Genomic DNA, 61,897 nt, shown 5'->3' on the forward strand with positions numbered 1-61,897 from the left:
TCTGTATGACAGCAAAAGCAGTATCGTTTGTCCCCTGGAGCTCTTGAGTGGTGCAAGATTCCATCAGTAGCAGATATTCCCACCACCTCCACATAAGTTTTTTTTTTTCTTTTCAATGTCACCTGTAGGAATAAACTCTTAACCTCATACAGTTGGGTATATTTGTACATATTTCAGAAAACATTGGAGACAAATCATTGGCCAGTCTGTATTCTCTAAGTAGGAAAAACTAAAGGAAACATATTTGCTTCTACTATTAATCTTCACAAAGGGTTAAGAGATTGACCTTTAAGAGATTGCATGTGGAAAATGTGCTTTGTGCATGTTCATATCTGTGTGTAATAATATATTAATACATATGTTACTCCAATACAAGCTCCAGCCAAACTGTAATATGTTATGGTGGCCTATGAGCAGAAACATTCTTTGGGATGTATAGAATGTTTTTTCCAAGAAGGGCAGTGAAACCCGAGAGAGGTTGATTTCATGCTAAATATGACACATTGTTAACCAACAAGCTCCATTTAAGTGCATTAAAACACAGTTCTCATTTCCATAGGTAAATTAATAAAGTTTTCCAAAAAGAATCTTTTAAACCTGCTTCAGAGTTTTGAAATGCTTTAAATGGGGACTTAAAAATATATGGAAAGCACTCTTTGTGACCTGCTGTCACAGAATCAGGTGGGAGAAAGGGGAGGTCCTGAGAAAGGTTTTGACAATTGATCGTTGCATCCCATTAATCATTAGGATCCCGAATACTCCAATCATTAAGAAATGACCAGGATGTTTCACTGAGACAAAGACACTGAACAACTTCATTCTCAAAAGAGGTTAAATCTATCCTCACAAATGGTTACCTAATCAGAAGAACTTACACTTCATAAAGACTTCATAGATTTCTTTCAGTTCAGAATGGCTAAAATAAATCCACACAATAATGTAAGTCAATAAAATTGAATTTTTATACACAGATGAGGAAAGGATACTGAAAGCAATAAGGGGTGAGGGAGTCCACAACCTACAAGATAATACAGACAGATCAGGTTCGCAGCAAATCTGTCCACAGAAACATAGTAGGCCAGAAACGAGTGGAAGGAAATCATTAATGTGCTGAATGGGAAAAAAAATATGGCCAAAAATTCTTTATCCAGCAAGGTTGTCATTCAGAATAGAGGAGAGAGAAAGAGTTTCTCAGACAAAAAAAACTAAGGGAGTTGGTGACCACTAAACCAGCCCTGCAAAAAATTTTAAGGGGGACTCTTTGAGTGGAGAAACAAGCAAACAAACAAACAAAAGACCCAAAACAACAAAGACTAGAAAGGACCAGAGAACATCACGAGAAACAACAACTCTACAGGTAACACAATGACACCAAATTCATACCTTTCAAAAATTACTCTGAATGCATTAATGGATTAACTGTTCCAATCAAAAGACAAAGGGTATCAGAATGGATAAAAAAGCAACATCCATGTATATGCAGCCTACAAGACACTCATCTGAAACCTAAAGTAACCTGTGGATTGAAAGTGAGGGACAGAGAACCATCTATCATGCTAATGAACATCAAAAGAAAGCTGGAGTGATGATACTTAGACAAACCAGATTTTAAAACAAAGACTGTAATAAGAGATAAAGGAGGATATTATATCATAATTAAGGTGTTTATTCATCAGGAAGATCTAACAATTATAAATATTTATGTTCCTGACTTGGGATCACCCAAGTATATAAACCAATTAATAATAAACATAAAGAAGCTCACTGATAATACAATAATAGTAGGGGACTTTAACACACCACTTAAAACAATAGACAGATTGTCTAAGCAGAAGATCAACAGGGAAACAAGGGCTTTGAATGACACATTGGGCCAGATGGACTTGACAGAATATTTCATCCTAAAGCAGCAGAATACGTATTATTTTTGAGTTCACATGGAACATTTCCGTTCTTCAGAACAGATAATGTACTGGGTCACAAATCAGCCCTCAACAAGTACAAAAAGATTGGGATCATACCATGCATATTTTTAGACATTATACCATGCATATTTTTAGACATTATGAAACTTGAGGTCAACAACACGAAGAAAATTTGGAAAGATCACAAATATATGGAGGTTAAAGAATTCCACTACAAAATGAATGCATCAACCAGGAAATTAAGGAATTTAAAAATACATGGAAGCAAATGAAAATGAAAACAGGATGATTCAAAACCTGTGGTATGCTTCAAAGGCAGTCCTAAGAGGGAAGTTTATAGCAATACAGGCCTTCCTCAAGAAACATGAAAAGTCTCAAATACATAACCTAACCTCACACCGAAAGGAGCTGAAAAAAGAACAGCAAGTAAAACCTAAATGCAGCAGGGGAAGGTAAATAATAAAGATTAGAGCAGAAATAAAAGATGCAGAAACAAAAAGAAAACAGTAGAACAAATCAATGACGCTAAGAGCTGGTTCTTTTTTTAAATTTTTTAAAATTTAAATTCAGTACATATAATGTATTATTAGTTGCAGAGGTAGAGCTCAGTGATTCATTAGTCTTATATAACACCCAGTGCTTGTTACATCACTTCCCCTTCTTAATGTCCATCACCCAGTTACCTTCTAACCCCTTCCCTCCAGCAACCCTCAGTTTGTTTTGTATGATTAAGAGTCCTATGCTTTGTCTCCCTCTCTGATTTTGTCTTGTTTTATTTTTCCTCTCTTCCGCAATGATCCTGTTTTGTTTCTTAAATTCCACATATCAGTGAGATCATATGATAATTGCCTTTCTCTGATTGACTTAGTTTGCTTAGCGTAACATCCTCTAGTTCCATCCACATCATTGCAAATGGCAAGATTTTGTTTTTTAGATAGCTGAGTAGTATTCCATTTTGTGTGTGTGTGTGTGTGTGTGTGTGTGTGTGTGTGTGTGTGTATCACCTCTTCTTACCCATTCATCTGTCGATGGACATCTGGGTTCTTTCCATAGTTTGGCAATTGTGGACATTGTTGCTATGAACATTGGGGTACATGTGTCCCTTTGGGTCACTACATTTGTACCTTTGGGGTAAATACCTACTAGTACAATTTCTGGGTCATAGGATAGCTCTCTTTTCAAATTTTGAGGAACTTCCATACTGCTTTCCAGAGTGGCTGCACCTGCTTGCATTCCCACCAACAGTGGAAGAGGGTTTCCCTTTCCTCACCAGCATTTGTCATTTCCAGACTTGTTAATTTTAGCCATTCTGACCAGTGTGAAGTGGTATCTCATTGTAGTTTTGATTTGTATTTCCGTGATGCAAAGGGATGTGGAGCATTTTTTTTCATGTGTCTGTTGGACATTTGTATATCTTCTTTGGAGAAATATCTGTTCATGTCTTCTGCCCCTTTCTTGATTAGATTATTTGTTTTTTTGGGTGTTGATTTTTATAAGTCCTTTATAGATTTTGGATGCTATCTAGCCCTTTATGTGATAAGACATTTACAAACATCTTCTCCCATTCTGTCGGTTGTCTTTTCGTTTTTGCTGACTGATTCCTTTGCTGTGCAAAAGGTTGTTTTTTGTTGTTGTTGTTTGTTTGTTTGTTTGTTTTCTTTATCTTGATGAAGTCCCGATAGTTCATTTTTGCCTTTATTTCTTTCTTCTTTGGAGACGTTTCTAGCAAGAAGTTGCTGTGGTGAAGGTCACAGAGGTTTCTGCCTATGTTCTCTTCTAGGATTTCAATGGATTCCTGTCTCACATTGAGGTCTTTCATCCATTTTGAGTTTATCTTTGTGTATGGTCTAAGAGAATGGTCACGTGTCATTCTTCTGTATATAGCTGTCCAATTTTCCCAGCACCATTTATTGAAGAGACTGTCTTTTTTCCATTGGACATTCTTTCCTGCTTTGTTGAAGATTAGCTGACCATAGAGTTGAGGGTCCATTTCTGTGCTCTCTATTCTGTTCCATTGCTATGTGTCTGTGTTTGTGCTGGTACCATACTGTCTTGAGGACTAAAACTTTGTAATAGAACTTGAAGTCCAGAATTGTATGCCACCAGTTTTGGTTTTCTTTTTCAACACTCCCCTGATGATTCAGGGTCTTTTCTGGTTCTATACAAATTTTAGGACTGTTTGTTCCAGCTCCTTGAAAAATATCAATAGTATTTTGATAGGGATGGCATTGAATGTGTAGAGTGCTCTAGGTAGCATAGATATTTTCACAATATTTGTTCTTCCAATACCTGAGCATGAAATGTTTTTCCATTTCTTTGTGTCTTCCTCAAATTCTTTCATGAGTGTTCTATAGTTTTCTGAGTACAGATCCTCTGCCTCTTTGGTTAGGTTTATGGAAGTTTTCCTTCCATTTTGATTTTTTGAAACAGCTTCAGAAGACTAGGTATTAATTATTCTTTAAATGTTTGGTAGAATTCCCCTGGGAAGCCAACTGGTCCTGGATTTTGTTTGTTGGGAGATTTTTGATTACTGCTTCAATTTCCTTGCTGGTTATGGGTTCATTCAAGTTTTCTATTTCTTCCTGGTTCAGTTTTGGTAGTTTGGACATCTCTAGGAATGCATCCATTTCTTCCAAATTACCTATATATTTTTTTTTGGCATACTGTTGCTCATAATGTGTTCTTAAAATTGTTTGTATTTCTTTGGCATTGGTCATGATCTCTACTCTTTCCTTCATGATTCTATCTATTTGCATCTTTTCTCTTTTCTTTTTGATAAGTCTGGCTAGGGGTTTATCAATCTTATTACTTCCTTCAAAGAACCAAAAGAATTAATTTTCTCTGTTTCTCTGAAAGAATTAATAAAATTAAATAGGCCAGCCTTAATTTGAGATCAAGGCTAGCATTACTTTGATCCCCAAACCAGACAAACACCCTGGTAAAAAAGAGAATACAGACCGATATCCTGGATGAATATAGATACCAAAGTTCTCACCCAGATATTAGCCAATAGGACCCAACAGTACATTAAAAGGATTATTCACCACAATCAAGTGGGATTTACTCCTGGGCTGCAAGAGTAGTTGAACATCTACAAATCAAGGAGATGGATTTTTTGAAAAAATTAATAAAATTGATATACCCCTAGGCAGACTTACTAAAATTAAAGAGGAAGGACCCAAATTGATAAAATCATGAATGAAAGAGGAGATATCAAAGCTAACACCACAGAAATATAAACAATTATATGAAAATACTATGAAAATTCTATGCCAACAAACTGAGCAACCTGAAAAAAAGGACAAATTCCCAGAAACATATAAACTACTAAAACTGAAACAGGAAGAAATGAAAAATTTGAATAGATCCATAACACAAAGAAATTGAAGCAGTAATATTTAAAAAAACCTCCCAACAGTGACACCTGGGTGGGTCAGTTGGTTAAGCATCTGATTTTAGCGCAAGTGATGATCTCAGGATCCCAAAATCCAGCCTGACCTCAGGCTCCCCTCTCTGTGGGGAGTTTCCTTGTCCCTCTTCCTCTGCCCCACCTCCCCTGCTTGTGTTTACTCTCTCTCAAATAAATAAATAAATAAATAATAAAATAGTTTTGGTTTTGTTTTTAAATCTCCCAACAAACAGAAGTCCAGGACTGGATGGATTCCCTGGTGAATTCCACCAGGCATTTAAAGAAGGGTTAATACCTCTTCTCCTTAAACAGTTGCAAAAAATAGAAATGGAAGGAAAACTCTGAAACTCATTCTACAAGGCCAGCATTTCCTTGATTCTAAAACCAAAGATCCCACCAAGAAAGAAGAATTACAGACCAATATGCCTGATGAACATGGATGCCAGAATTCTCAATTAAATACTAGTGAATTGAATTCAACAGTATATTAAAAGAATTATTCACCACAATGAGATGGGAGTTATTCCTGGGCTGCAGGGGTCATTCAAGTTTGCAAATCAATCAACACAATCACATTAATAAAAAAAAAAAAAGAACCATATGATTCTCTCAATAGATGCAGAAAAAGCATTTGACAAAATATGGCATACTTTCTTGATAAAATCCTTCAACACAATAGGGATAGATGGAACATAACTCAATATCATGAAGGCCATTTATGAAAGACCCACTTAAATATCATTCTCAATGGAGAAAACCGAGAGCCTTTGCCCTATAGTCAAGAACAAGACAAGGATGTTCACTCTCACCATTATTATTTAACATTGTACTGGAAGCCTTAGCCTCAGCAATCAGACAACAAAAGGAAATAAATGCCATCCAAATTGGCCAGAAAGAAGTCAAACTTTCACTATTTGTAGATGACATGATACTTTATGGAGAAAAACTGGAAGACCCAACCAATATGGCTAAAACTCATGCATGTGTTCAGCAAAGTTGCAAAATATAAAATCAATGCACAGGCATCAGTTGCATTTCTATACACCAAAACAAAACAGCAGAAAAAGAAATCAAGGACTGGATCCCACTTGCAATTGCACTAAGAACAATAAGATACCTAGGGTTATGCCTAATGAAATAGGTAAAAATCTGTATGCTGAAAACTATAGAACTCTTATAATACAAATTAAAGAGGACACAACGAAAGGGAAAAGGATTCCATGCTCATGGATTAGAATAACAAATATTGTGAAAATGTCTATACTACCCAAAACAATCCACACATTTAATGCAATGCCTATCAATATACCACAAGCATTTTTCACAGAGCTAGAACAAACAGTTCTAAAATTTGTATGGAATCAAATAAGACCCAAAATAGCCAAAGCAATTCTGAAAAAGAAAAACAAAACTGGAGGCATCACAATTCTGGATTTCAACCTATATTACAAAGCCGCAGGCATTAAGACAGTATGGTACTGGCACAAAAAGAGACACATATCAATGGAATAGAATAGAGAACCCAGAAATGGATCTTCAACTCTATGGTCAACTAATCTTCAACAAAGCAGGAAAATATGTCCAATGGGAAAAAATGTCTCTTCAACAGATGGTGTTGGGAAAATTGGACAGCCACATTCAGAAGAATGAAACTGGACAACGTTTTTACCCCATACCCAAAAATAAATTCAAAATGGATGAAAAACCTAAATGTGAAACAGGAAACCATAAAAATCCTAGAGGAGAACATGGACAGAAACCTCTTTGACCTCAACCGCAGCAACTTCTTATTAGACATGTCACCAGAAGAAAGGAAAACAAAAGCAAAAATGAACGACTGGGACTTCAGCAAGATAAACAGCTTCTGCACAGCAAAGAAAACAATCAACAAAATCAAAAGGCAACCTATGGAATGGGAGGAGATATTTGCAAATGACATTTCTGATAAAGGGTTAATATCCAAAATCTATAAAGAACTCACCAAACTCAATACCCAAAAAACAAATAATCTAATTAAGAAATGGGCAGAAGACATGAACGGACACATTTCCAAAGAACATTGCAGATGGATTACATGCATGAAAAGATGCTCAATATCACTCATCATCAGGAAAATAAAAATAAAAACCACAAAGGGATACCACCTCACACCTGTCAGAATGGCTAAAATCAACAACTCAGGAAACAACAGGTGTCGGTGAGGATGTGGAGAAAGACGAACCCTCTAGCACTGTTGGTGGGAATGCAAACTGGTGCAGCCATTCCAGGGAACAGTATGGAGGTTCCTCAAAAAGTTAAAAATAGAACTACCCTACAATCCAGCAATTGCACTACTAGGCATTTACTTGAAGGATACAAAAAAAATACAGACATGAAGGGGTATATGCACCCTGATGTTTATCAACAATATCAACAATATCAACAACAATATCAACAATAGTCAAACTATGGAGAAAGCCCAAATGTCCATTGACTGATGAATGGATAAAGAAGATGTGGAATATATATGGAATGGGATCTTCCTCAGCCATCAAAGGAAAGAAATCTTGCCATTTACAACAACGTTGATGGAGATGGAATGTATTATGCTAAGTGACTTTTAACAATAGAGAACAAATTGAGGGATGATGAAGGGAGGTAGGTAGGGGATGGGCTAAATAGGTGATGAGCATTAAGGAGGGCACCTGTTGTAATGAGTACCAGGTGTTGTATGTAAGTGATCAATGAATTCTACAGAAACCAATATTGCACTGTATGTTAAATAACTAAAATTTAAGTTAAAGAATAAATTAACTTTTTAAATGAAGCAAGTATAGGGGCCTGGGACAGGCCACCCCAAAATGGACTTCAATGGCATAGTGATTATTTTGAATGGAAGCTACTTGAGAAATAGCAAGTGTAAGAACATCATACCGTCCTCTGTGCCCTGAGAGCAGGAAATAAATCTCCCATATGAAAGATACCTTACCAGGACTAAGAAGTAAAAGACGTCCTTATCATCATAGGTGAGACCTTAAAGTTGAGAAAGCTGTAGAAATAAACCTTTCTAATTTTTTATTAGCCCAAAGATCTTGTGATGTGTTGAGCAGTGGGTGTTACACACACCTAATGAATTGTTGAACACTACATCAAAAACTAATGATGTACTATATGTTGGCTAACTGAACATAATAAATAGATAAATAAAAAGAAAAAAATTAAAAAAGAATTCTTTGTAACTAAAGCTCCCAAACACCTCTTTTCGTTATCCTATCAATTCCTCACACATTTCTTGTCTCTGTACAAAAGGTATAAAAGCTGCCTGCCTTAATCATTTCTTCGGGTCTCAATTTCATTATTGGGTCTCCATGTGCAGGTAATAAACCTCCAGGGGTTTTCTCCTGTTAACTCTGCCTCATATTCATTTAATTCCAAAACAACTGGAAGAACCCTGGGGGACGAAGAAAATGTCTCCCTCCCCAAAGCAAGTGTCCAGTCCCTAGACCATCTCAGGGACCCCATCCCCTGACCCCTCTGAGCAGCAGTCATTCATCCTCTCGTTTCTGCACTGACACAGAGCCCACCTTCGCAGCAAACCACATTTCCATACACAGTGTATCCAGAGTCTGCAAGACCAGGTCTGCAATACACTGCAATACCACAGCGAGAAAAGAAGTTCTCACCTGTATTACAAGACAAGCATCTGAAAAGAAGCCACCTGCAAAGGAAAGGGCTCACAGGGACCTATAACCTGTTCCGCCCTCATCACTGAGCCTGGACAGAGCAGAACTCTGGCAAACAGTAACTGAAATGCACAGACTCTGAGCGACATGAGGGTCTGACAGGGGTGGCTGTGCTGTGATTTCTGACCTAGTAGTGATTGCAGCACAATGCAAAGGGTCTGTTTAGAACCTACACTCTACACACTGCAGGTATGCTACCAAATGACAGACCTCAAGCCAGGACAGGGCTATGAAGGTAGGGACACATAATGTGAGAATCCCCCAAGCCTTCTCTGTGCTGACTCATACCACACTAGTTCTGCCTCACATTTGAGAAGAAAAATGCTTTCCGTTGCAGTGAAGGGGTCTGCCAGGCTGTGTCTGATGGCTCTGGGGCTTCCTGCATGCACTCCTGCTACTTGGTATCCTTCGCTAACTGGTAATGAATCACCTGCTGTTAAAAATTACATTTCATGTGAGTCTGACTGACATTCTGGGTCTCTGCCATCACTACCTGAGCCGACGGCGTGCGCCCTGTGTTCCTTAGGAAGCAGAAGAGCTGGAAGAATCCATGAAGTCTAGAGCATCATGATCGTCCTGACCTCCAGGGGCTAAACACAGATGGAATAAAATAATTTAGCCAAGCCTTGGGTACAAGTCCAGACCCATGCCACAATTGTTTGTGAACATGAAAAAGGAAATGGTCCAAATAATATTGGTGACAATTTACACAACCCTGGAATTTGTTACAGACAAGGTATGGACACGATGGGGAGCAGATTCCTAACATTAGAAAAACGTTATGGAACAATCCTGAACTTGTATTTGGACTCTTAAGTAGTTTCCTTTTTATTTTAGCATGTTCCCAGAGACCTTTATTATCTGTAATTATTCCCATGTAACATAAGTGTCCAAATGCCATTCAAATATCTGCAATTGACACTACAGACAAAGGGTTGATATCCAAGATCTATAAAGAACTCCTCAAACTCAACAACCAAAAAAACATATAATCAGGTCAAGAAATGGGCAGAAGACATGAGCAGACACTTCTCCAAAGAAGACATACAAATGGCTAACAGACACATGAAAAAGTGTTCGTCACCATTAGCCACCACGGAAATTCAAATGAAAACCACATTGAGATACTACCTTACACCAGTTAGAATGGCAAAAGTTGACAAGGCAAGAAACAACAAATGTTGGAGAAGTTGTGGAGAAAGAGGAACCCTCTCACACTGTTGGTGGGAACACAAATTGGCACAGCCATTATGAAAAACAGTGTGGTGTTTCCTCAAAAACTTAAAAATAGAGCTACATTATGACTAGCAATTGCACCACTGGGTATTTACCCCAAAGATACAGATGTAGTGAAAAGAAGGGACACATGAACCCCAATGTTCATAACAGCAATGTCCACAATCGCCAAAATGTGGGAAGAGCCAAGATGCCCTTCAACAGATGAATGGATAAATAAGATATGGTCCATATATACAATGGAATATTACTCAGCTATCAGAAAGGATGAATACCCAACTTTTACATCAGCATGGATGGGACTGGAGGAGATTATGCTAAATGAAATAAGTCAAGCAGAGAAAGTCAATTATCATATGGTTTCACTTACTTGTGGAACATAAGGAGTACCATGGAGGACATTAGGAGAAGGAAAGAAAAAGTGAGGGGGGTTGGGAATTGGAGTCGGAGATGAACCATGACAGATTATGGACTCTGGGTAACAAAAGAGGGGTTTTAGAAGGGAGGGAGTTGGGGGGTAGGTGAGCCTGGTGGTGGGTATTAAGGAGGGCATGGATTGCATGGAGCACTGTTTGATATACTCAAACAATGAATCATGGAACATGACATCAAAAACTAATGATGTACTGTATGGTGACTAACAACACACACACACACACACACACACACACACATACACACACAGGAAAAAAAAACCCCAAATATTCACTTAAAGCAAATGAATCTGTTTCGCCCCCAGGGTTCTGTGTGTCCTTAAGAGCAGAAAAGTAGGGACGCCTGGGTGGCTCAGTTGGTTAAGCAGCTGCCTTCGGCTCAGGTCATGATCCCAGCGTCCTGGGATCGAGTCCCACATCAGGCTCCTTGCTTAGCAGGGAGCCTGCTTCTCCCTCTGCCTGCCTTGTGCTCACTTTCTCGCTCTCCCTCTCTCTGACAAATAAATAAATAAAATCTTAAAAAAAAAAAAAGAGCAGAAAATTAGCTGCTCACCCAGAACAATAGGCTGTGTGGTTTCATGAGACCTTGAGGGGATTTGCACCAAAGAGAGTTCATTTGATGTGACCATTTGGATATATCTGTCAGGATGTGGTTGAAACATAACAGAAAGCAGGAAATTTGTCACCATCGGGGATAAACAGTGGACAGAACTGTTTTCCTACTGATATCCATGAAGCATCACTATGGTGTCAAGATATATCGTAGGTGTTGATTTCAAATAAGAATACTGTGATGCTCTTAGTGATACAGAGAGAATCTGACCGTGTGCATAATCTCCCCTGGTGTCATTTCCAGCCTCCACATGCTGTCTCTGCAGCAAGATCACTTGGCATGAGCATGGCCAGCTCAGGGGTTCAAGGCCCTGGGGATGCCCGTTAGCTGTCAGGATAGGGAACAGTAGAGTTGTTATGCGTATGTGTCTAGCCCAAGACACAAACACATTACCTGCACTGGGCTACAGTGTAGCATGTTGGAAAAACCTTTCAAAAATCAGAAACATTTCTATGACGATGGCATTGTCAAAGCTCCAACCTCCATGGGAAAATAGGCTGTTTATGACAATATATACATGCAAAAACCCAGATCCATATCCCAAAACACATTAACGTGCAAACAGCATGAGGTAAGATCTACAGGCTAGAATGTCAGATTCAATTGTTCTGGATGTTTATATTCATTACTCCTAACTCAGAGTTGTATGACAGTTCATACTGAGATGGCTATTTTGAAGCTGAGATATATGAAGATATTTAATAAGTAATATGCATCTTATTTTTTCCCTTAAATTTTCTCCTGGTGAATCTGGTAAGCACAGGAAATGAGATTTCTTATGAAATAAGGTCATTTCCCATTTTTTAAAATATGTCGCTGCTTTCAAATTATGTGGGTTCTTTGGCAGATGTGAGATACTGAAGCCATGATTAGTTGATGCCTCATCAAAGGATTTATAAAATGTTATGAAGACAGTGTCTAAGTGGATTTTACCCCTTGAACTTTTTGCTGCATTACTAGCTAAAATGGTTAGAATATAAAATAGAACTTAAGTCATGTACTGTTCAGATATGATAATGTCTTCAAAAGTCATTTTTATCCAAAATCTATAAAGAACTTATCAAACTCAATACCCAAAGAACAAATAATACAATCAAGAAATGGGCAGAGGACATGAACAGACATTTCTGCAAAGAAGACATCTAAATGGCCAACAGACACATGAAAAAGTGCTCCATATCACTGGGCATCAGGGAAATACAAATCAAAACCACAATGAGATACCACTTCACACCAGTCAGAATGCCTAAAATTAACAAGTCAGGAAATGACAGATACTGGCGAGGATGGGGAGAAAGGGGAACCCTCCTCACTGCTGGTGGGAATGCAAGCTGGTGCAACCACTCTGGAAAACAGCATGGAGGTTCCTCAAAAAGTTGAAAGTAGAGCTACCCTACGACCCAGCAATTGTACTACTGGGTATTTACCCTAAAGATACAAACGTAGTGATTTGAAGGGGCACGTGCACCCAAATGTTTATAGCAGCAATGCCCACAATAGCCAAACTATGGGAAGAACCTAGATGTCCATCAACAGATGAATGGATAAAGAAGATGTGTATATATATATGCACACACACACACACACACACACACACAATAGAATACTATACAGCCATCAAAAGAAATGCAATCTTGCCATTTGCGACAATATGGATGGAACTAGAGGGTATTATGCTTAGCAAAATAAGTCAACTGGAGAAAGACAACTATCATATGATCTCCCTGATATGAGGAAGTGGAGATTCAACGTGGAGGGCTTGAGGGGTAGGAAAAGAATAAATGAAACAAGATGGGATCGGGAGGGAGACAAACCATAAGAGACTCTTAATCTCACAAAACAAACTGAGGGTTGCCAGGGGGAGGGGGTTAGGGAGAGGGTGGTGGGGTTATGGACATTGGGGAAGGTCTGTGCTATGGTGAGTGCTGTGAAGTGTGTAAACCTGGTGATTCACAGACCTGTACCCCTAGGGCTAATAATACATTACATGTTTATAAAAAAATTAAAAAATTATTTTAAAAAAACTTTAAGTCATTTTTAAGTCATTTTTCATGAACAGGATGGCTCACAAGCTACATAACCAACTTGTGTACTTACATGGATGCTTCTTATTACACATAAGCACTCTCCAGAGTATTACCAGCTGATGCTCCCATTGTCACTGGCAGATATGCATTATATCCTCCCCCTCTTGTGACAAAGTCTACATAAAACCACTGTCGCACTGGAGATATCACACCAGGTCCTGATATCCAAGTGGATTTATCAGGATTGATATTAGAAGGGTTTTCTTTGAGCTGAAATTTTGTTTCACAGTTGCCCACCTACTTCTGTGAAAACACTGTGATACAGTCAGCCTATGGGCCTCCCAATAGGAGTCATGATGACAAAATATAAGAGTAACTGAAATGGCCCCCAACAATTGCCAGAAAATGCTAAAAGGTTAATATTTCCTGTAGTGTTTTATTGGTTCCTATTTTCCCTATGCCTCTATAGTATGTGTTTGAATGTCTTCTTGCAAGTAGAAATGGAATAGTGTTCCCAAAGGATTGGGAAGGGCTCTTAAAAAAAACCTGCAGCGTTTTAAAAAATAATACTATGATGCAGATGCTCTAGGACACTAGGTCATATCTCTGGAGGCTGCATGAATCCATGGACTTAGATTTTGAGCACTCACTTACATAAAAGCATCAGGTAAGAAAATTCCCACAGAACAGTTGTCAGAAGAAATTTTGGATGAGGGGGAAGGGGACAATCATCTTAAAAGCTCTAGCATTCAAAGTAATCCATCAAAGGGTCTTCCCTGCCCAGTCATCTAGAGTCAAGGGCCCTGCAAAACACCTTCTTCATTGCTCCCGTCACATCCTTGTTCCGCAGTGTATATATGACGGGGTTGACCATGGGGGTGACGATGGTGTAGAACAGAGAAACAAACTTGCCCTGATCCTGGGAGTAGTTGTTGCTGGGCTGGAGGTAAGCAAAGATGGCCGTGCCATAGAACAGGGAGACCACTGTGATGTGGGACCCACATGTGCCAAACGCTTTCCTCTGACCTGCAGATGACTTTATTCTTAAGACTGCCCTGACAATCCGACCATAGGAGACTGTGATTAATGTCACAGGTAGGAGGAGAATGACCACACCAACAAAGAAGAGCACAGACTCATTCACAGTGGTGTCAACACAGGCAAGCTTGAGCAGTGGGGGAACCTCACAAAGGAAGTGGTCTATTTTATTTCTCCCACAAAGTGGTAAAAGGAATGTGAGCACTGTCTCCAGTGAAGAGTTGGCAAAACCAATGAACCACGATGCAGAAGCCATGAGGGCACAGAGACGGGGGTGCATGATCACAGTGTACTGCAGGGGCTTGCAGATGGCTGCATAGCGGTCAAACGCCATGACCCCTAAGAGAACGCATTCCGTGGATCCCAACCCTAGAGAGATGAAGAGTTGAGCCACACAGCCACCAAAGGAGATAGACTTGTCTGCTGTCCTGAGATGAACCAGGAGCTGCGGGACAATGCTGGTCGTGTAACACAGGTCCAGAAAGCTTAGGTTGGAGAGGAAAAAGTACATGGGAGTCTGAAGATGTGGGTCGAGGTGGGACAAGGCAATGATGGTGGTGTTTCCCAGCAGAGTGAACAGGTAGAAGATCAGGAGAACCACAAAGAGGACTAGCTCCAGTTGAGGCTGGTCAGAGAACCCCAGCAGGATAAACCTCGTGAAAGAACTGCCATTTTTCTGTTCCATCCTCTGTTAGTACATGTTTCCTGTCAGGACAAAGCATTTAGCAATTTTTAAAGAAGGCTTCAAAAACTTAAACAGTTGGTGGGGGGTGGGGTTAGGGTATGGATCTCTCATGTTATAAGACAGGGTCATGGGATTTTATCGGCAATTATTTGAATAAATGGTGTACTCATTTATATTGACGTAGTTTTTACCAATATAGTGGCCAACGCTTTGCTCTTCCTTCTGCAGATATCTATTTCTCACATTATCAAGTAGAGTTTTTTTAAAATTCCTGAAAGTTAGGGATATTCCCTATCAACATTCTAATCAGAATAAACATTTTCAAGAGTTATCCAATTGTGTAATCTATGAACAAAGTGTATGCTTCACATCACTCCCTATGATACAACAATTACATAGGTAATGGCGTAGAGATAAAGACAGGTACATTTTCAAAGCAAAGACCGGTCAAAGCTCTATAAAGGAGTCCTTAAATTAGTACAAGGAAAGGCATAAATAAAGGGATATTTTGGTATTATACAAAATCTTTGACATCCGTTGACGTTAGGCTAATTATCCCCTTTCTGGAAACCCTCTTAAAAGGTTAGTGACACTGGACCCAACATATGGCCAGCTCTAAGGCGAGACTGATGACCATTTTCATCCAGCTGCTTGGTACTGAAGAAGCATAGTTCTATACCAACCAAAAAGGCCTCAGAAAATGAGTATTCTAGCTCTATCCTATTCAAATGGTATTCAATGGTATTCAAATACACGACATTTTTAATTCTTCCAAGACTTTAAAAATCAGAATTGGGTTTGATTTTAGACTCACTGATGTGTGAAAGAAATTGGTACAAAACTGGCATAAACTAAGTGTCCATAAAATCCAAATAGAGAATGTAGTATTTCACACTATTTTATACTTCCTTCGATTTTCTATGCAGATGTATTCAGTGATATCCACATCAGAAAGTCTATACACAAAAAATTTAATAGAATTCATATATAAAAGTATTTGAGGCTGTCTAAATGTGTGCAACAGGGTATATGTCCTGACTCACATCAGGTAAGAGCAAAAAAATAAACCATGGTTTAGCCTCCTACACACATGCACATACACTTACCTGAAATAAATTGCTGGCATTTTAAAATGTGCCTAAGAGGGGCACCTGGGTGGCTCACTTTGTTCAGCATCTGCCTTCAACTCAGGCCATGATCTCAGTCAGGGTCCTGGGATCAGGCCCCATGTTGGGCTCCCTACTCAGTGGGGAGTCTGCTTCTTCCTCTCCCTCTGGACCCCCTCCCCGCTCATGTACTCTCTTTCACTCTCTCTCAAAAATATAAATAAGATATTTTAAAAAAATAAAAATAAAAAATAAATGTGCCTAAGAAAGGAAGCACTCACCAAAGTGAAAGAAGGCAGAAATAAAAGCTAACTCAACCAAGCGAAAAACCAATGCCATCATGTATCATTAGAATATATTTTAATATTATCATATCAATTAGGAATAAGAAGATGGTTAGAAAAGATAAAACCATGGTAAAATTACCTTCTACAAATTATTTGCTGCTTTATAAGATTATATATGTATGTATTATTACCACCTCAGAAAAGTCAGAACAGCTAAAATTAACAAGTCAGGAAATAATAAGCGTTGGTGAGGATGTAGAGAAAGGGGAACCTCTTACACTGTTGGTGAGAATGAAAGTTAGTACATCCATTTTGGAGAGCAGTATGGAGGTTCCTCAAGAAGTTAAAAATAGAGCTACACTAGGACCCAGCAATCACACTACTGGTTATTTACCCCAAAGAAAAAGATGCAGTGATCCGAAGGGGCACATGTACCCAAATGTTTATAGCAGCAATGTCCACAATAGCCAAACTATGGAAAGAGCCAGATGTCCATCAACAGATGCATGGATAAAAAAGAGGTATATATGTGTATATATATATATATATACACATATATATACACCATTCATATATAATGGAATATTACTCAGCCATCAGAAAATGAAATCTTGCCATTTGCAATGATGTGGATAGAACTAGAGGGTGTTATGCTAAGTGAAGTAAGTCATCCAGAGAAATACAATCATATGATTTCACTCATGTGGAATTTAAGAAACAAAACGGAGGATCATAGGGGAGGAGAGGAAAAAAATAAAACAAGATGAACCACAGGGGGAGACAAACCATAGGAGACTTAATCATAGGAAACAAACTAGGGGTTGCTGGACATTAAGGAGGGCACGTGATGTAATGAGCACTGGGTATTGTATAAGACTCATGTCTCACTGACCTCTATGTCTGAAACCAATAATATAGTATATGTTAATTAATTGAATTTAAATTAAAACAATGTTTTCAAAAAATTATATATAGTAATGCTGAATGACTACCTATCTCACCAGTATGAAAATGAATATGATTTTAAGTTGAAAAATAAAATTTCAAGCAAAACAGACACCCACCAAAAGACAAAAAGGAATGTGACTGTCTCTGAATGTTACAATTGCTTCCAGCGCCTTGCTGGAGAGTGCGCTGGGAGGGAACTAGAATCTAGAATACTCATGTCATAGTCCACCATCTTACTTTTATTTTTTTTCTCATTATATCTATGAAAATTATTATTCTCTAATAATAATGGATATAGGAAATATCAGGCTGTGCATTTTATTCTACCAACAATTTTCAAGAACATCTTCTGCTGATCTGGGTCACTTTGTCCCCTTCATCCTCCCATCCTGGGCACCCACCCATCCAAAAGCTGTGTGCACACAGTCTTCCAAGAGAAAGGATATGTTTTGACTAAGATTAATGAGATTTTTCATTTAATCTCCTTCTGAGAATTTTGTAATTAGACTAAGAGCATCTATATTAGGTAAGCATCAAATAACTGAATGCAGCAAGAGACACTGATTCCTCTTAGACAAACCATGAAATTACACTAACTAGAAATAGGAATAATTAAGGAATAATAATAATTCTTGATAGAATAAGGAAACATCCATCCTACGTACAGGAGCAAAGAATGCTGTGCCTAGTAATTATTATGATATGATGTGTTAGAGAAAATCCAGTTACAAATCCACACATAAATCACACATAACTTATTACTTTGCATACAGAATTTGCATACAAAATTAATACTTGAAAAAAGCACAGGTTATATATATATATATATATAGAGAGAGAAAATGTTATTAGGTAAAATAAAAAATAAATATATTCCACAAAAAATATGGATTTCTATGTAATAATTTCCCTTAAAAAAGAATATATTGGGAAATGACATCTCATAAAATTACAATTTTACAACAATAATTAAGAGAACAGATATAAATTAAAGAGGTTAAATATTTAGTACTGGCGCACAGGAGCTGATAGAGCCATTACCCTAAGTATTCAATGCTGACATGTAAGTATCTTAATTTTAGTGAATAACACAAGTTTCCATAAAACAACATACTCAGTATGTAAACTACACATTTTAAAGACCAAAGATCTCAAGATAATGTCTGTATGGAAGATATTTCAAATATATAACAGTCACCAACATAATTGACATACAAACCCTGCCCTATCCAGTTCCTGAATGAATCTTGAAACAGTGCTGGCAGTGGCAGGAATGACAAACTATTACTTTAATAAAACTCTGTCCCCTAGGTCTGAGCTGACCCCACATAAACTAGAACAGGCCCCCATGGGCAATGCAAGATGAGCTAGTGAGGGAGAAGGCAGCTATCACAACACTGGAAATGACAGGTCGCATGAACATGGACAATATTTTCGTCCAGGTTCCATGGGAGAAGAGGATCAAGTAGGATTTCCACGGCACATGGTTTGTTCAGGGAATGCTATCAGGATAAAGGGGATGAGGGAAGCAAAACAGAGCAGAGAATGCTGTTAAGCAAGGATGTGGTCTCAAGTGGAAGATGGCATGAGCCTGATCCCATAAGAAGCTGGACACAACTCTCCCATGCATCTGTGCTGGTAGAAATACTCTGTCCTCGCTGTCTAATGCAATAGCCACTATCCACATGTCACTACCTGAGCATTTAAATGGCCTCACTGAGAAACAGAATTTTGTATTCTATTTAATTTTAATTAATTTAAATTTAAATGACTTCCTGTGGCTATGTACTCCAGTATTGGACAGCACAGCTCTGGAGCATGAATTGCATCAGACTTAGTCCTGCCTTGACATTGGCAGCCTTTTTTCTCTTCCATGAGTCTGTCACTGGCTGTGAGCTGCCCCAAATGTGTTTCCTGAGACCCCCTGGCAAAGTGGCTCCCTCTCAGCTGAGGGCAAATCTATGAAGAAGGGAATGGCTGTGCACCTGTCAGACCATATTCCCAACAGATAGGGTTAGGATTGGAGCAGCAGCCAGGTAAAGAGCCTCGAAGCAAGACCCCAACAGCATTCACACAGAGTCCATTCATGATCCTGCGCAAGGACAGAAGGATGGAACCCAGTGTTCAGGGAGAGATGCACTGACACAATATCCACAAAATGGAACTCCCTGTTGGATTTATAACATAGCATATTTAAAATTCCATAATATTTTAGTTAGTTTGGGAATTCATAAAGGAGAAAATGAAGTTTAGAAATGATAAATAGTGAGAATGAGTATTAAGCATAGAAAACAAACATTATCTAATTTCACAGACAATGAGGACCAATGGGAAAGCACGGAAGCATAGGGTCTAATACTTTTACACATATGCATATTGTTTTATTCTGCTACTGAAGGCCATATTTTATTAATGCTAAATATGCATATTTAAAGTATTTTCCACATGCACATACGCAGGTGTAATGAATGAACTACAGCAGAATGAAATGTCTGGGAATGACTCAGTGGAGTCTATAATGACCAATTAAATTTAGTTCTTGTATTTGGTGAAGCTCCACAGTCTGTTTCTTCCACAGACAGTGGAGCATATATGAAAACCAATACAGCTTTTACAATTGCAACTGAAAAGAAACTAACTTCCAATTCCTAAAGCAACACACAGACCAAGTTCCATTTCACTCACCTCTGTTCACCCTCTCCATAAGTTCAAAGCTATTTCCCGACCTCCTTTCCAAATTATGGCCTAAATACAGTACTGGGCATGGCACTTGGACATGCAGAATCACTTGTATAGAGTAAACACAAAGGTTGACTACACCAGCACTGGCTTATCCATAAACTTTTCCTAAGCAAAAGGATGTTTTCTCATGATAACTTCATGTATCTTTAGGTGAACAGAGATCTGCACTTTGCCTCTAGGAGGTAGGAGATGAAGGCAATTACAAACTCTCACTATGGTTTCCCAAAAGCAATGAGCTGCCTGTATGACAGGGTGTCCTTTATGAGCACAGGAGAGGGTGCTGGGACACTCAGCTGTGACTGGGCTGGCACTGAAAACCAAATGTGTTTCCCTGGCTGACATCTCTGGGGAGCAGAAGTCCCACACTGCTAATGAGCCCCTGTCACTTAGCTGTCCAGAGATGGCCATCCTCAGGGAGAACGATGATCAAGGACAATGCCAGAGGAGACCTCATCTGTCCCTTTTGTTATTTCATATATTTCACAGAGGACAAATAACTCCTGAGAACTCCCCAGCTACCGTGGTCTCATCTGTAAATGTCCCAGATGTTTTACAAAACACCTAAGATTTTTTTCCTCACAAATGACCAAATTTTACATGTAAATAGACAAGAGTCCCCTCAGTTACTTAATTTTAAATGTAAATATGTGAATGAATTCTTAATTTCATTCATAACCAACCTGTGGATCGCAAAGCTAATAATTAGGCACATTCTTATCTTTACCATGAATATAAAGGAGGGCAACCAAATTCTACCAGACTTTTCATACTACATACAGCTAAGGGAAAACAAAATCCCATATAGCCTAGAACACTGACCAGTTGATATGGATAAGTTTTTTTATTATGTTCAGTTAGCCAACATATAGTACACCATTACTTTTTGGTGTAGTTTTCAATGATCCATTAGTTGCATATAACACCCAGTGCTCATCACAACACGTGCCCTCCTTAATAACCATCAGGTTTTCATGAGGTACTCAAACAATTTAAAAAATTATCTTTTTTAAATTAGTCTTTGCATTTAAGTTCCAAATCATTTTGACTTTATGAGGCTAGTTAAAATAATCACTATAGAAAAATAGAAGGAAGCTGTTGGGTGCATTGTGGCTGTTTCTCCTGGATCCGTAAGTTCTATCTTCATTTATCATGTTCAGTTTAAAGAGATAAACTACGTCCCACTAAAAGCATTCTTACATTTGAATTTTCTCATTTATTCCCATACCAGTTAGATGCCATCCTGATAGTTTTAGGGCAACTAGAAAAGACACTACACTCTGTGAGTTCTGAAGAGAGAAGCAAGCACTTAAATAATTGTTAATTAATTGTTAATGCAATTAACACCTTGCCTCCCAGGTCAAGCTGACGGCTACCAGTCTTACTTGCTCAAATCACTTTGGTAATAGTGAGGCCTTATCTAGTGATGCAGACCCAGACTCATGTCCTAGATCCAATATTATCAGGACAGTGCTCGAGTATGCACTCCAAGTCATGCGTGTAAGAACACTCCAGAGCAGCATCGTTCATATTGGCCAAACCCTGGACAAATCCAAATGCCCTTCAGCAGTAAAATGTGTAAACCGTGGCCTGCTCATGCAAAAGAGTACTTTACAATATGAACAAAACTGTAGAAAAACAAATTGAAACAATGTTTTTCACACAAAGTGCTGGGGAAAAAATGCAAGTTAGAAAGTAATCAATCCCTCTACATAAGTTCAAAAAACAGGGAAATCAGGGGCGCCTTGGTAGCTCAGCCATTAAGCATCTGCCTTCGGCTCAGGTCATGATCTCAGGATCCTGGGATCGAGTCCTGCATCGGGCTCCCTCCTCGCGGGAAGCCTGCTTCTCCCTCTCCCCCACCCCCTGCTTGTGTTCCCTGTCTCGCTGTCTCTCTCTCTGTCAAATAAATAAATAAATAAAATCTTAAAAAAAAACAAAACAGGGAAAACAAACCGTTCATGAGCTTACACATGGACGGTATGAGAGAGTTACAGACAAAATTATAGTCACAACTAAAAATGATGTCAAAACGCAGCTTGTAACAAAGTCCCCATCAAAAGAAAGAGAAAGATATGCCCATTGGATAGAGGTTTTTTGAGGTTCTGTCCGGGTTCTGATTAAGAAGGGAGGCAATATCATGACCCAGCTGCAGCCAAACTTCTGGCCCAGAGCAGAAAATTCACAGTCTGCCCTTTAATAAACCCTCCAGGACAAACAGTCTCCACTTTGGTACGTGCTGCTGACACTGGTGAGTGCCCAGAGCGACTGTCTCAGAAGTAGCCTCAGGAGCCCAGGAGTGTCACTGCCCTTTGGGATTCTAACACCGGGAGCAGCCACGGGCTCTGGCATGCACTTGAAGCTCCTGAATCCTGTCTGGGCGCTGCTCTAAAGCCCCTTCCAGGCTGCTACTGCTCTGGGAGTTTTGGCCCGGTCGCAGGTGCAGGTTCCAGATTTTCTGAGGCTGCCCAAGAGAAGAGCGATTATCTATCAGCCCTGTTTCCAATTTATGGTGATCTGAGCTAAGAGTCCCCTCCTGGGCTCTCTGACCATAACCTGCTTCCTGAATCCACTGCTCAGCGACCCTACTGGTTCAGGAAGCCCCTTTCACTCTGTGGTTCCTTGTATCCCAAGACCACAGTGCTCTACGTAGAATTCTGCCTTTTCATTTCCAGAGCCCCTTTCAGAGAGGGATGTCTCCCCTAGAGCAGATGTCTAAGGGTTCTGACTTTGCCTTCCGATGTTCTCACTCTCCAGGAGCTGGCTTATGGAGGCTCCAGTCCCCTTCTGTTTGTTTTCTGATATCTCCCTGCAGATTCACGACTCCAAACATCTCCCTGCAAAAAGCAGTTATCTTTCGGCTTATAGAGATCCAGATATGTATTCTTACATCTCAGGCTGATTTTGTGGGTGTTCAAAATGTTTTGGTAGATATCCAGGTAAATTCAGGGGACCAGTCGAGATGGGGTCCCCTACCCCTCTGCCATCTTGCCTACCCCCCAAGATCAATTTTTTAAAATATTTTTTTTTGAGAGAAAGAGCACAAGCACATGACCATGACCACACACCACTTGGCAATCACTGAGTGCATCAGCATTCATGCGGACCAGCAGTCATGAGTTTTCATCTGCAGACATTCACTTTGTCAACAATATGTCAGTCTCTCAGAGTCATAGAAGTGTACTGATCCTTCAAAGACCATCGCTTTTTCCAAGAGATAGTTGGATATCTGTAATCTTTGATATTCTTTCTTGGAAGAAGATGCCATATTCTTACCCTAACACCCATATAAATGCTTCTAAGAGGAGATGAGGTTGTTCCCTTTACTCCTGATTCCTTAGACCCAAAAGGGTGGTGGTGTTACCTGCAAAACTGGTGTCTGTGACTGAGTTTGGTATTTCCTTAGAGGAAGCTCCAGACAGAAGAGAAATTTGACCTCCAGATTAACTGAACACCCCTTCACTAGTAAAGTGAAAGAATCTCACTACTTTCTCTTCCTGCTCAAACCGAACGCTAGGTGCTAGGTCTTACAAGCGTGCAATCTGAGTTTATGTTTCAGATCTGTACAGTGTCAAACCTTTTACTTTAAAAATGTTTAGAAAAAGCCAAGAAGATATTAACATATACTATGATACTAAATACATCAAGACTTGTGTGCTTTTCACACATGATCTGGCTTTATATTCTGAATGATCTATGTGACTTCTTTCCAGTGTACTCAACTAGTAGAATCTAAACTGTTTTGATATCCATGATATTAGTTAATGAAAATGCACTTTACTAGTACCAATTCTTCTCAAACTCTTCAAAAAAAATGAAAAATAAGGACATTCTCAAACTCATTTTATAAGATTGGTATTATCCTGACACCTGACACAGATAAATACTACAAAGAAAAAAAAAAGAATGAGTGAAATCTATAGACCTATATTTTTAATGAATATAGGTGCGAAATTTCTTAACCAAGTATCAGCAAACCAAATTGAAGAGCACATGAAAAGGTTCATATACCATGATCAAGAGAGATGTATAGCAGGGATACAGGAAAAATGAAAGATAAGAAAAAAATCACATGGTTATCTAAATAGATGCAGAAAGACAATTAACAAAATAAAACATCTTCTCATGGTAAACATACTCAACAAAATAGATGAAGAAGGAATGTACCTCAACATAATAGAAGCCGTATATGACAAACCCAGGGCTAACATTCAATGGCAAAATGTTGGAAGCTTTTCCTTGAAGATCAGAAACAAGAAAAGGATGTCCACACTCCTTTCTCTTACAGAACACAGAACTGCAAATCCCAGCCTGAGCAATCAGGGTGAAAAGAATTAAATAGCATCCAACATAAAAAAAAAAGTATAATTGTATTTGCTTGGAAATAATATATAGGATTATATAGAGAAGATCCTAGACACCATTGAAAATTATTAGAACTCATCAACAAAGTTTTAATAAGGTTGCAAAACAGAAACACAACATAAAGAAATGAGTTGCCTTTCTATACAATAAGAAAAAATATGTGAAAAAACTTAAAATCCCATTCACAATAGCATCATAAACAATAAAACACTTAGGAATAAATTGAACCAAGGAGGCAAATGACCTGTACACTTAAAACTACAAGATTTGGATGAAATAAATTGAAGAAGAATTAAGATATCCTGTGTTCATGAACTGAAAGAATTAATTCTGCTAAAATGTCCACACCACTCAAAACCATCTAGAGATTCAATGAAATCCCTATCAGATTTGAGTGGTATTTTTCACGTAGATAAAGCAAACCTAAAATCTGTATGGAACAACAAAAGTCACCAATTATGAAAGGCACCCTGACAAAGAAGAACAAAATTGGAGGCCTCCCACTTCCTGATTCAAACTATATTACAAACCTCTAGTTCAGTACTCTTTGATAGTAAGTACTCTTTGAAAAGAGGGTAGTACTCTTTGAAAAAAATGACATATAGACCAAAGGAAGTGAATTAAGAGCCCAGACATAAACCCACCCACATACACCTAACATTTTTTATTTAAATTCAACTAGCCAACATACAGTACATCATTAGTTTCAGATGTAGTATATGATAATTCATCAGATAAACAAATATATGACAAAGTAGAGAATATTCATGGGGAAATATAGTCTCTTTAATACATCATCCTAAGAAAACTGAGAAAGTAAATGCAGAGAAGTGAAATTGGAACTCTATATTACATGGCTCAAAAAAATTACTTTGAAATGGATTGAGATGTAAACGTAATACCTGAAATTGTAAAACTCCTAGAAGATAACACAGAGGAAAAGATTCATGACATTAGACACTTTCATAGTTACCAAATGATGGTGTTCTAGCATAATCCTATCTACAAACACAACCTACTCATTGTGATCCAAATTCCAATCCAGAGCCAAAATATGACACCAAAAGCACTAGCAATAAAAGCAAAAAAAATAATAAGTGGGACTATATTAAACAAAAGGCTTTTGTACAGCAAAAAAGCAATCAACAAAATGAAAAGTCAATCTGTAGAATGGGAGAAAATACTTACACATCTTCTACCTGATAAGGGGTCAATATCCAAAATCTATAAGAAACCTTTGCTCCCCTCACACCCCTCTAAAATAGATACATAAAACTTAAAAAAAAAAAAAAGGACACAGAGAAGGAAACAACTTCACTCTCAAAAGAGGTTAAAACTATCCTCAGAGGATGTGGAGAATGTTGGTGGGAATGCAAACTGGTGCAGTCAGTCTGGAAAACAGTATGGAAGTTCCTCAAAAAATTAAAAATAGAACTACCCTATGACCCAGCAACTGGACATCTGGGCTCTTTCCATAATTTGGCTATTGTGGACATTGCTGCCATAAATAATGGCATGCATGTGCCCCTTTGAATCACTTATGCTTCTATTGTTTGGATAAATATTTGGTAGTGCAATTGTTGGGTTGCTCAGAGGGGATGGGGTAATTGGGTGATGGACGTTGAAGTGATGAGCACTCGGTGTTACATGCAACCGACGAATCGCTGAATTCTACCTCTGAAACTAATAATACACTACATGTTTAGATTGAATTGAAATTTTAAAAATATTTGAATGTGCCTAAATATTAGCCCTGCGATCCCATATACATTGGTTGTGAATGAAATTAAATTAAGAATTTATTCACATATTTACCTTTAAAATTAAGTAACTGAAGGGTCTCTTTATCTATTTATATGTAAATATTTGGGCAGTTGTGAGGTAAAAATCTTGGGTGTTTTGTAACACATCTGGGTGATTCACAGATGAGCCTAAGGTAGCCAGGGAGTTCTCAGGAGTTATTTGTCTTCTGTCAAATATATGAAATAACAAGAGAGACAGACAAGGTCTCCTCTGACATTGTTCTTGATCATCATTCTCCCTGAGGATGGCCATCTCTGGACAGCTCAGTGACAAGAGCTCATTAACAGTGTGGGGCATCTGCTCCCCAGGGACGTCAGCCTGGGAACACATTCGGTTTTCGGTGCCAGCCCAGTCACAGCTGAGTGTCACAGCACCCTCTCCTGTGCTCATAAGGGTCTCCCTGTCATACAGGCAGGTCATTGCTTTCAGGAAACCGTAGTGAGAGTTTGCAATTGCCTTTGTCTTCTACCTCCTAGAGGCAAAGTGCAGATCTCTGTACCACATGAAGACATGGGAGTCATCATGAGAAAACATCCTTTTGCTTAGGAAAAGTTTATATGTAAGCCAGTGATGGTATAGTCAACCTTTGCATTTACTACATACAACTCATTCTAAATGTCCAAGTGCCAATCCCCAGTACATCTTTGGCAGTGTCTTGGAAAGGAGGTAGGGAAATAGGTTAGAACCCATAGAGAAGGTGAACAAAGGTGAGTGAAATGGAACTTGGTATCTGCATTGCTTTAGGAATTGACAAGTTAGTTTATTCTCAGTTGCAATTATTGTTGAAACAGAAAAGCTGCACTGGTTTGCACATATGGTCCACTGTCTAAAGAAACAGACTTTGTGGAAAGTCACCAAATATAAGAACTAAAACTCAATTGTTCATTATAAGCTCCACCAAATTGTTCCCAGACATTTCCTTCTACTGTAGTACATTCATTTTATCTGTATATGCACACGTGGAAAATAATTTAAATATGCATAATTAAAATAATAATATATTAAATATATATATAAATAAATAATTAAAATAATAAAATATACCCTTTATGCATATGGACAAAAGTATTAGACTATATACGTCCATGTTTTCCCATTGGTTCTTATTGTCTGTGAAATTAGATATTTGTTCTCTATGTGTAAAACTCATGGCCAATATTTACAATTTCTAAATGGTCATTTTCTCCCTTATGAGTTACCAAAATATCTGAAATATGTGTAGAGTTTTTAAAATGCTATGTTGAAAATACAAGAGGGATGTTCCAAGTTGTAAATATTGTGTCAGTGCATCTCTACTTTGACAGTGTTAATCAGATTTGTTGATGTTTCATGTGAGTACAAATATCAACCTGAAGAAGAAAAGGTAGGAAGAATCCTGAATGTTTAGTTAATCAATAAATTAGGCAAATGACAAGTTGTGTGTGTGTGTGTGTGTGTGATTGCACTGAGGTGATGTATAAGGTACACTGGGTTCCATCCTTCTATCCTTGCACAGCATCGTGAATGGAGTCTTGTGTGAATGCTGTTGGGGCCCTGCTCAGCCGCTCTTTACCTGGCTGCTGCTCCAATCCTAACCCTATATGTTAGGAATATGGGCTGCAAGGTGCACAGCCATTCCCTTCTTCAGAGATTTGCCCTCAGCTGAGAGGGAGCCACTTTGCCAGGGGGTCTCGGGAACACACTTGGGGCAGCTCACAGCCAGGGACAGACTCACGGGAGAGACAAAAGGCTGCCAATGTCAAGGCAGGACTAAGTCTGATGCAATGCACGGTCCAGAGCCGTGCTGTCCAATACTGGAGTACATAGCCACAGGAAGTCATTTAAATTTAAATTAATTAAAATTAAATAAAATACAAAATTCAGTTTCTCAACTAGGCTATTTTAAATGCTTAGGTAGTGACACGTGGATAGTGGCTATTGCATTAGACAGGGAGTGCTGAGTATTTCCACCAGCACAGGTGGATACTTGTATGGGAGAGTTGCAGCTTCTTACGGGATCAGGCTCATGCCATCTTCCACCTGAGACCACATCTTTACTTATCCATGTTCTCTGCTGTTTTGCTTCCCTCATCCCCTTTATCCTGAGAGCACTCCCTGAACAAACCACGTGCAGTGGAAATCCTACTTGATCCTCTTCTCCCATGGAACCTGGTGGAAAGCACCATCCACGTTCATGTGACCTGTCATTTCCAGTGTTGTGAAAGCTGCCTTCCCCCTCACTAGTTCATCCTGCATTGCCCTTGGGGGCCTGTTCTAGTACATGGGGGGTCAGCTCAGACTAGAGGACAGAAGCTTTATTAAAGTAATAGTGATTCATTCCTACCACTGCCAGCACTGTTTCAAGATTCATTCAGGAACTGGGTAGGGCAGGGTTTCTATGTCAGTTTTATTAGTGAATGTTATGTATTTGAATATCCTAAATATAGACATTTTCTTGTTATCTTTGGTCTTTAAAATGTGTAGACATTATCTAGACACTTTGGTTTTTACAATGTGTAGTTGGCATACTAAGCATCTGGTTTTGTGGTAAGATGTATTCTTCCACTTAAACTTTTGTTTTATGCCAGCATTGAACACTTACAGTATTGACTCTATCAGCTTACTTGTGCCAATACTAAGTATTTAACCTCTTTCATTTAATGACTGTTCTCTTAATTATTATCATAAAATTGTGTTTTTGTGAGATGTCATTTCCCATTATATTCTTTTTTTTATGGTAATTATTACATGGAATGTCATCTTTTTTGTTTTATAGAATCTATTTATTTTTGTTTTACTTAATGAAATTTTTCTCTATATATACCTAACCTGTGCTTCTTTCAAGTATTTATTTTTGTCCACAAAATAATATTTTATGTATGATTTTTATAAAGAATTTTCCTATATCCTTCATATCATGATGGATGCATTCAGCATTCTTTACAAATCTGGTCCTGTAAAGCAGCAAATCATTTTACAAGTTCATCTCAGCAGTGTCATATCTTTCTAAACTGCCTTCTTGGTTATTATTGACATGATGAATTTAGAATATATTGTTATTTTATTCCAATGGTGCTTTATTACATTGGTGTTATCTTGGATGAGTTAACATTTTATGTTTACCCTCCTTCACTTTGGTGTGTCCTTTATGAGGCACATTCAAAATTGCCAGCAATTTATTTCAGATAAGTATTAATCTGTATTTATGCATGTATGGAGACTAAACCATGGTTTGTTTTTATTTGCTCCTCTGAGCAGGTATGAGTTAGAGGACATTTCCTGTTGTACACATTTAGACTGTCTCAAATACCTTTACAATGAATTTTTTATTTTTTATTTTTTTATTTTTTTTATAATTTTATTTACAATGAATTTTATTGAAAATTTTTTTCTGCATATTTTTTGTGGGATAGCACTATATACATCTTTCTTCTTTTTTTATTTTTTAAAACATTATTTATTTATTTATTTATTTGACAGACAGCGATCACAAGTAGGCAGAGAGGCAGGCAGAGAGAGAGAGAGAGGAGGAAGCAGGCTCCCTACTAAGCAGAGAGCCCGATGTGGGGCTCGATCCCAAGACCCTGGGGTCATGACCTGAGATGAAGGCAGAGGCTTTAAACCACTGAGCCACCCAGGCGCCCCACTATATACATCTTTAGATGAAATCAAATGAAGTATAAAATAATGTGAAGTACTATATCTTCTATTCAACTTTTATGAACATTTATTTATACCAGTTTTGTACCAATTTCTTTCACACATCAATGGGTATACCCCAAAACCTGATTCAGATTTTAAAAGTCTTAGAACTAAAAATATACTGTATGTGTAACCATTTGTATATGATAGAACTGAAATACTCGTTTTCTTTTCTTTTTTAAATGTCTTTTCAGCATAACAGTATTCATTGTTTTTGCACCACACCCAGTGCTCCATGCAATACGTGCCCTCCTTAATACCCACCACCTGGCTCTGGACTCTGAAAAAACAACCGGAGGATTTTGAAGGGGCGGGGGTGGGAGGTTGGAGGAGGTTGGGGAAATACTCGTTTTCTGATGCCTCTTTGGTTGGTATAGAACCATGCTTCTTCAGTACTAAGCAGATGAAAGAGGTAGGAGTCATTGGACTCACCTTAGAGCTGGCAATGTGTTGGGTCCAGTGTCACTAACCTTTCAAGGGAGCTCCCAGAAAGGCGATTATTAGCCTAATGTTGACAGATGTCTGAGATTTTGTAAAACACCAAACTATCCTTTTGTTTATGCCTTTCTTTGTACTAGTTAAGGTTTCCTTTATAGCACTTTGACCAGTCTTTGCTTTGAGAATGTACTTGCCTATATCTCAATGTATTTATCTATGTAATTATATATCACAAAAAGTGATGTAAAACATTACACTTTGTAGATTACACAGTTGGATGACTTTTTAAATTGTTATTCTGATTAGAATGTTGATAGGAAATAATCCTACCTCTTTCAGAAATTTTAGGAACTCTAGTTGATAATGTATGAAACAGAAATCTTCAGAAGGAGAAAAAAGTTGTGGCCAACAGATTTTAGAGCTCTGATTCCACCTGACAATTCAGGGTCAAGGAATTTTCAGGGTTCCTGATAAACTGGTATGGTGATTTTAAGCATCTTTAGGGCAAGTTAAGGACTATAAGAGAATGGTGGTGTTTTCAACTTCTCTCTGATTTGAGTATTTGGTTGTTTTACTACTATAAGGAAACACAATTCAAACATGTAGCTTTCATAAGTATCTAAAGAAGTAACTCTGACACAATGTTTATATTCAGAACACTTAAGTATATTTTGGATGTGATTGAATTCTTCGTATTAGTACATTCTAGGTCTTAAATTCCTATATCTGAATGCATTTTCAAGATTATGTTCTGCTATAATCTATTGCATGTGAGGTGTGTGCAAATCCAGCTGTGTACAAATCCAGCTGTGAATCATGAGATACATATTTATAATAATATCTTTCCTTCTCTCCGCATCTCCTTCTGTTTCTTTCTGATTCTCCCTCTTTTTCCCTCATCCCTGTTCTCTCTAAAATGTATGTTTATACTTACAGTACTATACATCCTTTTAAGCTCAGAACAAAAGGCCTTTTATACCTCTGACTTATGCAAGCACAAGGTCCATTTTTTCACTTTTCTTATACTAAGTATAAATGACATACTTTTGTGATAATGTGGAACTGCATTAGTATGAGCTATGTCAATATAAATGAGTACATTATTTATTCAAATAGTTACTGATAAAATCTGAGGGCCATGTCTTATAACATAATAGACCCACCAACCATTTATTTTTTTGAAAACTTATTTTAAAAATTGCTAAATGCTTGGTCCTAACAGGAAACATGTGCTAACAGAGGATGGAACAGAAAAATGGCAGTTCTTTCACGGGGTTTATCCTGCTGGGGTTCTCTGACCGGCCTCAACTGGAGCTAGTCCTCTTTGTGGTTCTCCTGATCTTCTATCTGTTCACTCTGCTGGGAAACGCCACCATCATTGCCTTGTCCCACCTTGACCCACATCTTCAGACTCCTATGTACTTTTTCCTCTCCAACCTAAGCTTTCTGGACCTGTGTTACACGACCAGCACTGTCCCTCAGCTCCTGGTTCATCTCAGGACAGCAGACAAGTCTATCTCGTTTGGTGGCTGTGTAACTCAGCTGTTCCTCTCGCTAGGTTTGGGAGGCACGGAAAGCATTCTGTTAGGGGTCATGGCATTTGACCGCTATGCAGCAGTCTGCAGGCCCCTGCAGTACACAGTGATCATGCATCCCCGTCTCTGTGCCCTCATGGCTTCTGCATCATGGTTCATTGGTTTTGCTAACTCCTCATTGGAAACAGTGCTTATCTTCCTCATACCACTTTGTGGGAGAAATAAAATAGACCACTTCTTCTGTGAGGTCCCCCTACTGCTCAAGCTTGCCTGTGTTGATACTACTGTATATGAGTCTGAGATTTTCTTTTTCAGCATGATCTTTCTTATCATACCTGTGGCATTAATCACCTTTTCCTATGGTTGGATTGTTAGGGCAGTCTTAAGAATAAAGTCAGCTTCAGGGCAGAGGAAAGCATTTGGGACATGTGGGTCCCACATCACAGTGGTCTCCGTGTTCTATGGCACAGCCATCTATGCTTACCTCCAGCCCAGCAACAACCACTCCCAGGATCAGGGCAAGTTTGTTTCTCTGTTCTACACTATCGTCATGCCCATGGTCAACCCCATCATATACACACTGAGGAACAAGGATATGACGGGAGCAATGAAGATGGTGCTATCAAGAACTCATGACTCTAGATGACTAGGCAGGGAAAACCCTTTGATGGAAGACTTTGAATGCCAGAATTTTTAATATGTTTGTGTCCTGCATTTGTCATGGAAAATTTCAGCTGACATCTCTCAAGGAAATTTATTTTTTCTTCCTTCCTTTTTTTTTTTTTTCCTACAGCAGCTTTTACTTTTCCCTAATTCATTCATTTAGATGAGATACAAATCAGGTGTCTTTCTTTTTTTTTTTTTTTTTTTAAGTAGTCTCCACACCTCTCATGGGCCTCAAACTCACAACCCTGTGATTAAGAGTTAGATGATCTACCAATTGAACCAGCCAGACACCTCTCCAAGTCATGTGTCTTTTCAAGTGCCAAAACTCATACCATTCTCTTAAGTGAAACATGGGTATTATAATGAACAGGGCCAAGGTCAGCTGTCCCAGAGGAAAAGAAAGGATTGAAAAGTTGAACTCTCTCCAATAGCTATTGGGTCATTTGCTGTTATAAATAATGGGCTTATCCTAGGGTATGAGGTGCAAGTAGGGATCTAGGGGCAGGACTCTGAGTTCACAACCCCTGACAACAGGTTATGCCAATGCCTGCAGGTCCTGGACAGACAGAAGACTAAAGAAAGAGAAATTAAGGAATCCATTCCATTTACAATAGCACCAAAAACCACAAGATAGCTAGGAATAAACTTAACCAAAGAGGTAAAGGATCTACACACTAGAATCTATAGAACACTTATGAAATAAATTGAGGAAGACACAAAGAGATGGAAAACATTCCATTCTCATGGATTGGAAGAAAAACATTGTAAAAATGTTTATATTGCCTAGAGCAATCTATACTTTCAATGACATCCTGATCAAAATTCCACCAGCATTTTTAAATGTGCTGGAACAAACAATCCTAAAATTTGCATGGAACCAGGAAAGACCCCAAATCGCTAAGGAAATGTTGAAAAAGAAAAACAAAGCTGGGGCCTCATGTTGCCTGATTTCAAACTTTACTATAAAGCTGTGATCACCAAGACAGCATGGTACTGGCACAAAAACAGACACATAGATCAATGGAACAGAGTAGACAGTCCAGATATGGACCTTCAACTCTATAGTCAAATAATCTTTGACAAAGCAGGTAAAAATACCCAGTGGGAAAAAAAGACAGTCTCTTCAATAAATGGTGCTGGGAAAATTGGACAGCTATGTATAGAAGAATGAAACTCGACCATTCTCTTACACCATTCACAAAGATAAACTCGAAATGGATGAAAGACCTCAACATGAGGCAGGAATCTATCAAAATCCTAGAGGAGAACACAGGCAGTAACCTCTTCAATATCAGCCACAGCAGCTTCTTTTAAGACATGTCTCCAAAGGCAAAGGAAACAAAAGTGAAAATGAACTTTTGAGACTTCATCAAGATCAAAAGCTTCCGCCCAGCAAAGGAAACCGTCAACAAAACAAAGAGGCAACCCACGGAATGGGAGAAGATATTCGCAATTGACACTATAGACAAAGGGCTGATATCCAAGATCTATAAAGAACTCAAACTCAACACACACAAAACAGATAATCATGCCCCAAAATGGGCAGAAGACATGAACAGACACTTCTCCAATGAAGACATGCAAGTGGCAACAGACACATGAAAAAAATGTTCATCATCATTAGCCATTGAGGAAATTCAAATCAAAACCTCACTGAGATGCCACCTTACACCAGTTAGAATGGCCAAAATTATCAGGACAGGAAACAACAAGTGCTGGAGAGGATGTGGAGAAAGGGGAGAAAGGGGAACCCTCTTACACTAGTGCAGCCACTTTGGAAAACAGTGTGGAGATTCCTTAAAAAAATTAAAAATAGGGCTACCTTATGACCCTGCAATTGCACTACCAGGTATTTACCCAAAAGATACAGATGCACTGAAAAAAAGGCCAATCTGTACCACAATGTTCATAGCAGCAATGGCCACAGTTGCCAAACTGTGGAAAGAACCAAGATGCCCTTCAATGCATGAATGGATAAGGAAGATGTGGTCCATATACACTATGGAATATTATGCCTCCATCAGAAAGGATGAATACCCAACTTTTGTATCAATATGGACGGGACTGCAGGAGATTATGCTGAGTGAAATAAGTCAAGCAGAGAGAGTCAATTTTCATATGGTTTCACTTACTTGTGGAGCATAAGGAATAACATGGAGGACATTAGGAGAAGGAAAGGAAAAATGAAGAGGGGTAAATTGGAGGAGGAGACAAAGCATGAAAGACTGTGGACTCTGAGAAACAAACTGAGGGGTTTGGAAGAGATGGGGTGGGGGGACAGGTGAGCCTGGTGGTGGGTATTAAGGAGGGCTTGTATTGCATGGATCACTGTGTGTGGTGCATAAAAAATGAATCTTGGAACTCTGAAAAAATAAAAGAAAACAAAAACTAATGATGTATTATATGTTGGCTAACTGAACATGAAAGAAAGAAAGGAGAAAGAAAGAAAGACAGACAGAAAGAAAGAAAGAAAGAAAGAAAGAAAGAAAGAAAGAAAAGAAAAGAAAAGAAAGGGGGGCACCTGGGTGGCTCAGTGGGGTAAAGCCTCTGCCTCTGGCTCAGGTCATGATCTCAGGGTCCTGGGATTGAACCCTGCATCAGGCTCTCTGCTTGGTGGGAAGCCTGTTTCCCCTTCTCTGTCTGCCTACCTCTCTGCCTACTTGTGATCTCTCTCCCTGTCAAATAAATAAATAAAATCTTAAAAAAAAAAAAAGAAAGAAAGAAAGAAGGAAGGAAGAAGAAAGAGAAAGACTAGGAAAAAAAAGTGGACTATAATGTATTTGATATATTCCTTTTTTTTTTAATTTGAAGAGGTATTTGTTAACCAACATTGATTTTTTATTGTTGTTAATAAACAAGAATTTTTGTTGTTGAAAAATTAATTAATTAGTTAATTAAAATAAAATACAAAATTCTGTTTCTCAGCTAGGACATTTTAAATGCTCATGTGGATAGCACCTATTGCATTAGACAGCGAGGACAGAGTATTTCCACCAGCACAGATGGATATTGTATGGAAGAGTGGTGTCCAGCTTCTTATGGGATCAGGCTCATGCCATCTTCCACCTGAGACCACATCCTTGCTTAGCAGCATTCTCTGCTCTGTTTTGCTTCCCTCATTCCCTTTATCCCAAGAGCACTCCCTGAACAAACCACATGCAGTGGAAATCCTGCTTGATCCTCTTCTCCCATGGAACCTGGACAAAAAGATTGTCCATGTTCATTACACCTGTCATTTCTGGTGTTGTGATAGCTGCCTTCCCACTCATTAGCTCATCCTACATTGCCCTCGAGGGTCTGTTCTAGTATAACTGGAGCCAGCTCGGACCTAGGGGACAGAAGCTTTATTAAAGTAATAGTTTTTCATTTCTACCACTGCCAACATTATTTCAGGTTTATTCAGAAACTGGATAGGGCAGGGTTTGTATGTCAATTATATCGGTGGCTGTTATATAATTGAAATATCTTTAATACAGATATTATCTTGAGATCTTTGGCCTTTAAAATGTGCAGTGCATACTGAGCATCTATTTCTGTGGAAAAACATATTCTTTTACTTAAACTTTTAGATGTATATGTCAGCATTGAACACTTATGTAATTGGCTCTATTAGCTTACATGTGCTGATACTAAGCATTTAACCTCTTTCATTTGATGCCTGTTTTCTTAATTATTATTGTAAAATTGTGTTCTTGTGAGATGTCATTTCCCATCATATTTTTTGGATGGTAATTATTTCATAGAATGTCATCTTTTTTTATTTTGTGGAATCTATTTATTTTTAGTTTACCTAATAAAATTTTTTCTCTATTTATATAACCTGTGCTTTTTTCAAGTATTTATTTTTTTGGTATGTAAAGAAATAATTTATGTCTGATTTTTATAACTGCATTTTCATGTATCATATATATCATGATAGGTACTAAGGACACCATTCTTTGCTCCTGTACCTAGGGCGGATGTGTTCAATATTTTCAGCCAGCATTATTTACATTGTTTGTCTAAGAGGAATCAATGTCTCTTACTGCATTTGGTCATTTGATACCTACCTATATAGATATTGGTGCTTAGTCTAATTATCAATTCTTTATATTTTGTAAGAAGGAAATAAAACAAAATTTCCTCCTTAACCTTAGCTTAAACATACATTTCTCTGAAAATATTTCTTTCTGTGGTGGTGCACACAGCTTTAAGATAGATGGATGCTGAGGAGGAGAGAAAGAAGAGAACAAAGTGACCCAGATCAGCAGAAAGTACTCTTGAGAATTGATGGGAGAATGAATTATGCAGCCTGATCTTTCTCATATCCAGAGTTACTAAAGGATAACCTTCCTGAATGCAAGGTGAAAAAAATAAAGGTAAGAAGATAGACAATGATATTCATATTCTAGTTCCCTCCTAGTGTGCTGTCCAGGAAGGCACTGGAAGCAATCCTAACATAGAAATACAATCACATTCCTTTTTCTCTTTTGGTGGGCATCTTTTTTGCCTGACATTTTATTTATCACCTTAAAAACATATTCATTTTTATACTTGTTAGATAGGCAGTCATTCAGCATTCTTTTATGTGTACACACACATAAGCATACAATCCTGTAAAGCAGCAAATCATATTTACAAGTTTATCTCACCAGTTTTATCTTTGCTCAATTGCCTTCTTAGTCCTCATGGCTAAGATAATGTTAAAATATACCATTATTTTATTCTAATGGTGCATTATTATGTTGTTGTTTCCTTTGGATGAGTTAGCATCTATGTTTACTCTCCTTTACTTTGGTGAGTGCATTTATGAAGCACATTTAAAAAGTTGCCAGCAATTTATTTCTGATAAGTATCTATCTATATTTGTGTGAGTGTGCAGGAGACTGAAACATGGTTTGTTTTATTTGCTTCTGAGCAGCTGTGAATCAGGGCACATTCCCTGTTGTTGCACGTTCAGACTGTCTCAAATACCTTTATAATTAATTCCATTAAGAAAGTTTTTCTGCATAGATTTATATGCATGGCTGGTACTGATCACATCTTTTTTTTAATATTTTATTTATTTATTTGACACAGAGAGAGAGAGAGATCACAAGTAGGCAGAGGAGCAGGCAGAGAGTGAGGCGGAAGCAGGCTCCCTGCGGAGCAGAGAGCCTGATGTGGGGCTCGATCCCAGGACCCCGAGACCATGACCTGAGCCGAAGGCAGCGGCTTAACCCACTGAGCCACCCAGGCGCCCCCTGATCACATCTTTATAGGAAATCAAAGGTGGTATAAAATAGTGTGAAATGCTACATTCTCAATTCAGATTTCATGAACATTTAATGAATATTGTAACAATTTCTCCCACACAACAATGTGTCTACCCCCAAGACCAATTCAGTTTTGAGAAGTCTTAGAAGAATTAAAAATGTACTGTGTGTGTAACCATTTCCATATGATGGAGTTAGAATACTCATTGTCTTTTTTTTTCTTTTGTTGATTTCAAGTTTTCATTTAAATTCTAGTTAGTTAACATATCTGATAAATTTGGTTTCAGATTTAGAATTTAGTGATTCATCACCTACATATAACACCCCGTGCTCATCACAATCCTTCCTTAATACCCATCACCCATCTAGCCCATCCCCCACCCACCTCTCTGCATCAGCCCTGAGTTTTTTTCCTGGTCATTAAGAAACTCACATAGTTTGCTTCCCAGACTTCTTTTTTCCTGTCCGCTATATTCATCTGTTCTGTTTCCCAAGTTCTGTATATGAGTGAAATCATGGTAGTTGTCTTTCTCTGACTGACTTATTTCACTTAGCATAATACCCTCTAGTTATATCACATTGTTGTAAATGGCAAGATTTCTTTTTTTTTTTGATGGTTGCATAATTCCATTGTCTTCTTTATCATATACCACATCTTCTTTATCCATTCATCTTTCGATGGACATCTGGGCTCTTTCCATACTTTGGTTATTGTGGACACTGCTGCTATAAACACTGGGGTGCAGGTGCCCCTTCAGATCACTATATTTGTGTATTTGAAGTAAATACCCAGTAGTGCAATTGATTGGGAGCTCTATTTTCAACTTTTTGAGCACCCTCCATACTATTTTCCAGAGTGGCTGTACCAGCTTGCATTCCCAACAAGGTAAGAGGGTTCCCTTTTCTCTACATCCCTGCCAACATCCTCGTGTTTCCTATGTTGTTCATGTTCGCCATTCTGACAGGTGTGAGGTGATATCTCATCATGGTATTGATTTGTACTTCCCTGATGACGACTGATGTTGAGCATCTTTTCATGTGTCAGTCAACCATCTGGATGTCTTTGGAGAAATATCTGTTCAATGTCTCCTGCCCTTTTCTAACTGGATTGTTTATTTTTGGGGTGCTGAGTTTGACAAGTTCCTTATAGATTTTGGATACTAACCCTTTATCACATATGTCATTTGCAAGCGTCTTCTCCCATTCCATAGGTTGAATTTTAGTTTTGTTAATAGTTTCCTTCCCTGTGAAGAGGCTTTCTATATTGATGAAGTCCCAATAGTTAATTTTTGCTTTTGTTCCCTTGCCCAAGGAGACACATCTAGTTGCTACAGCAGAGGTCAAAAAGCATGCTGCCTGGGGTCTCCTCTAGGATTTTGATGTTTTCCTGTCTCACATTTAGGTCTTTCATTCATTTTGAGTTTATTTTTGTGTATGGTATAAGAAGATGGTCCAGTTTTATTCTTCTGCATGTGGCCATTCAATTTTCCCAGCACCATTTGCTAAAGAGACTGTCTTTTTTCCACTGGATATTCTTTCCTGCTTTGTCAAAGACTAGGTGATCATAGAGCTGACAATCCATTTCTGGGTTCTCTATTCTGTTCCACTGTTCTATGTGTCTGTTTTTGTGGCAGTACAATACTGTCTCCATAATTACAGTTTTGTAACACAGCTTGAAGTCTGGAATTCTGATGCTTCCTGCTTTGTTTTGTTTTGTTTTTCAACATTGTTTTGGCTATTTGGGTCTTTCTGATGCAATACAAATTTTAGGATTGTTCCAGCTCTGTGAAAAGTGCTGATTTTGATAAGGAGTGCATTTCATGTATAGATTGTTTGGATAGTATAGAAATTTTAACAATATTAATCTCTCAATCCATGAGTATGGAAAGTAATCCCATTAGCTCAGTATCACTCAGCATCAGGGAAATACAACTCAAAACCATAATGAGATACCACCTCACACTGGTCAGAATGGCTAAAGTTAACAAGTCAGGAAACAACAGATATTGGCAAGGTTACAGAGAAAGGGGTACCCTCTACACTGTTGGTGGGAATGCAAACTGGTGTAGCCACTCTGGAAAACTCCTCAAAACGTTGAAAAAAGAGTTACCCTACAACCCAGCAATTGCACTACTAGGTATTTATCCAAAGGATAGAAACATAGTGATTTGAAAGGGCACCTGCACCCCAATGATTATATCAGCAATGCCCACAATAGCCAAAATATAGAAAGAGCCCAGGTGTCCGTCGACAAATAAATGGATAAAGACTATATGTGTATACACACACACACACACACACACACACACACACACACACACACACATATATATATAATTTTAGCTTTAGCTATCCTTATCTAAACGAATATTACTCAGCCACCAAAAAGAATGAAATCTTGCCATTTACAATAACAAGATGGAACTAGAGGGTATTATGCTAAGCAAAATAAGTCAGTCAGAGAAACTCAAATACCATATGATTTCACTTATATGTGGAATTTAAGAAACCAAACAGATGAACCTAGGGGAAAGGAAGGAAAAATAAAATAAAATGAAAATAGAGAGGGAGTCTAACCATAGGAAACAAACTGAGGGTTGCTGGAGGGGAGGTGAGTGGGAGAACAGGGTAAGTGGATAATGGAAATTAAGGAAGGCACACGATGTAATCGGCACAAGATGTTATACACAACTGATGAATCACTGAACTCTGCCTCTGAAACTAATAATACAGTTTACGTTAACTAAATTTAATTTAGATAAATACTTAAAATTTTTTTAAATTAACCTACATATTTACAGTACTTTAAGTGCCATTAATCTCTAACCAAAAGATCTTTTGTACCTACAACTGAGGCAAATACAGGGGGCATTATGTATTTTTTTTCTTATATTAAATTAAAATGATTTACTTTTTGTGATAATGTGGAACTAAATTGGTATAAGCTATGCAATTTCAATGAGTACACCATTTCTTCAAATAGTTACTGATAAAGTCCAATGACCTTTACTTTAAAACATAATAGATCCTCCTCCCACCCCCACCAACTGTTTACTTTTTTGAAGATTTCCTTTAAAAATTGCTAAATGCTTGGTCCTGACAGGAAACATGTACTAACAGAGGATGGAACAGAAAAATGGCAGTTCTTTCACGGGGTTTATCCTGCTGGGGTTCTCTGACCGGCCTCAACTGGAGCTAGTCCTCTTTGTGGTCCTCCTGATCTTCTACCTGTTCACTCTGCTGGGAAACGCCACCATCATTGCCTTGTCCCACCTCGACCCACATCTTCAGACTCCCATGTACTTTTTCCTCTCCAACCTAAGCTTTCTGGACCTGTGTTACACGACCAGCACTGTCCCTCAGCTCCTGGTTCATCTCAGGACAGCAGACAAGTCTATCTCCTTTGGTGGCTGTGTAGTTCAACTGTTTGTTGCTCTAGGGCTGGGATCCACAGAATGCATTCTGTTAGGGGTCATGGCGTTTGACCGCTATGCAGCCATCTGCAAGCCCCTGCAGTACACCGTGATCATGCACCCCCGTCTCTGTGCCCTCATGGCTTCTGCATCATGGTTTATTGGTTTTGGTAACTCCTCATTGCAGACAGTGCTCATCTTCCTTTTACCACTTTGTGGGAGAAATAAAATAGACCACTTCTTCTGTGAGGTCCCCCCACTGCTCAAGCTTGCCTGTGTTGACACCACTGTGAATGAGTCTGAGCTCTTCTTTGTCAGTGTGGTCATTCTCCTCATACCTGTGACATTAATCATCTTCTCCTATGGTCAGATCGTCAGAGCGGTCTTAAGAATAAAGTCATCTGCAGGGCAGAGGAAAGCATTTGGGACATGTGGGTCCCACATCACAGTGGTCTCCCTGTTCTATGGCACGGCCATCTATGCTTACCTCCAGCCCAGCAACAACTATTCCCAGGATCAGGGCAAGTTTGTTTCTCTGTTCTACACCATCATCACCCCCATGGTCAACCCTGTCATATATACACTGAGGAACAAGGATGTGACAGGAGCAATGAAGAAGGTGCTTTGTAGGGGCCAGGACTCCAGATGACAGGGCGGGGAAGACCCTTTGATGGAAAGGCTGGAAGACAGGCTGGAAGAACAAGGGGATGACAACCCTATGGACCCCATAAGACTATAAAATTCTAATGCCAGAGGAAAATAGTATACTGAGCTCCAGTTGGGCTGTAGACATTGCCTCCTGGTTTTTTTGTGTGTTTTGTTTTGTTTTGTTTTGTTTTGTTTTTTGTTTTTTTTTTTCAGATACAACTCTCTTTTTCTTTCTATTCTTTTTTTAATGCTTTATCTCTGTTTTTCTTTTACCTTTTTCTCATTTCAACTAGATGTTTATTATATAAACTTATATTTCATAGTAGCTCTTTAACTTGTACTTTTTCATACCTGTATTTCTTTATAGATATATGCTTTATTGTAGTCCTTTTTTCCCTATCCAGTCTTACACATACACACACACACACACACACACACACACACACACACACGTTTTATTTTCCTTGTAGTTTTGGGAAGTAGTGTCCTCTAAAAAACAGACCAAAATACACCCAGAGACAACTGAAATACCCTGCTTTGTCCACACTGAAAGATTATAGCCTACCTTCCCCTCACCTCTCCTTTAAAAAAGTATTTTTTAATTTTATGAATTTTATTATGTGTTTCCTTTTGGCTTTGTTTTTTGTTGGTGGTTTCTAACCACTCTGGATTTTCCTAGGATGCGTCTTGCTTAGGTCCTGGTTGATATTTTGAACTCTGATCATTCACCCAACTATCCCTTGAGAGAATGACTAGGAGGTGGAACTCTCAACAAAGAAAAGAAACAGAGACAATGTCATCTGCCACAGAACTAATGGATATGGATATAAGCAAAATGTCAGAGATAGAATTCTGGAGAGCAAGCATGACATCAATAGCTAGACTTGAAAGAAGCATTAGTGACAATATAGAATTTCTAAGGTTAGAAATGAGATCTAATCAGGCCAAACTTAAAAATGCTATGAATGAGTTGCAGTCTAAATTGGATACTCTAACAGCCAGAGCAAATGAGGCAGAAAAACAAATTAGTGATCTAGAAGACAAGCTTATAGAAGAAAGTGGAAGAAAACAGAGACAGGCTTCTAGTAACACATGAGAAAAGGATTGCAGAGATTAATGATGCCATGAAAAGTTCCAATGTCAGAAATATTGGGATCCCTAAGTGGGTGGAGAGAGAGAGAGAGAGAGAGAGTGCTAGAAGGTATATTTGAGTAAATCATAGCTGAGAATTTCCCTATTCTGGGGGAGGAAAAAAGCATTTGAGTCCAAGAGGCTGAGAGAAGCCCTCCCAAAATCAATGAATATAGCTCACCACCTGAACATATAATAGTGAAGCCTGAAAATTGTACAGCCAAGGAAAAAATCCTGAGAAAACCTAGGGAAAGGAGGGTCTCTACAGGGAGTAACATCAAAAGAACATCAGATCTATCCACAGACACCTGGTGAGCCAGAAAGTGTTGGCAAGATATATTCAGCGTACTAAATGAAATGAATATGCAACTAAGAATATTTTATCCACCTAGGATGTCATTCAGAGTGGATGAGAGCTAAAGCGCTTCCAGGACAAGCAGAAACTGAAAGAATATGTGACCACCGAGCCAGTCCTCAAATATTAAGAGGGATTCTATAAATGAAGAGAAATCCCAAGAGTCACACAGACCAGAAAGAAACAGAAAATCTATGGAAAGAGGGATTTTACAGGCAATAAAATGGCACTAAATTCATATCTTTCAATAGTCACTCTAAATGTAAATGGGTTAAATGCTCCTAGCAAATGAAACAAGGAAGCAGATGGAGTAAAAAAACAGGAACCATCCATATATTGTCTACAAGAGACTCATTTTGAACCTAAAGACACCTCCAGATTGAAAGTGAGGAGATGGAGAACCTTGTTAATGGACCTCAGAAGAAAGCTGGGGTAGCAATCCTCATTTCAGACAAATTAGACTTTAAACACAGACAGTAATAAGGGACATTGAGGGACACTATATTATACTTAAAGGGTCTGTCCAATAAGAAGAGCTAACAAATGTAAATATCTAGGCCCCCAGTATGGGAACAGCCATTTATATAAAACAATAACCAAAATAAAGAAAGATATTGATAATAATATATTAATAGTAGGATATGTCAACACTCCACTCTCAGCAGTGGACAGATCATCAAGCAGAAGATGAACAAAGAAACAAGACCTGTGAAAGACACATTGGACCAGGTGGACTTCTTAGATATATACAGAACATTCTCCTTTAAAGCAACAGAATACACATTCTTCCCAAGTGGACATGGAACTTTCTCTGGGTCACAAATCAGGTCTCAACCAATACCAAAAGATAGAGGTTACTCCCTGCATGTTATTAAACCACAATGCTTTGAAAATGGAATTTAATCACAAGAAAAAATTTGGAAGGAACACAAACACTTGGAAGGTAAAGAACATCCTGGTAAAGAATGATTGGGTAAACAAGAAATTAAAGAAGAACTTAAAAAATTCATGCAAACCAATGAGAGTCAAAACATACCTGTCCAAAACCTATGGGATACGGCATAGGCAGTTCTAAGGGGGAAATACATAGCCATCCAAGCCTCTCTCAAAAAGGTAGAAAAATCCCATATGCACAAGCCCACCTTACACCTAAAGGACCTGGAGAAAGAACAGCAAATAAAGCCTAAACCAAGCAGGAGAAGAGAAAAAATAAAGATTGGAGCAGAAATCAATGAAATAGAAACTAGAAATAGAGTAGAACAGCTCAACAAAACTAGAAGCTGGTTCTCTGAAAGAATAAGATCAATAAACCTCTGGCCAGACTTATCCAAAAGAAAAGAGAAAGGACCCAAATTAATAAAATCATGAATGAAAGGGGAGAGATCACAACCAATACCAAAGGAATAGAGACAATTATTATAACTTATTACCAGCAGCTATATGACAAAAAACTTGACAATTTGGAAGAAATGGATGCATCCCTGGACTTATAAACTACCAAGACTGAAACAGGAAGAAATAGACAATCTGAACTGACCAATAACCAGCAAGGAAATTGGAACAGTAGGGAAAAAAAAAAAAAAAACTTCTCAAAAAACAAAAGTCCAGGGCTCGATGGCTTCTCAGGGGAATTCTACCAAACATTTAGAGACAAAATAATATCTATTCTACTGAAGCTATTTCAAAAAATAAAAATGGAAGGAAAACTCTCAAACTCATTCTATGAGGCCAGCATTACCCTGATCCCAAAACCAGGCAAAGACCCCATGAAAAAGGAGAATTACAGACCAATATCCCTGATGAACATGGATGCCAAAATACTCAATAAGATCCTAGCTAATAGGATCCAACAGTACACTAAAAGGATTATCCATCGCAACTTGGTGGGATTTATTCCTGGGAGGCAAGAGTGGTTTAACAAATCAATCAATGTGATAGAGCACATTATCAAAGAGACAACCATATAATCCTCTCAATTGATGCAGAAAAAGCATTTGACAAAATACAGCATCCTTTCCTGATTCAAACTCTTTAAAATATAGGGATAGAGGGAACATACCTCAATTTCATAAAAGTCATCTATGAAAAGCACACAGCTTTTCACTCATTCATTCTCAATGGGGAAAAACTGAGAGCTTTTCCCTTAAGGTCAAGAATACAACAGGGATGCCCACTCTCACCACTTTTGTTCAACATAGTAGTAGAAGTCCTAACCTCAGCAATCAGACAATAAAAAGAAATAAAATGCACTTAGATTGGCAAAGAAGTCAAACTCTCTTCCCAGATGACATGATTCTTTATGTGGAAAACCTAATAGTCTCAACCCCCAAAATTACTAGAACTCATACAGCAATTCAATAATGTGGCAAGATACAAAATCAAAGCACAGAAATTAGATGCATTTCTATACACTAACAATGAGACAGAAGAAAAAGAAATTAGGGAATCGATTCCATTTACAATAGCACCCAAAAACCATGAGATACCCAGAGGTATCTTTACTTACCCAAAGAGGTAAAGGATCTATACTCTAGAAACTATAGAATACTTATAAAAGAAATTGAGGAAGACACAAAGAGGTGGAAAAACGTTCCATGCTCATGGATAGGAAGAATAAACATTGTGAAAATGTCCATGCTTCCCAGAGCAATCTACACTTTCAATGCAATCCCTATCAAAATACCACTGGCATTTTTCAAGAAGCTGCAACACACAATCCTAAAATTTGTACGGAATCAGAGAAGACCCCAAATTGAATCGCCAGGGGAATGTTGAAAGAGAAAACCAAAGTGTCTGACTTCAATCTCTATTACAAAGCTGTGATCATCAAGACAGCAAAAAACAGACACCTGGGTCAATGGAAAAGAATAGAGAGCCCAGAAATGGACCCTCAACTCAATGGTCAGCTAATTTTTGACAGATCAGGAAAAAAATATCCAATGGGGGAAAAAAAAAAAAACAGTCTCTTCAATAAATGGTGCTGGGAAAATTAGACAACCACATGCAGAAGAATGAAACTGGACTATTCTATTATACCATATACAAAGATAAACTCAAACTGGTTGAAAGATCTTTTTTTTTAAGATTTTATTTATTTATTTGACAGAGATCACAAGTAGGCAGAGAGGCAGACAGAGAGAGAGAGAGGGAAGCAGGCTCCCTGGTGGGCAGAGAGACTGATGTGGGGCTCGATCCCAGGACCCTGAGATCATGACCTGAGCTGAAGGCAGAGGCTCAACCCACTGAGCCACCCAGGTGCCCCTGGATGAAAGATCTTAATGTGAAACAGGAACCCACCAAAATCCTAGAGGAGAACATAGGCAGTAAACTCTTTGCCATGGGCCACAGAAGCTTCTTACAAGACACATCTCTAAAGGCAAGGGAAACAAAAGCAAAAATGAATTATTTGGATTTCATCAAGATAAAAAGCTTCTACAGCAAAGGAAACAGTCAACAAAACTAAGAGGCAACCCACGGAAAGAGAGAAGGTGTTTGCAAAAGACATTACAGACAAAAGGCAGATATCCAAGATCTATAAAGAACTTCTCAAACTCAACCCCCAAAAAACAGATAATCATGTCAAAAACTGGGCAGAAGACACCAACAGACACTTCTCCAAAGAAGATATTCAAATGGCTAATAGACACATGAAAAAATGTTCAACATCACTCAGCACCAGAGAAATACAAAGCAAAACCACAATGAGATCCCACCTTACACAGTTTGAATGACAAAAATTAACAAGACAAGAAACAACAAATGTTGCTGAGGATGTGGAGAAAAGGGAACTCTCCCACTGTTGGTGGGATAGAAGCTGGTATAGCCACTTTGGCAAACAGTGTGGAGTTTCCTCAAGATGTTAAAAATAGAGCTACCCTAAGACCCAGCAATTGCACTACTAGGTATTTGCCCCAAAGAAACAGATGTAGTGAAAAGAAGGGGCACGTGCACTCCAATGTTCATAGCAGCAATGGCCACAATAGCCAAACTGTAGAAGGAGCCAAGATGCCCTTCAATAGACGAATGGATAAAGGAGATGTGGTGCATATATACAGTGGAATATTATCAGCCATCAGAAAGGATGAATAACTACCATTTGCAGCAACATGGATGTAACTGGAGGGAAATATGCTAAGTGAGTAAGTCAAGCAGAGAAAGACAATTATCATATAGTTTCACCTCTATGTGTAACATAAGGAATAGCTTGGAGGATCATAGGGGAAAGGAGGGAAAACTGAAGGGGAAGAAATCAGAGAGGGAGATGAATCATAAGAGACTGTGGACTCCAGGAAATAATCTGAGGGTTTCAGAGGGGAGGAGGGTATAGGGATGGGGTTGCCAGGTGATTAGTACTAAGGAGGGCACATGTTATGATGAGCAGTGGGTGTTATATACAATTAACGAATCACTGAACACTACTACATCAAAAACCAGTGATGTGCTGTATAGTGGCTAACTGGACATAACAAAAAGAATTCCATTTAGAATTCCTCCTAACTAAAGTTCCCAAACACCTGTTTTCTTTATCCTGCCAATTCTTCGTACATTTCTTGTCTTTGTATAGAAGTTTAAACCCTGCCTGACATGATCACTTCTTTGAGTCTCAATTTCATTATTGGACCTCCATATGTAGGTACTTAAGCTTTGGTTTTTTTCTCCTGTTACTCCCTATCATCTCCATTTCATTCCAAAACAGTTGGAAGAACACTGTGGGGAGGGGGAAGGAAATGTCTCCCTCCCCAAAGCAAGCGTCCAGTCTCTAAGGGCACCTCAGGGAACCCATCCCCTGACCCTTCTGAGCAGCAGTCATTCATCCTCTCATTTCTGCATTTACATAGAGCCCACCTTCCCAGCAAACCACATTTCCATGCACAGTGGCTTCCAGAATCTGCATGACCAGGTCTGAAATAAGCTACAATAGCACATCAATGAAAGAAGCTATCACTTATATTATAAAACAAGCCTCTGAAGTCACCTGCAAAGGAAAGAGCTCACAGGGACTTATAACCTGTTCCTCCTGCCTCAGTGAGCCTGGACAGAGCAGAACTCTGGCAAAGAGTAACTGTGAAATGCATAGACTACAGGATACATGAGGGTCTTAGAGGGGCAGCTGGACTCTGATTACTGATCTAGTAGTGATTTCAGCATGATGCAGAGGGTCTGTTAAGAGCCTACCTCTATAGACTGCAAATATGCTACCAAATGACAGTCTAAAGTCAGAACTGGGCTACAAAGGTAGGGACACATAATATGAGAATCTCCCAAGCCTCTCTGTGCTGACTCGTACCATAAGAGGGATGGTGGCGGGGGATGGGTTACATAGGTGATAGCAAACAAAGAGTAAATTTGTGATGATGGAAGTGTTGAATCAGTATATCCTACATCTGAATCTAGTATAACACTGTATGTTAGCAATACTGGGATTAAAATTTTTATAAATAATTAAAAAGTTAAAAGATAATAAAGTAACTTTGGAACAGCTTTTAGGGGAAAAAAAAACTGTGACTCAAAACAAAAAGAAAGCCTACAGAATGGGAGAAGATTTATAAATGACATATCTAATAAAGGGTTAGTACTCAAAATATGTAAAGATCTTATACATACAATATGCAAAAACCCCAGATAGTCCAATTTTAAAAATGGACAGAAGTCATGAACAGACATTTCTCCAAAGAAGACATACAGATCTCAATAGATACAGAAAAGATGCTCAAATCATGGCTCTTCAGAGAAATGCAAACCAAAACCACAATGAGATATCCCCTCACACTTGTCAGAATGGCTAAAATCAAGCACTAGAAGAAAACATGAATGAGGTCGTGGAGAAAAAGGAACCCTCCTGCACTCTTGGTTGGAAAGTAAGCTGGTGCACGCACTGTGGAAAACAGTATAGAGATTCCTCAAAAATTTAAATATAGAACAAACCTACCCTCAAGTAATGGCACTACTGGGTATTTACCCAAAAAAGACCATACAAAGTGATACATGCACCACTATGTTTATAGCAGCATTATTTATAATAACCAAACTATGGAAGCAATCCAAAAGTGCATCAATAGATGACTAGAAAAAGATGTGATATATACATACAATGGAATATTAATCATAAAGAAGAATGAAATCTTGCCATTTAGAATGTACTGAATGGAACTAGAGGGTATTATGTTAAGTGAAATAAGTCGGTCAGAGGAAGACAAATACCATATGATTTCATTTGTATGTGGATTTAAGAAGCAAGACAAATGAGCAAAGCTAAAAAAGAGAGAGACAACCAAGAAACAGAACAACCATGGAGAACAACACACTGATGATCTCCAGAGGGAACATGAGTGGGGGGATGGGTGAAATAAGTGATGGGGATTAAGGAGGGCACTTGTGATGAGCACTGGGTGTTGTATTGAATTGTTGAAATATTATACTGTACACCTAAAATTAATAATAGACTGTATGTTAACTATAATGGAAATAAAAACTTAATAAAAAATTAAATAAGAAAATATGAAGTAATTTCAAACCTACAAAAACAATCAAAACAAAAATAGAACTTGTGTTTCATGCAAGTTGGACATTTTGAGTCTCAGCAAACATGCATTACCTGAGCTGATGGTGTGCACCCATGTTCCTCTGAAAGGTAAAGAGCTGGAAGAATCCATGAATTGCTCTAGAACATAATCATCACGCTCACCTCCAGGTGCTAAAGACAGATGGAATAAAATAATTTAGCCAAGCCTTGGGTTCAAGTCCACAGCCATGCCACAGTTATTAGTGAACATACAAAGGAAACAGTCCAGGGCGCCTGGGTGGCTCAATGGGTTAATCCTCTGCCTTCAGCTCAGGTCAGGATCTCAGGGTCCTGGGATCAAGCTCCACATTGGGCTCTCTGCTCAGTGGGGAGCCTGCTTTCCCCTCTCTTTCTGCCTCCCTCTGTGCCTACTTATAATCTCTCTCTCTCTCTGTCAAATAAATAAAATCTTAAAAAGCAAAAAAGAAGGAAACAGTCCAAATGATATTGGTGACAATTTACACAACCCTGGAGTCTGTTGTAGACAAAGCATGGAGAGTGTGGGAGTCAGATTCTTAACATTAGAAAAATGTTATGGAACAATTTTCAACTTGTGTTTGGACTTTCAAATAATTTCTTTTTTATTTTGGATTCCAGGGAAACTTTGTTCTCTATAATTTATTCCCATGTAAAATAAATATCCAAATGCCATTCAAACATTCACTTAAAGGAAATGAAAATGTTTTGCCCCAGGGTTCTGTGTGTCCTTAAGAGCAGAGAAGTAGTTGCTCACCCAACAACAGGCCATGTGGTTTCATGAGACCTTGATGGGTTTTGCACCAAGGAGAGTTCATTTAAAGGACTTTAAGGTGACCATTTGGGTATAACTGTCAGGATGTGGTTGAAACATAATGGAGAGTGGGAAATTTGTCACCGTCGGAGATAAACAATGTACAGAACTGTTTTCCTACTGGCATACATGAAGCATCACTATGGTGTCAAGATACATCCCAGGTGTTGATTTCAAGTAAGAATATTGTGATGTGTGTAGCGATACAGAGAAAACCTGACCATGTGCATGATCTCCCCTGGGTGTCATTTTCAGCCTCCACATGCTGTCTCTGCAGCAAGATCACTTGGCATGAGTATGGCCAGCTCAGAGTTCAAGGCCCCGGGGATGCTGGTTAGCCATCAGGATAGGGAACAGGAGAGTTGCCATGCGTATGTGTCCAGTCCAAGACACAAACACATTTACCAACACTGGGTTACGCATTGGGAAAGCCTTCCAAAATCAGAAACATTTCTGTGAAGATGACATTGTCAAAGCTCCAGCCTCCATGGGAAAATACACTATTTGTGACAATACATATATACAAAAACCCAGATCCATACCCCAAAACACATTTCTGTGCAAACTGAGCTAGAGTTAAGATCGAAGGGCTACAATGTCAGATTCAGTTGTTCTGGGATGTTTATATTTATTACTCCTAATTCAGAATTGTATGACAGTTCATAATGAGATGGCTATTTGTAAAGTAGAGACGTATGGAGATGTTTAATAATTAATATACATTCTATTTATTCTTTACATTTCCTCCTGGTGAATCTAAGTAAGCTCCACAGACATGGCATTTCTTGTGAAATAGCGGGCACTTCCTATATTTTTATAGTATTGAAATATATGGGGCTTTTGGTGGATGTGAGATATAAAAGCATTGATCAGTTGATGCCTGGATCGAAGAATTTACAAAATAGTATGAAGAAAGGGTCTAAATGTCTTTTACCCTTTGGAACTTTTGCTGCATTATTGTAGGTAAAATAGATAGACTATAAAACAGAGCTTCTTTCGTGTTCTGTTCAGATACGATACTGTGCTCAAGAGTCATTTGTAACAAACAGGGTGGCTCACGGACACAAACAACAACTCGTAGGTCTCAACGTTGGTGCTCGTCTGGCTGTGCCCAAACTCACTTGTCAGCACCACCTGCTTATGACCATCGATGCTCCTACTGTCACTGGCAGGTATGCATCACGCCCCCAATGTCTGGGACAGGAAGGTTACCTAAAATCACCGTCACACTGGTGTTGTCATACTAGGGCCCGATATCTGAGTGGATTTATTGGGACTGGTGTTAATAGGCTTTTCTCTGAGCTAAAAGTTTGTTTTTCCCAGAGTTGCCCACCTAATTCTATGAAAAAGTTGTGATCCAATCAGCCTATGGACCTCGTAACAGAGCCATGGTCACAGTGCAAGAATAAATGATATGTCTCCAACAATTTGCTAGAAAAATGCTAAAATATTAGTATTTCTTATCATGTTTTAGTCATTTGTATTTCCCCATGACTTTATGATATGTGTGTGTCTTCTTGCAAAAAGGAATGGAATAGTGTTCCCAAATCAGGGAGGAATATGAAAAACCTCTGAAATTTTAAAATAACAATATGATGAATGTGCTCTAGGACACTAGGTCGTATGTGTGGAGGCTGCATGAATCCATGAGCTTAGATTTTGAACATGGACTTTCATAAAAGCATCAGGTAACGATTCCCTTGAAAGATGTCAGAGAGAATTCTGAGTGATACAGGAAGGACATAAACATCTTATATGCCATGGCATTCAATGCCTTCCATCAAAGGGTCTTCCCCGCCCAATCATCTGGAGTCATGGCCCCTGCAAAGCACCTTCTTCATTGCTCCCGTCACATCCTTGTTCCGCAGAGAATATATGACAGGGTTGACCATGGGCGTGACGATAGTGTAGAAGAGAGAAGTTAACTTGCCCTGATCCTGGGAGTAGTTGTTGCTGGGCTGGAGGTAAGCATAGATGGCCGTGCCATAGAACAGGGAGACCACTGTGATGTGGGACCCACATGTGCCAAACGCTTTCCTCTGACCTGCAGATGACTTTATTCTTAAGACCGCTCTGATGATCTGACCATAGGATAAGATGATTAATGTCACAGGTACAATGAGAATGATCACACTGGCAAAGAAGAGCTCAGACTCATTCACAGTGGTGTCAACACAGGCAAGCTTGAGCAGTGCAGGAATCTCACAAAGGAAGTGGTCTATTTTATTTCTCCCACAAAGTGGCAAAAGGAAGATGAGCACTGTCTGCAATAAGGAGTTGCCAAAACCAATAAACCATGATGCAGAAGCCATGAGGGCACAGAGACGGGGGTGCATGATCACAGTGTACTGCAGGGGCTTGCAGATGGCTGCATAGCGGTCAAACGCCATGAGCCCTAACAGAATGCATTCCGTGCATCCCAGCCCTAGTGAGATGAAGAGCTGAGCTACACAGCCACCAAATGAGATAGACTTGTCTGTTGTCCTGAGATGAACCAGGAGCTGAGGGACAGTGCTGGTCGTGTAACACAGGTCCAGAAAGCTTAGGTTGGAGAGGAAAAAGTACATGGGAGTCTGAAGATGTGGGTCGAGGTGGGACAAGGCAATGATGGTGGTGTTTCCCAGCAGAGTGAACAGGTAGAAGATCAGGAGAACCACAAAGAGGACTAGCTCCAGTTGAGGCCGGTCAGAGAACCCCAGCAGGATAAACCCCGTGAAAGAACTGCCATTTTTCTGTTCCATCCTCTGTTAGCACATGTTTCCTGTTAGGACCAAGTGTTTAACAACTTTTAAAAGAAAAAAAAAAAAAGTTGGTGGCAGGGGAGGTGCATCTGTCATAAGACACAGTCATAGAATATTAAAGGTAGTATTTAAATAAATGATCGAGATTGACTTAGCTTATACCAATTTAGTTCCACATTATCACGAAAAGTAAATCATTAATACGTACTTTAAGTAAATGAAATAATGAACCTTGTGTTGCCATCAGTCATAAATATGAAAAGTCTTTTAGTCTGAACTTAAAGACACTTAAAGTACTGTTAAGTTTATACATATATTTTAGAAAGAATGGGGATGAGGGAAAAAGAGGGAGAGCCATCAGGAAGAATCAGAAAGAAATAAAGAGAGACTTTACTGTAAATACATATCTCATGATTGTACATAACTGGATTTCTACATACCTCACATGCAATAAAATACAACATAATTGCAAAAATACTTTCAGATATAAGAATTTAGTAACTGGAATATACATATTCAAATAATTCAATTACATTCAAAATATCATTAATAGTTCGGCATATGAACATTATATCAGAGTTACCTCTCTAAGATATTATATTTTTGAAAGCTACAGGTTTGTTTGGATTTTTTTTTGTATGGTAGTAAAACAACTAAATACTCAAATCAGAGAGAACCTGAAAACACCACCACCATTCAATTACACTGCTTAACTTTTGTCCTAAAGATGCTTAAAATCATGGTAACAGTATAACCAGAACTCTGAAAATTCCTTGGCCCTGCATAGTCAGGGGGAATCAGAACTCTAAAATTCACTGGCCATGACGTTCCTCTTCCTTCTGCAGATTTCTGCTCCAAACAGTACCAAGTAGAGCACATGAAATTCCTAAAAAACGTGGGATAATCCACGATCAACATTCTACTCAGAATAAACATTTTCAAATTTTTAAACATTTTAAAAATTTACCCAACTGTGTAATCTATGTACAAAGTGTAATGTTCTGCTTTACTCCCTATGGTAAAATCCCTATGCTAAAATATTTAAATAGATATATAGAGATAAGGACAAATATATTCTCAAAGCAATGACAAGAAAATGCCTATAATGGAAACCTTTAAGCAGAAACAGAAGGTCATAGAACAGGATATTCTAGTATTATCTAAAATCTCAGATACCCATCAACATTAGGTTAGTACCTTCTCGAAGCTGATCTCCAACAAAGCAGGAAAAAATATACAGTGGAAAAAAGACAGTCTCTTCAATAAATAGTGCTGAGAAAAATGGATGGCTATATGTAGAAGAATGAAACTTGACCATTCTCTTACACCATACACAAAGATAAAATTGAAATGGATAAAAGACCTCAATGTGAGGCAGGAATCCATCAGAATCATAGAGGAGATCATAGGCAGTAACCTCTTCAATATCAGCCACAGGAACTTCTCTCAAGATATGTCTCCAAAGGCAAAGGAAACAAAAGCGAAAATGAATTTTTGGGATTTCATCAAGATCAAAAGCTTCTGCACAGCAAAGGAAACAAAACAAAGAGGCAACCCATGGAATGGGAGAAGATATTCGCAAATGACAGTACAGACAAAAGGCTGATATCCAGGATCTATAAAGAACTTCTCAAACTCAACACACACAAAACAGATAATCATGTTAAAAAATGGGCAGAAGACATGAACAGACACTTCCCCAATGAAGACATACAAATGGCTATCAGACACATGAAAAAATGTTCATCATCACTAGCGATCAGAGAGATTAAAATTAAAACCACCTTGAGATACCACCTTACACCAGTTAGAATGGTCAAAATTAGCAAGACAGGAAACAACGTGTATTGGAGAGGATGTGGAGAAAGGGGAACCCTCTTCCACTGTTGGTGGGAATGCAAGTTGGTGCAGCCACTTTGGAAAACAGTGTGGAAATTCCTTAAGAAATTAAAAATAGAGCTTCCCTATGACCCTGCAATTGCACTACTGGGTATTTACCCCAAAGATACAGATGTAGTGAAAAGAAAGGTCATCTGTACCCCAATGTTTATAGCAGCAATGGCCACGGTCGCCAAACTGTGGAAAGAACCAAGATGCCCTTCAACGGACAAATGGATAAGGAAGATGTGGCCCATATACACTATGGAGTATTATGCCTCCATCAGAAAGAATGAATACCCAACTTTTGTAGCAACATGGATGGGACTGGAAGAGATTATGCTGAGTGAAATAAGTCAAGCAGAGAGAGACAATTATCATATGGTTTTACTTATTTGTGGAGCATAAGAAATAACATGGAGGACATGGGGAGATGGAGAGGAGAAGGCAGTTGAGGGAAATTGGAAGGGGAGGTGAACCATGAGAGACTATGAACTCTGAAAAACGACCTGAGGGTTTTGAAGGGGTGAGGGGTGGGAGGTTGGGGGAGCCAGGTGGTGGGTATTATGGAGGGCATGGATTGCATGGAGCACTGGGTGTGGTGCATAAACAATGAATTCTGTTACGCTGAAAAGAAATTTAAAAATAAATAAATAATAAAAAATTAAAAAAGAAATTAAAAATAGAGCTTCTCTATGACTCTGCAATTCCACTACTGGGTATTTGCCCCAAAGATACAGATGTACTAAAAAGAAGAGCCATCTGTAACCCAATGTTCATAGCAGCAATGGCCACGGTCGCCAAACTGTGGAAAGAACCAAGATGCCCTTCAATGCACGAATGGATAAGGAAGATGTGGTCCATATATACTATGAAGTATTATGCCTCTATCAGAAAGGATTAATATGCAACTTTTATATCAACATGGATGGGACTGGAAGAGATTATGCGGAATGAAATATGTTAAGCAGAGAGAGTCAATTATCATATGGTTACACTTATTTGTGGAGCATAAGAAATAACACGGAGGACATGGGGAGATGGAGAGGAGAAGGGACTTGAGGGAAATTGGAGGGGAGGACAGACCATAAGAGACTATGGACTCTGAAAAACAATCTAAGGGTTTTGAAGGGGCAGGGGTTGGAGGTTGTTGAACCTGGTGGTGGGTATTATGGAAGGCACATATTGCATGGAACACTGAGTGTGGTGCATAAACAATAAATTCTGGTAAATGAAATTTTAAAAAATAAATTAAATAATAGGCTAGTTGAGAAACCGAATTTTGTATTCTACTTAATTTTAATTAATTTAAATTTAAATGACTTTCTGTGGCTCCGTACTCCAGTATTGGACAGCACAGCTGTGGACCGTGCATTGTATCAGACTTAGTCCTGCCTTGACATTGGCAGCCTTTTGTCTCTCCCATGAGTCTGTCCCTGGCTGTGAGCTGTCCCAAATGTGTTCCCGAGACCCCCTGGCAAAGTGGCTCCCTCTCAGCTGAGGGCAAATCTCTGAAGAAGGGAATGGCTGTGAACCTGGCAGCCCATATTCCTAACACATAGGGTTAGGATCGGAGCAGCAGCCAGGTAAAGAGCGTCTGAGCAGGGCCCCAACAGCATTCACACAGAGTCCATTCATGATCCTGCGCAAGCATAGAAGGATGGAACCCAGTGTCCAAATAAAAATGCTTTGATCGACTATGGAACTCCCCTGTTGTAATCTTCAACATAGCATTTTTTTAGAACTACATATGTATTTTAGATATGCTGGTAACTCATAAGGGAGAAAATGATCATTTAGAAATGATAAACACTGACAATGAGTTTTCAGCATAGAAAACAAATACTGTCTGTTTTCACAGACAATACAAACCAATTGGAAAGCATGGAATCATAGAGTCTGATACTTTTACACATATGCATACTCTAATTCTATTCCTGAAGGGCATATTTTATTACCACTATAGATACATACTTAAAGTGTTTTCCACGTGTGCATACATAGGTATAATGAATGTACTGCAACACACTGAAACGTCCGGGAATGATTTGGTGGAGTCTATAACGAACACCTAAATTTAGTTTTTGGAGTTCGTGAACTACCACCGTCTGTTCCTTTAGACAATGAACCATTATGCAAACCAATACAGCTTTTCTGTTTCAAGAACATTCCCTAGTAAAAAGAAACCCATTTACCATTCCTAAAGCAACACACAGACCAAGTTCCATTTCACTCACCTTTGCTCACCTTCTCTGTGGGGTCTAAGCTATTTTCCTACCTCCGTTCCAAGTCATTGTCTAAAGACAGTACTGGAGATTGGCACTTAGTTGTATGCAGTAAGTGCAAAGCCTGACTATACCAATACTGGGTTATCCATAGGTTTTTCCTAAGCAAAGGGATGTTTTCTGTGATGACTTCACATGTCTTCATGTGGTACAGAGATCTGCACTTTGCCTCTAGGACGTAGGAGATGAAGGCAATTGCAAACTCCACCTTGGTTTCCCAAAAGCAGTGACCTGGCTGTATGACAGGGAGTCCCTTATGAGCACAGGAGAGGGTGCTGTGACACTCAGCTGTGACTGGGCTGTCACCAAAAACCAAATGCATTTCCCTGGCTGACGTCTCTGGGAAGCAGATGCCCCACACTGTTAATGAGCCCCTGTCACTGAGCTGTCCAGAGATGGCCGTCCACAGGGAGAACGACGATCAAGGACAAAGCCAGAGGAGACCTAGTTTGTCTCCTTTGTTATTTCACTTATTTCACAGAGGACAAATAACTCCCATGATCTCGCCAGCCACCTTGGCTATCATCTGTGAATCATCTATAAGTTTTACAAATCACCTAAGATTTTTATCCTCACAGCTGACCAAATATTTACATATAAATAATTCAGCTATATAATTTTAATGTAAATATGTGAATAAATTATTAATTTAATTTCATTCATAACCAATGTATATGGAACCACAGAGCTAATAATTAGGCACATGCTTATCATTACCATGAATATAAAGGAAGGCAACCAAATTCTACCAAACTTCTAATAGAGCAAAGGGAAAACTAAATCTCTAATCACCTAGAACACTGTTCAGTTTATATTGATAGGTTTTAGTGATGTACTCAAACAGTATAAGAAAATCACCTCCTTTAACAAAACACAGATGATTTATTTTCAGCTAGTCTTGCATTTAAGTTCCAAATGATTTTTACCTTATTTGGATAGTTAAAATAATCACTTCAAAAAATGGAAGGAAGTTGGGTGGTTTGTGGCTGTTTCTCCTAGATCTGTAAGTTCCAGGTTCATTTACCCTCTTCAACCAAGAGATTAACTACTTCTTGCTAAAAACGTTCTCGGATTTGAAAATTCTCAGTTATCCCTATACCACTTAGATCCCCTCCTGAGAGTCAGGGGGGAACTGGCAGACACTACAGTGTGGGTATCCTAAAGAGGGAAGGAATCAGGGACCTGCTGTTAACCCTTTGTGTCCCAGGCCCCACTCACTGCCAGCCTTACACGCTCAAGTCACTTTGACACTCGTGAGGCATTATCTACAGACACAGACCCACACTCACATTCCTGGATCCAATATTATCCAGGACAGTGTTCCGTTGCCTGCCCCAAGACACACATATATGTCACTCCACAGCACTGTCACTGGTATTAACCAAAACCCGAACAAACCCAAAGACCCATCCACAGTAAACTGGTAAACTGTGACATATTCATACAGGAGTACTTTCCAACAGTATGAATAAAACTCCAACTAAACAAATCGGAACAATCTTTTTCACATAATGTGCTGAGGAAGGGATGCAAGTTACAAAGTAAACAACCCCTCTGCATAAGTTCAAAAATAGGTAAAACAAATCCAAATTCAACTCAGGGCTGCATATGACACCAAAAGCATTAGCAACAAAAGAAAAACATTAATAAATGAAAGTACATCAATCTAAAAACCTTCTGCACAGCAAAAGAAACAATCAAGAAAATGAAAAGTCAGCCTACGGAAAGGGAGAAAATACTTACATATCTTCCACCTGATAAGGGGTCATATCGAAAGCATATAAGAAACTCATCCAGTTCAATACAAATCAAAACCACAGTCAGATGCCAACTCACACCAGTCAGAATGGCTAAAATTAACAAGTCTGGAAATGACAGATGCTGGCAAGGATGCAGAGAAAGGGGAACCCTCCTACACTGTTGGTGTTAATTCAAGCTGGTGTAGCCATTCTGGAAAACAGTGTGGAGGTTCCTCAAAAAGTTGAAAATAGAGCTACCCTATGACCCAGCAATTGCACTACTGGATATTTACCCTGAAGACACAAATGTAGTGATCCGAAGGGACATGTACATCTGAATGTTTATAGCAGCAATGTCCACAATAGCCAAACTATGGAAAGAACCTAGATGTCCATCAACAGACCAATGGATAAAGAAGATGTGGTATATATATATATATATATATATATATAATGGAATACTATTCAGCCATTAAAAGAAATGAAATCTTGCCATTTGCAACAACGTGGATTAAACTAGCAGGTATTATGCTGTGCGATAGAAGTCAATCAGAGAAAGACAATTATCATATGATCTCCCTGATATGAGGAAGCTGATAGGCAATGTAGGGGTTTGGGGGGTAGGAAAGGAATAAATGAAACAAGATGAGATCGGGAGGGAGACAAACTATAAGGGACTCTTAATCTCACAAAATAAACTGAGGGTTGCTGGGGATGGGGGAGTAGTGAGTGGGTGGTGAGGTTATGGACATTGGGGAGGGTGTGTGCTATGGTTAGTGCTGTGAAGTGTGTAAACCTAGTGAATCACAGACCTGTACCCCTGGGGCTAATAATACATTATATGTTAATAAAGAAATAAAAAATAATAAAAAAAGAAATTCATGCAATTCAGGGGCATAAAAACCAGCAATTATACTTCTTTTAAAGGACAGAGGAACCGAATTGACATTTTTCCAAAGAAGACATACAACTAGCCAAGAGATATGTCAAGAAGATGCAAAACGCAACCACAGATATCACTCGCACCTGTTAAAATGGCTGTCATAAAAAAGACAAAAGATAACAAGAGTCAGTGAGGGAAAACTCATGCACAGTTGATGGGAATGTAAACTGATACAGCCTCCCTGGAAAGCAGTAAGGAGGTTCCTCAAAAAAATAACAACGGAACTGCTATTGTATCCAGTAACCAACTTCTAGGTACCCATCCAAAGGAAATGAAATCTGGATATCACAGAGATTTATGCCCTCCCATATTCACGGCAGCACTATTCACAATGGCCAAATGTGGAGACAACCTAAGTGTCCACACAGATGAATGGAGAAAGAGGATGTGGCTTAAGTATCTAAAGCAATATTATTCAGCCAGGAGAAGGAAGGAAATCCTGCCATTTATGACAGCATGGATGGACTTTGAGGGCATTACTGCTAGGTGAAACAAATCAGAAGAGCAAGACAAACACTTTGTGATCCCACACAACTGTGGGGTCCAGAGAAGCTGAACCTGTAGGTACAGAGAGTAAAAATGTGGTTACCAGTGGTAAGGGGGTGAGAAGTGGGAGATGTTGGGCAAAGGGAACCGACTACCAGTTATCACATGAAAATCCTGAGGAGCTAATGCACGACATCGTCCATGGTGCACGGAGATACTGTGATTGTATTACAGACTTGAAAGCGGCTGAGAGTAGATATCAACTGTTCTCACCACAAAGAAGAAAAGGGAATTACGTGATGAGATGGAGGTTTAACTAACCCTAGGGTGGTAACAGTTTTGTTATATGTAGATACTCACATTTTCTACTCCTAAAATTTTCTCAACGCTACATGTCAGTTCTATCTTAGTTTATCTGGGGAGAAAATAAATAAATACAAGAGATATCATTCAATTTTTTCATCCCACTTCTTACTCCTCTCCTAAGGTCAGATTTTTCCTTCTATTTAATGCAAAAATCTCCCTACAAGGGTGCCTGGGTGACGCAGTTGTTTCAGAGTCAAACTCCTGGTTTGGGCTCAGGTTGTGTTCTCAGCGTACTGAGATCAAGCCCCGAGTCAGGCTCCACGCTCAGGGCAGACTCTGCTTAAGTCTCTCTCTCACTCTCTGCCCCTCTCTGCCACTGGGTGGCTCAGTCAGTTAAACATCTGCCTCAGCTCAGGTCATGATCTCAAGGTCCAGGGTTGGAGCCCTACATTGAGCTCCCTGCCCAGTGGGGAGTCTGCTTCTCCCTCTCTCTCTGCTGCTCCTCTCCCCATTCATGTGTGCTCTCTCTCTCTCTCAAATAAATAAAATCTTAAAAAATAAGAGTTACTTTAAAAAAAAATCTTTCCACAAAGTTACTAAATGAGATTTTCTAGAATTATACAATATAAAACACAGCCCACTGTTTCTGATCAAAATTTAAATGCAGAGACTGAAAGAATGGCATTTCTAAACTTATTAACTTATGTGTATCTTTTATGACAACAAAAA

The 61,897-nt window shown here is 38.8% G+C and overlaps 2 protein-coding genes and 2 pseudogenes across 2 annotated transcripts; 2 read left to right on the forward strand and 2 right to left on the reverse strand.

The window, feature by feature from the left end:
- Positions 1 to 14,150: 14,150 nt before the first annotated feature.
- Positions 14,151 to 15,104, reverse strand: LOC116870102 (annotated as a pseudogene).
- Positions 15,105 to 31,683: 16,579 nt separating this feature from the next.
- Positions 31,684 to 32,637, forward strand: LOC116870103 (annotated as a pseudogene).
- Positions 32,638 to 40,999: 8,362 nt separating this feature from the next.
- LOC116870104 (putative olfactory receptor 2B8) lies at positions 41,000 to 41,953 on the forward strand. Its single transcript, XM_032861798.1, is given in 1 exon segment — positions 41,000 to 41,953. A coding segment is annotated over 1 exon segment (954 nt).
- A 10,639-nt stretch (positions 41,954 to 52,592) lies between these two features.
- LOC116870105 (putative olfactory receptor 2B8) lies at positions 52,593 to 53,536 on the reverse strand. The gene has a single exon (XM_032861799.1). The coding sequence runs from the start codon at positions 53,529 to 53,531 to the stop codon at positions 52,593 to 52,595; it is 939 nt and encodes a 312-aa protein (XP_032717690.1). The 5' UTR covers positions 53,532 to 53,536.
- Between the last annotated feature and the right edge of the window lie 8,361 nt (positions 53,537 to 61,897).

The sequence above is a fragment of the Lontra canadensis genome, unplaced genomic scaffold (genome assembly GCF_010015895.1).
Source record: "Lontra canadensis isolate GAN:19392208 unplaced genomic scaffold, GSC_riverotter_1.0 scaffold21, whole genome shotgun sequence".
Taxonomy (NCBI): domain Eukaryota; kingdom Metazoa; phylum Chordata; class Mammalia; order Carnivora; family Mustelidae; genus Lontra; species Lontra canadensis.

What these genes read in the sequence shown, in the direction of transcription:
- LOC116870105 (XM_032861799.1), bottom strand. Translation starts at nt 53,531, where the DNA reads ATGGAACAGAAAAATGGCAGTTCTTTCACGGGGTTTATCCTGCTGGGG.